We start from the raw sequence: 64,772 nt of genomic DNA, 5'->3' as shown, positions 1-64,772 counted from the left end.
TACTTTTTCTTTCACATCTTGCCTCCATCCTCTTCCCCATTCTGAGCCCTACGCAAGACACTCCTCCCTCTCCATCGACCACCACTCTACTCCCATCCTCACATGGTGAGTTACTTCGAGCCCATCTCGCACAGCGATAACCTAGCCATCTGCCCACCATCCATTCGTCCTCAACAATCTTGTTACATCGAGAAAGACTTGGAGAGTGTTCAGGTGACCATCTCTTCCTCCCTTTGGATTTTTGTCAAAGTTTTCCATCCGTTAAGTTTTTTTCCCCCTCCCCCTCCCTCCCCCCTTCCACCACCACCCCCTCCCACTCCACCATTCCCCCCTCCACCACCATTCCCTCCAACCCCCCACCCCTCTCCACCACCCCCCTCCACCACCCCCCTCTACCCTCCACCCCCCTCCCCCTCCACCACCCCCCTCCACCCTCCACCCCCCCTCCACCACCACCCCCTCCCCCTCCACCATTCCCCCCTCCACCACCATTCCCTCCACCCCCCACCCCCTCCACCCCCCTCCACCCTCCACCCCCCCTCCACCCTCCACCACCCCTCCACCATCCCCCTCCACCCTCCACCCCCCCCCCTCCCATCTCCACCCCCCCCCTCCATTCTCCCTCCTCCACCACCCCTCTCTCTCTTTCTCTCTTTCCCCCCTCCCTCTTCTCTCTCTCTCTCTCTCTCTCTCTCTCTCTCTCTCTCCTCTCCCTACCCCTCTCCTCGACCGACCAATTAATTCAAACCTAAGGACTAAGGGCTTAAGCCCTTAGTCTCAAGGCTGCAGGCAGCCAAGGCACCTGCCAGCAAGGCGATACCCGACACGCAGTGCCCACCAAGGGCGACGCAGCCAACTACCAACGATGGAGCCACCCGCGATAGCAGCGGTGCTCACCCCTCCCTTCCAACACCTCCTCCGCCAGCGCACCTCCTTTTGCCGCATCTCCTTCCTCTCTACCCATCCTCCTCCCTCCAGCATCCTCCTCATCCATCCCCCTCTGCAACCTTCCCCTCCTCTCCATTGTACCCTTCCCCCCATTCGCAAAAACCTCCCCCGCCCCCCCTTAGACACCGCTGCCGCCCGCTACGCCATGCCCCCCCCCCATTTTTTTTAATTTTTTATTTTTAAATAAAGTTTTTTTAAAACCCTAACTTAACTAACCATCTGACTGACTATAGCTAGGTTAGTATTAACCTAGGCTAGTTTAACTTAGGTTAGATAAGATTTAACCTAGGTTAGCTAGTCTAACTCTAGATTAGTTACTTGTAGTTAGGTTAGTTTAACTGTTAGTTAGTTACACTAACTGAATAGTTAGGTTAGTTTGATTGTACTAGGTTGGCTCAAATAACTGTGGTTAGTTTAGTTAGCTGCAGTCAGTTTAAACCATAACTAGGTTAGGTTAGACTAACTGTTAGGCATCTAACTAGATAGTTAGGTTAGTTAGACTAATTGGGCTAGTTAGATCTAAATCAGGCCTCCACATCTCAGCCTTAGCCTCAGCAACAGTGGCGTCGTAAACGCACGGCCTTCTATGATGCTCCTGGTTCTCATTTCATGTGTGGTAATTCCAGCAGTTCCCCATTCATTTTGCCAATGGAGATCTGGATGAACATGCTGACCTACAGCGACGTCTTCAACACAAATCCTTCCTTGGGTATATCCTAAATATTGATGCAGCTACACCCCAAACAATGAAAGATATTTTGAAGATCTTTTATGGACATATGATATCCCTGGTCACTATCTACAGGTGGAATCCTCGTGATGCAGCGGTTGAAACAACCAAAGGTTTCACAGGTGTAATTGCCAACTGGTGGGAGTTCCTTTTTGTAGAATCAAAGGAACAGATATTCTCAAGTGATGCCTCTAAGTTTAAAAAAATTACTTATGTTAAAGAAAATGAGTGACTATTCGAGATATTTTTTGATAAAGGGATCTAGATCTAGCAAAAATAAAAGTGCAAAAACCATGTTTCCTATTAAAGAGAAACTATTTTTATGATCTCTTTAAAACATGCTTAGATAAGTCCTGCTCATAGGTTTTTGCTCTTACAAATGATGCATTCAAGGCACATTAACCTTGTCTTCCTTTCTTACAAAGGTCTTCCCAATCTTATTAGGATGGAGAACTAGAATTTCGAATACATCCATAGGTGAATTGATACTGTCCCATACTTGCTTCTCTTTCACAAACTTGAGGAAGCATTTTGTGGTTCAATCACCTCTGGCGAACCACCTTTTCTTGGCTCTAACTTGGGTTGCTTTAACATTCCTAATCTCCTCACCTCTAATCGCATGTTCCACCATCACAAGGAGATGTTTGCTACAACCTAGCTCAAATCATAGCTAATCGTATTCTTATCTTTCTAGTGTGCTTGGCCATGTTTTGGCCATATCGCCCTAGGTGTATCATGTGGCAAAGAATAATTTGAGGTACATGACCCTAACGAATTCATTTTTAATTCTGTGTGAACCATCTGCATGTAAGGAAAGGGGTGTTTTATGCCTCAAAGTGTATTGTATACAAAGGGAGTCAAATACCTATATGTATAATATATTGAAGAGGTATTATTTTCAAAGTATCGCCCAATATATAGTTTGTGATACAAGAAAAGAACTGTAATTTGATTTTAAAACCCTTTCTTTCTCAACACTTGCTATCAACGAGCTTAATATTTTAAATGAGTAGAACCTTTGTCATGACATTTTTTTAAAGGTTTATACAACCCCATCTCCTACTGGAAAAAGGAGTAGGTTCCACCCCACCATGATTGCAAATGATTGGAACAATCATAAGTGTTATCTTCACCATAGTGGCAAGTTTTTAAGTTCTTTTTTACAATCATCTATTATTTGCAAAAATGTTCATTGCCTTGCTAACTAGCTAGCAAGTTTTCAATGTATGATGCTGCTCTTTATTTGCAAAGATTCATTGCCTTGCTAACTAGCTAGCAAAGCTTTAATCTTAATTTTATCAAGGATGACCTTTTGTTCTTCAACTGAAACCTAAATCTATAAAGACATCTACATTTGTCATTACAAGTTGCATTAGTACCAGTACTCTGAAGTAAGAGGTGTCCCTAACTGTCTTAAATCAAGCTTAAATTATAGGTATCAGAATTAGACAATGGACTCTAGGTAAAGGTCAATTCAAATTCAATTGGACCAAAAAGTACCCTACATTGTTCAAAATGTATTGTGCTAACAAGGTGACTCCTTCAATACGTTTCCCCATTTAAACAAGAAAAGTGATGCTCACATTGTCTTGCCCTTCAACTAGGAAAGTCTTCATGTAGCTAGATATAAAGCAATATCCAATATTAAAGACAGTCAAGGGACCCTTTTGATTTCTACTTCTTGAATATTTTGTTTAGGCCTTGGGAGGGCCTGTTCTTTTTGTTGGCCTTTCTCTAGGGGTCTTTGAGGGGGCATAAATCCTCTCCTAACCTCCTCTTGTCCACTTTTTTCCCATTGTATGAGAAGGGTCTTCCTCCTCCACTTGAGGCCCCCTGACACCACCCAGTCACTTGTGGAGCAGGGCCCCCTCTTAGTGGGACCGCATCTTGTCTACCTCATCCCTTGGTACCACAGGTTTCCAGTTGATGACATGGATTCGACTCACAATGTGCCTCGCATGACTCTATGATTTTCGGGGGTCGTGAAGGAGTACAAACCCATCCTTCACTCCATAGAAGGAGCCCTTGGCACTGTAGTGGAGTCACCACCTCAGACAATAATGACAATGGTTATAGACGATGGAGTCCCTTGACTCAAGCTGATAGTTGAGTTCCTAGAAACACTTCCAGAGAGATCTTTCTCCAGACCCTAGATGGTGGCGATTTCAGATAGCGCATTGAGATCTTGGGGCTGCCAAGCCAGTGCTTACGACTTGGCTCATGACTGTAGGAGGGGTCTCGGCAAGAATCCCCCATAGCCGAGCTAGGAGCAGAGGGCTGCTCGCCCATTGAGAGGGCAGCATGGGCTACGACAGCGAACGGAGCCCTAGACACCCTAGGTGGAGTCTTTTGGAGGGGCTTGGACCAAGGTGAAGCGTAGAAAGCCCAGCAAGAATGTTTTGAAGAACCGCAGACGATAAGCCAAACTCCAAGAACGCATGAGGGTAAACAGGAGGCACCTCCCCAATCTCAAGGGAAGCAGTTGGAGGATTCCTAAATGGACCGCTCTCGTACCCTAGAGGATGAGACCTTCTTTGACGTTCAAACAAATTAGTGGTAGGAGGATAAAGCACCCAAGAGCTAACCCAGCAGGCAAGATTGGGGGGTCCCTCAACATTGGTGGCCACTACTCTAGTTGCCTGCCTCCGTGTTGGTCTTGCCTCTCCCCCCTCCCCCCGGTTATCTATCCCCCCCCGCACCCTCCTCTCCCTTCTTTGTCTTCCCCTCCCCCCCTTCTCTGTCTTCCCTCCCTCCGACTGCCCTCCTAGCTGTTGTCACCCTCACTACTCGACCCCCCCGTTAGCCCTCCACCTCCTTGTCCTTCCACTGCTGCAACGTCAGTTGCCTCATCCTCCTCCTCTTGGCCCCCCCAACTCCTGACTTGAAGCCTCCGAGCAAGGGCGTTGCAGAGCCCCCTCCCTCCCTCTCAAGTTGCGGCCTCCTCGTCTCGGTCTCAGACTTTCCCTCATCTTCAGGACATTGCCTCCTCACATAAGGTATCCTTATGCGGCCTGTTTTTGAGCTTCTGGGCCCGAAGCCTCACCTTGGGCAACCCTTGCCATGGGATTTCTAGAGGATCGAACCATGAAACTACTTGGATAGCAAGTATCCACTCACCTTGGAGATGATAGTTATGATATTGCAGCCGTGCAAAGGGGGCTCGATTGGAGTGGTAGGCTCTTGCACTCACCCTTTCCAGGGATTCAACTTTGACTCCGCAGGAAAGGAGAAGTGGACCCCCACTTTGTTAGATTATAAGATGAAGGAGAAGATGTACCGCATGGTGGAGGAGGTGAAAGGCCCTAAGGCGATTGACATTCGGCTCTACGGACAAGGGCATTGCGGAGCCCCATCCCTCCCTCTCAAGCTGCGACCTCCTCGTCTCAGCCTCAGACTTTCCCTCATCTTCAAGACACTGCCTCCTCAGAGAAGGTATGCTTATGTGGCTTGTTTTCTGAGCTTCCAAGGCTGAAGCCTCACCCTTGGCAACCCTTACCAAGGGATTTCTAGAGGATTGGACCATGGAACTACCTGGAGATACTGACGAGTATCCCCTTTCCCTGGAGATGACATGATATTGCAACCCCACAAAGGAGGCTTGATTGGAGTGGTAGGCTCTTGCACTCACCCTTTCTAAAGGTTCAACTTTGATTCCGTAGGCAAGGGGAAGTGTACCCCCACTTTGTTAGATTATATTATGAAGGAGAAGATGTACCGCATGATGGAGGAATTGAAGGCCCACGTTAACTTCGACAATCTGGGGAGGACAAGCAGGGTGAAGCCTCCACAAGACCCATGTCAACAGGGACATAGTTGCAAAGACTGAGAGACACGGACAGTCACATGCATTCAAACCTCGAAATGACCAAGTTGTTCTACGATTTTTGGTCAGGGTGAGGAGTCGTCTCCCCTGGTCCTCGTAGCCAGGGAGACTGTTTGGGGCCACATCCCACAGTAATGTCGCATACACGAGCAGACAGGCTGAGAAGATGCTTAAACACAGGCTTGCAAATTAGAATTTCCAGTAACACCAACTATATCATTAACATGTTTAAGGAATTAAGCTCCTTGAAATGCATTTCTTCAGGAGGAAAACCCCACGCATTAAATGTTAGCTTGAGCAAATCAACCATTTAGGGTAGGTTGGGTTTTTTTTTTTTTGGGGGGGGGGGGGGGGGGCTACAGTTAATTTATTTCAAGATTCTGAGCATACATGCTCGTGTATGCATGCATCTACTTCGTCCTAACAGAGTCTCAAATCCATTATTGGAAATTAAAAAGATAATAGCCCTTTGAGCAATGAAACCTATCTCAATAGAAAAACCGACAAAGGGGATGTCTCTCACACAATGCACAGATCAACAACATTCATCTAATGCATCAGACATACACTGTCACTAGAAATGTATTCACAGAAAATTCAGTGTGAAGGATCATTTTTCATTAATGGCAGCCCTTTGTGATTTTCATGGTCGTAGCCTTGCTTATGTTATTTCTCTCTTCTAACTCTTTGCCTATCAAACCCATCTTGGCTTGTTTAAACTGTGACACTTCAACCCATAGAACCCATCCATATGAGGACACAGAATGGAAATGTCTCATATATCAACAATCATCAAACACAACACACATACATTGACTCAGCTGGAAACTGCTTTAGATATCCAAAGGTTCCAGAAGGGAGTTGTCCGAAAGATTAGACAATCACAGAGCTTTGTGCATTCAATAGTTGTACTCTTGCTGCATTATTTAGGTCTTCTCACCTCCTTGCTCATCAAGAATTCTATTTGTCATGAGGAACATCACAGCTTTATCCTTGTACGAAGACAAGGGAAACTACAGATCCACCACCTTACAAAACCTTCAACTGGAGAACCATTTTGCCTTTTTGAAAAAGAAGCTTTACAATATCCCCTGTTATATGCATAGAAACTTATGGCAGTGATGTTGCAGAGAAGTTCTATAATAAGCCTTCCCTCATCACCAGAGCAGTCATAACAACTTGATGCTTCCAACTGACCAAAGCCCACCATGCATGTCAAATTTTTATTTTTTCAATACCTTGGTCTTTACTCCTCCTGCATATCAAGAAGACATACCATCCTTAAGTTTAAGTCTAGTACACAAGAAAATACTGTATATCAAGAAGACAGCATCCACCTTTAAATCTGCAGTTACATCTTATTGTAAATCGCTAGCGTGCACAACACATAAAAGAGAAGAACCTAAAACTTGAACTTTATTATATGGATTACAAAACTATAGTTTGGCAGTTTATACAACCATTGAAGTCCTCATTCCGTGGAAACACTTAGTGTTTTTCCTAGAGCCTCGCTACCCTGCTCCCAGACATAGTTACAATCAAATGTTTGGAGGTTCCAAACGTTCGATAAGTTCGAAAAAATGAGGTGGAGTTTCCAAACGTGGGTTTTTGTAATATCATAATTTCAATAAATAAAGTGCTATGCTGCATATTTTGACATATTGTCATTACAAATAATAATACACAGCTTACAAGCTAGAAATTTAATTAAAATTTAGACTTTTAAAGCAAAAACCAGTTACAAACTTACCACTGCCAAACCAGTCACATTTAGAGTTTTAACTCTCACAGAGTTGAACTGCAAAGCTTGGAACTTGGGGCTTAGGCCTATAAATTGCAAAAAAACTACAAAGTCAAATACGAAACCTTTTTTCTCAAAAAACAGCTTACAAGTTAGAACTTGCTAGCTGCAAAATATGAAGCTTGAAAGCGATGGTGTCCCCAAACATCAATGTCAAGGCTACTAGCTACTAAATAGCTGGTAGCTAGTAGCTTGCATCTAAAAGCTAGAGCAGGCTGCAGCATGCAACCCTGGTCCCTAGGGCCTGGAGAGCAGCAAACATCAGGACATTGGAGGTTTTCACCGTAAAAGAAAAAAAAGACACGGCCAATGTGGACTGTACATTTGGTACCAATGCTGTTTTGATTCACAGATCAGCCTAGTGAAGGATTAGAGTGTTACTTTAACTAGATGTTATGAGAGGTTACCAATCGAGTTCTCTCTCTGCCTCTGTGGTTGGGTTTTTTGTGGAGGTTTGGGATGGAGATTTCTGTCCGACCTCTGCTGTAATGGCCTTGTTTTGACTGGAATAAATTAGTTCATACTGGGAAAAAAGTATCAAGGTGTTGAAGATTTGCCAATTGGTATCAAGGATATCCATTTTGTTGTCAGATACACAGTGTCTTCATGCTTTGGTCAAGTGATAAGAGTTCATAGAGTCCTGTCACAATCTAGTACAAATTTGTATCTCATAATCTACCAATATTTCGCTGGTACTCTAGTACTGTAAGGCAGATGGTCCTCATTGGTACTCCAACATCATGAGACATGGTCATCCTTGTTCGCACCAGTCTTTTATTGATTTTAAGTTTCTTTAAAATCCAATTTGTTTCATCAGCCATTGTTCCTGGAATTATGCTATTGTTGCGCGCTTGTTGCATTGATATCAGAACCTATGCGGATAGAATCTGAATTTCAGCCTTACAAATCTGGCTAGAAACTATTCTGTTTTGTTTGTGTGTGCATGAGAATCTGTGCTACCCTGATTAAGCCATACTCACCATGAAATGTTGTTCCAATGAGGTGGTTCAAGGTTTCAGAACCAATCCAATGTGAAGCGTTTCAAGAAAACCTTGAAACATTTGCGTATGAAACATCTGTTAGGCCATTTGCTGCACACACGCACGTGCATGCACAGACACGCACGTGCATGCACAGACACGCTCGTGCACGCGCACACACAAACACTTTCATATTAAGGCACTGAGAGAATAGGGAGAATGGGACAGAGTTGAAATAATCATTATTTGTTTTTCAAACTGCAGTACTTGATGAAACTTCAAACCCTCAGCTACCTGATAAAGTATTTTTAAAACCATTTTCACAAATACTAACGACTAACTAGTAGCATGTCACATCATAGTATCATGACTCTTCAATCTTGAATCAAATGATAAATCTTTCACAAAGAGCTACGATTTGAATTTTAAACTTTAGTCTTTAATTTTAAATTGAAACTTAAAAGCTGCAAGTAATTTTGAAATAAAAGCACGAATCAAGAGTCAAGAATAAGTCATTACTTATTGCTCATGCATAATCAATACAAAAGGATGACTCATGAGCCCATAGTAGGTAGTGCAAACTTCGAAAGGCCAAGAGAGAAGAAAGAAAGAAACAAAGAAAGTTATTAATGTCCACGGGAGACCAACAGGTCTATGGGACAGAAAAAACCCAGCTAATACATCTGTTCAGGGAGTGCATAAAGCAACTCCTAGTCATTATAAGGTACCTACTTTATAAATGGAAAATTAAGACAATAAACAAGAATACATCACTTTAATACTGAGGGATTTAATTTGGATTTGAACTAGTTAGGGTAGGTGCCATCCCATGTTAGGAGCCCCAAAGGGGCTCCCAAGGGCAAACAAATGTGTGCAATAGAGGCTAGTAGAGACGCCTTTTATAGGCAGTCTCAGCCACCTCTAGGTTGGCCACTAGGGCTGGCCTTTGCAGGCCTACCAGACAGCCAGCCAGGTCAGCTGATCGGCTGGCCAAAATCGGCTGGCTAGGGCCATATATAGGGGTCCCCTGCCCCTTTCATTACTCATTCTGTCCTGCCAGCCTCAGCTCAGCTCCAGCCCTCTGCCACACCTTCCAGGGACCAGGATCAGCCGTGACAATTTGCAATTTCTTCCAGCAGTTCCACGCAGCAAGCAAGCGGGTGTAGGACAGCATATGGTTGACGTTTGAGCAGTTTGTTTCAGCAGCTCTTTTCAGTTTATTTCTCAGCTCTTTCAGTTTACATTTCAGCCCTCATCTCTCTAACTATCCTCTCAGTTTCTCAGCTCCATCTCTCAGTCCTCACATCTCGCAGTTCATCTCTCTGACGCAATTCATCCTGCTCACTCACACAATAACCCTGCATGCCTGTGGACAGCCCTAGCCTCGCAGATTGGTCTACAACATCAGTGTGGGCAGCATTGAGGTCTTGGTTGTTGGCTGGAGCTGTTTCTCAGGTCTTGGGGTCAGCTCTAGCCTTCTCCTTTTGTGCTAGCCTTTGTAACGGCTGAGTCGGTCCTTCACCTTCCGGGTGCTAACAAAAACTGAGTATGAAGTCTTTGTATAAATGGATGCTCAAAGTGTGTGTGTGTGTATGGTTCTACGCCCATCGTTGGGTGCTGATGATGTCAGTGAGGGATGTCATAGTAGCTAGTCCCTGCTATGCATCATGGAGTCTACATCAGTAGGCCGTAACCATATACCTTTGAAGACTAGAATATGTCCAATCATACAAATTTAGATTTTTTGTTGTTCTACTGAAGACCAAAAATCTACATAGAAAATAAAAGAGAAAATGAAAGAGAAGAAAAAAGAGGTAAACAAAAACGTTTATGGAAAACAAAAGGAAGACATACTCAGCAAGCAAAGCAACACTTATGTCGTCATCAGTGCCCAAGCATAAGCAGCTATACTAGGTTTCTAAAGACCCGTGGAGTCTCTTGGGCCGTAACCAGATGAAAACTTCACAAACTGCAAGTAGTGTGTCTGCTAATATAGCAAGAACATATATCTACATGAATCCACGAACATGCCCAAACTCATCCTCTAAAAACACAACAAAGAGTGTAGTTTCAATCTCATGACAATCACTCACGAGGTCAAAAACCATAGACTCCATTACGCATAGCAAGGACTATCCACTATGAAAGCTCAATCATGCTAAATTTCTTTGAGCACTCCTCATGTTACATTTTTCCTTTCTCACACATTGAAAGCATCCATTCCTCTTTCTTCTCTCTTCAATGAGTGAAGTGGTGAGTTGTTTGTTCAAATTTTCCTTATATAGATCCTCAGGCTTAATTCCATTGCTAGATTTGATAGTAGAAAATCTAGGTATTTATGAAGATTTTGAGAAATAATCTGGCCTTCTATATACCTTCCTGTCTCCATAATGAGGAGCAGAGGCTTCTTCATATCACCCTTGTTGGACCCTTTGCTGAAGCCACCAAAGAACATGATTTTCTCCATGGATCGTATCTCGCAACTGACTGCATAGCTTCTACCAGGATCTTAGGTCTACAGGCTGAAACATCAGAGGCTATGCTCATGGATGAACTTGGTCACCCAGCTTCTCTCATCAATACCCTTGAGAAAAAGGGACAGCTTTGGACAGCCTTTGACATTATCCTGCTGACAAAAATAATACCAGACCGCAATGGTGATCACAAAGGTTGCAACACGTTCATTCTTGTCCTTCCAATTAGCGATTTCAGAGATGAAACCCAACAGAACAGCCTGACAGATATTCCTCCAGCATGTGTAGGCTGAATTATCCAAATGTGAACCCAATCCTAGAAGTATCATCCCTTGGCTAGAACCTAGTAAACCCTTCTTCTAGTTCAATAGGGATGCTTGCTCCTTTCAATTTCCGTAGGATTATTTTATCCTTAAAACCTTTCTGAAATCCTTTCTGTGACTCCATGAATTTACCCGAAGTGTGAGCCATTGTCTGAACATAATGTGCAAAAGATAATGCTCTCTTTACCCCTGGAGCAAGAGCATTATACTCCTGTAGCTACAATGGTAAGGTCTCTTCTGAGTCCTTTTTTCTTGCTACCTCTCTCCTTCGAAACAAAGGGATATCCTCTACTGGTTCCCTGCAGGCTCCAGAGGTAAAGAGTATCATGTGGTTGAAACCTCACTCTTCGGATCTAATTCTATCATAAGATCCTGCATAGCTATTGGAGGCTCATTTTCATAAACCCTCTGTTCCCAAACTAAACAGCTTCCAAGTGCTCTCACTGGCAGAATCAACACTCTAACTACCCATCTCCTTTTCTGAGTAGAATCACACCTTTTTTTGCTCCTTCATAACAAAGGGATATCCTCTACTAGTTCCCTGCAGGTTCTGAGCATCATATGGTTGAAACCTTGCTCCCAAAATTCGGTTTTAAAAAAAAACCTTGCTCCCAAAATAAGTGTTGGGAAGTATCTCCTATCCACCTCATGAGAACTGCTACTCCCTGCTACTGTGCTGCTCCCTTCTCTCCATAGCTTCTCCCTCACTTCATTTCCTGTCACTCTTTCCCCCACCGGCCCTTTCCTTCGCCCTCACCCCTGCGCTTCCCTTTCTTTCCTTTCAGTCGCCCTTTCCCACCTTGGAGCTGCCCAGCTGGTTGCTCTTCTTCTTCAGGAGGAGCGAAGTCATGTGAATCGCAATGCTTCTATGGCTAGTGATCAAGCATTTGCTGCCCATCACAAACAAAAAGATAAAGGCAAGGTTTCAGCTGGAAAACCCTCTCATTCCCATGCTGATCATTCACATGGTGCCTCTTCTTCAGGGGATAACAAAAAGAAGAAGAGATGTAATTATTAGGAAACCTGGGCATGATATTTCTGAATGCAGGAAGCGCATAGCCTCTGAAAAGAAGAAGAAAGAGTCTCGTCTTGTAGTATCTGGTTCTTCTAGTGCAGCAGATCGACATGAGTCCACTAATTTTGCACAAGACCAGCATTGGCCTTTCTTGGTTACATGTCAGTATAATCCTGATGTTCATGATGCTTGTATGGCAGTTTCAGATGTTCGTGATGCCTGGTTCTTTGATAATGGTGCTAGCAAGCACATCACTTCTTGCAGGAAGTTATTCAGCTCATTGGAGCTTACATCTCAGGGGGGCAGTGTCACATGTGCCAATAATGCATCATATACCGTGAAAGGTATTGGGCAAGTAACTCTTACTTCTGTCTCTCATGGTATTGTTACTCTAGAGCATGTGCTTTATGTTCCAGGCACTCATAAGAACCTCATTTCTATTTCAGCCATTGCTACATGTGGCTTTCAGGTTGTTTCTGATGGTGTGAGGTGTGCATTGTATGATGCTACACCTGCCTTTACCATGGTTTTGACTGGCACATTGTCTAGAGGTCTTTATAGACTTGATGCTTATGACAAATGTTTGGATGATGATGCTGCACTTGCCGATGCACATGTCTTTACTCTTGATTCTACCATGGTAGATACTCATTTGTGGCATGAGCGACACCTCAATTTTGGAGCCCTAGTGAAGTTATATAAGGAAGATATGGTTTTGGATCTTCCCACAATGCATATTCCTACCAAACATGTTTGTGAACCATGCTTGCTTGGTAAGATGCACCGTGCTGCGTTTCCCAAGGATGGGAGAGTTGGTGCTTCACGCAAGCTTTATCTGGTTCATAGTGATGTTTGTGGACCCATGAGGGTTGCAGCTCTTGGGGGGTTCTACTATTTTGTCACTTTTATTGATGATTTCACCAGATACACTTGGATTTTTGCATTGAAATCCAAATCTGAAGTTTCTTCATGCTTCAAGCACTTTATTGCCTTGGTTGAGAATGAGAGTGGGCTGCACATTGCTCACCTTAATACAGACAGGGGGGGTGAATACAAGTCGAAGGAGTTTGCTGTTTTTTTGGCTTTCCATGGCATCAATCGTCGATGCACGGTGCCTTATCCTCCTCAACAGAATCCTGTGGTTGAGCGGAAGAATAGATCAGTGATGGAAATGTGGTTGAGAGCCCAGAGTCCCTCCCAAAGTTGATCCTACTCGAGACCCTCGAGGGGGGTACACCCATCAGAGAGTGGAGATCTCCGGTTTACCAGGCCGGTGTCTTCGTATAAGCAAATAGGCCATTTAGCTCGAAACTGTCCTCGTGGTCAGGGACGGACTCCTCCCCCCCACCCCTGCAGAATCGGCAAAGTAAGAAAGCCAGGGCCCAACACCCCCTTAGACAGGAGCAGCAGGAGTCTTAGACCCTCTGAGTGACACCTTCAGAGGGAGAGTGGACCCAAGTAGGCAAAAAGAAAAAGAAAAAAGCAAGTTGGCTCAAAAGGGCCGCAAGCAACGGCTACATGCAGGAGAGAGAGAGAGAGAGAGAGAGAGAGAGAGAGAGAGAGAGACCTACGGAGGAGCAGATGCAGAAGCCCTAGGCCCCCCTGCAACAGAGGTCATGATTCAGCCAGGCGATCCTCAGTTAGTGGAGATGCAACAACGACAGTCACCCTTGTGTCAGCAATGTGCCATAGGAGCTCCTGACATTGCGATGGCGAAGGCTGCAGAGGGTAGCCCGACATCGGTTGAGGAGAAGGGGATCCAAAGCCCCGATGTGCCTGATCACCTGGCCAGGCCTGTGAGTACCCCTATTCCCTCCCGCCCCCCTCCACGTCCTCCTCCTCCTCCCGAGCCCCCCCACACCCCTTCCTCCCCCCCTTGCTACTCTTGCTATGGTCATCCTCACCACCCGCCTCCCCACCTCCTCCCTCCGCCCCACCACCCCCCTCCACAGCAACTTCTTCAGCCTCCCTCCTGCTTCAACACCCATATCGAACCTGTCTCGGCTCCCCTATCAGTAGGCAAGGGCACGACTGCGTCCCCCTTCGGTTCCTTGTCTCACTGTCTTGTCCCCCTCCCTTCTCAATCCTCCCATTTTGGGGGGGATTCAGAGAGAAGGGGCTCGTCCTCCCGTTCAACAGCTCCCCAACTTCAGCCTCGGCTCCCTCTCCCGAGGGACTTTTGGAGATTGGGGCCCTCGAATTACCTAGAGATCCCGGACTCTTACCCTTTGCCACCCAAGGTGACGGTCATGATCTTGCAGCCCCAGAAAGGGGGTTCGATCAGCGTAGTGGGCACCCAGACACATCCAATTTGGCGATTCTAGTTCGCCTCCACAAGGTTGGAGAAGTGGACACTAGGGGTATTTGATGCTATGATGGGGGATTAGATCTCACGCATGATGGAAGATTGGATGGGTCCACAGGGACTAGACCTTTGCCACACCCATGGTGCTGAAGTGAATTTCTAGTTGAGCTTCAGGCGGGAGAAGCCAATCTATGGATTCGTAGTTGGGTTATCAGATTGCCGCCTGAGGCAAGGATGGATCCGGCACACTATTGGCCCCTCCAGAAGTGTGCTGAGATGTTTGGAGTGGACATCCCCTTCATGTTGCAGTGGGCACGGAAGGTTGGCATAGAGCCGGTGTCCACCCTGGTATGCCGTTGCACGGACACTGACTACTCGCCCTCCAAACCTCCCTCAAAGTCACAAAAGGCAGTTTTTTTGGAACAGGCACCCACCCAAAGCAAAGCCTTGTTTCTTGCTCCTCTATCCTCATGAGTTGGACCATAGTGAGTTGGAACGGAGCACGGGCTCCACAACCATGCACGTAGTCAGCCGCAACACCTAATCCTTCGGCAGGAGTTGCAGAGGGTAGTGTAGGGCGAGCAGTGGACTTCCTTTTGATACAAGAGTGCATGTTCTCAGCATCAGACATCCGACGGCATCATCACCTTCTTCCCAGGAGAGGCCTGAAGGTGTGGTCTCCTGCCGTAGGACAAAGCGGAGGAGTCTGCATGTCGGTCTCCCAAGTGGCCCTAAGGGTCTATGATCAAGGTGAACTTATCCCAGGGCCAGCACTTTAGATGGGAGTCAGGATGGGAGAGTCTAGGATTGGGATCCTAAATGTGTATGCCCTGGCATGCACGCAGCACCGTCTGGCCTTTTGGAGGAGGCTGACAAAGTGTCTGCCAGATGTTGAATCCTGGCTCATTGGAGGAGACTTTAACAACCTGGAGTTTGGGGAGGACAAGCAGGGGGGTGCCTCCTTTTCCGAGATGCCAGCAGCAGAGTGGAGCACTGGGGAGCAGTTCATCTTCACGATCAATGGTAGAGACTCGTGGAGAGAGCCAGAGTTCAGCAAGATCCCTTGCAGCCTTCTCTTTTCATTTGGCCAAAGGCGACATGATGGATTGCTTGAGAGGTTGGATCACTTCTACGTCGGGGACTAGGCGCTCCACAGAGGTGGCTCTACGGGATTCTTGCAAGCACCACGATGTCAGACCACTCTCCAACAGTATTATATCTAGAGCAGCCCCGTCGTGGTCTTCCCAAAGGGGTACGCATTCCAAAGGACCTACTTCAGGATGAGGAGATTCAGCTGGTTATTGCATAGATTTGGTAGCAGCCCGAGTCAATACTCTGCAAGGGTTGGGCTTCGTGGGTGGCAGGTGCGATTCATAGGAGCAACGAGGAGTTGCAATCTCACGCCCTTAAACAGAGAAGGGCGCTTCGGCGCTTCAGGTGCGCGAGCGTGCACTGTGATGAGACCTCGCCTCCATAGAGAGGCTCAAGGAACAGGACCCAGGATCCCAATGGCTTAGTGATAGATATGAGAGTGTGTGCCTTGAGCTCCAGGACACAGAGGTTCGGTAGGCTGAATTTTTCTACCACTCCACCCAGGTCCACTGGGTTCAGCAGGGGGATAGGATGACGAAGCAATTTTTTCAGACCACTCGACCTCGATCGGCAGGCATGCAGCTACATCGATTATGGGATCCGCAGGGCATCTTGCACACTAATCTACAGGAGATTCTAGAGTTGACCACGATTTCTACAGCCAGCTCTTTCAAGCGAAGAGGGTAGGGTAACTCCAGCTTGCCTTGTGGCCTGTGAGATAGTTTGGGACCATGTTCTCACAGTAGTCTCGAGGGAGTTGTATAGGAGACTCGAGGAGCCTTTCACGAATGAGGAGCTTTGGGAAGCCCTCAAGGCCCTTCCGACCCAGAAGTGTCCTAGCAAAGATGGCTTGACTCCGGCCTTCTTTCGTAACTTATGGGAGATCATTGCCAGAAAAGGAAAGGGGGAGATAGGTCAGACATCCGGCAATGGAGACCGATCACCCTGCTGGACACCGCATACAAGATCCTTGCTAAGGTCTTGAGTTTGAAGTTGCGGCTTTATCTCGCCAACATCATCCATGATACATAGATTGCTTTGTACAGGAGCACAGCATTATGGACAACATTTTCATGTTCTGGGAGACTAGGCCAAGGAGGAGTCACAACCCTTGGCCGTCCTTCTCTTGGATTTTAAGAAGGCTTAGGACAAGGTGGAGTGGTCTTTCCTGAAGGGCACTATGCAGAGGTTGGGTTTCTCAAACATATGGATTAGAGGAGTCTTTGCGCTCTATGCGGGGAGCTCTAGTCATATGCTTATAGGGGGACACACAAGCGAGGCCTTTTCTGTCTCGCACTCGGTCCGCCAGGGCTGTCCCCTAGCTCCCTTTCTTTTTCCTTTTTGTGGCAGAGGCATTGGGCTACTACTTGAGATCGCAAGTGGCGGGCCTCACAAAATTTAAGGCTCCCAATCAGACAAGAGGACGAGCTGTTGGATTCCGAGTTTGCAGATGACATAGCCTTATATGTAGAGGGCACCACAAAGAGCTTGAAGAGAGTCCGAGGAGCCCTGGCTATTTATTGTGAGGCCTCGGGTGCACGGATAAACTGGACAAAATCCATCGGTTTCTTCACACGGTATAAGGAGACTCAGGAGATTCAAGAGTGGGGGAGTGTCTTTTATCTTCCGCTAGATACCGCAGGGCCAAACAGCAAGATACCTCGGGTGCCAGGTGGGTATCGATATTACAACAGAGCAACAAATCGCCCCAATTCTTGAGAGTGTTCGGCACAAGCTTCTCTACTAGAGCTCGGCCAAACTCTCCCTAGTGGGCCTTGCCGTAGTAGCAAATCAGGTCCTTCTTGCCACGGCCTGGTACATTGCCTCCTAATAGTGCTTTCACAAAGGGTGCATTGGATAGCTCTGACGTTTGGTTCGGAATTTCCTTTGGGCAGGATCGAACGGCACAAGGAACACCAGAGCCAAGGTCGCTTGGCAAACGGTGATCATGCCACATGCATTGGGAGGCTTGGGTATCTGTGATCCGGAGATGCAAAGCACAACCCTCTTGGGCAAGTTGATTGTGCGTGGCCTCACCCCTGGCGCAAGCCTAGAAGCTCCTCTTACAGTGAGGGCTTCTCAGAACACCCCACGCACTATGGGCAGTGGCAGCATTCACAAAGATGGATCTTCTCAGAGGCCCCCCTTACGGGAAAGGGTTCCCCCATGATGAGGAGCCTCCATAGGGTCTTGGCAGAGATTAGAAGGGGGCCTCATACATGCAGAGAGGAGTTCGAGCGTCAGCCCCTCATTTGGCACCCAGAGATCAGGGATCAGGATGGACGTATGCTCGGGCAGCAGACTCACATTGGATGGGCAGACTCACAGTGGGACAGTGGCCTGGCTTGCTCCTTTGGCATATGGAACAGATTACCCATGGAGGTAGAGACGAGGCTTGGAGCCATAACGCTTATGCGAGGGACAAGGCAGCGATGAGGGAGATTGACCTGGCCGGTCCTGAGTCATGGTGGGAGGGACTCCACCTGTGGATGGACAGCAGATGGTTTGGTCAGTTTTCTCGGACTGGGGTCCCCTTAAGAATGATGATTCAGCGAGGCAGCACACGGCCTAGTTTCTTCCGTTTGGGGCTTGGAGGCCTACTTCAAGCACTCACTGAGAGAGACCCAGAGATGGACGAGACTCTAGATGAGATTCATTGGCAAATGATCAAAGTTGTGGGCCATTAGGGGAAGGAGTTGCACATTGATCCTCCTAGCATCCCAAAGCAGGATGCCCCCAAATGGCTTAAGGAAGGTAGGCCCCTAAGGGAGGTCCAGTGGGTCCGAGAGAGTGGCTTTAGCCTTCCAGGATCAGGCTCACCGAGCAGGTGGAAGAGGTGCCCTTCTTTTCCTATACCACTCGGATTGGTAGGAGGCTTCAGATGGACTCTTCAACTTGGACCTTCTCGAAAGAGAGGCATTGGGTGGCCCAGAGGGAGAACTTGAGCCCACGTGCTCCACCTCAAGCGTGTGTAGACTCTCTGTCCAGATCTCAGCGCCCTGCTACCCTGGTAGGCAGCCTAGGGTTCAGCCTTGTGAGCTAAGTCTGCAGCAGCACCTCCAGCACTCCTTTACCTCCTGATTGTAGGCCAAAGGATGAGGGTAAGCTGCTCCTATCTGCTCCTCTGATGGCTGACCTGCTGGATGATATTATGCCCCCCAAGGGGGCCCTTTTATAGGCCTCAAGGGGCCCCAAAATTACCGGCCGGTCTGCCCCATTCTGGCAGACTCAGTCTGGCCCCTTTGGCACACAAACTTAGGCCCTTTATGGCCCACTCTCCCATGCCCTATTTGGGCCGACTTGGCTGCCCTACTGACCGACCCCCTTGCATCCCTACTTGCTGCTGCTCCTGGCCACCTGGGTGCCCACTCTCCAGCCCTAATCCAGGGCCTCAAAACAGGCCCAAAACCTGCTCCACATATGTGCCTATCCAGCCTGCACATCCCGCCATGTGTCCACCTCTGTCCTGGATCTGATCCAGCCCTGCAGGCCATGCTCCAGCCTCTGTACAGGTCCGTACACCTGGCTGATGTCATCGTCAGTTCAGCACCTCTGCTCTTGGGTCCCCGCTGCTGCGCTCTGCTTTGCCTTATACTCCTGCAGATCCTACCTAACAGCCAGGTACCCTTATTTTCTCCTCTCTCTTTTCTGGGCATATGCTATCCTAGGTCTCCCTTCCCCACGCTCTCCTCATTTGGGGGCTTACAAATGGGGAGGTGACCTTTTTTTTTTCTCAAAGAATGATGGGGAGGTGACCTTTCCAACAATCTTCCGCATTCTCTCAGCCCACGTTGGATTTGTTTAATCCTGAAGAGAAAGAGGGGGGGCGGATTCTGAGCTCCAAGCTGCAGGCCTCTTGGGGATGAGGCTCCCCATTCGAGCTCATGGACTGAGGACTGGAGGTCGGGGCAGTCAAGAGCTTGTGAAACTCACAGACCAGGTTGATTGACCAGTCAGCTATTCCAGACCTTACAAGTACCTCCCACAGTTCTCCATGTTGCGTGGAGTGTTTCTACTTGTGAGATCTCAGTGTAATCACCTGGATTACTGTTTTGTGCTTAGCCCGTTTGCCAGAAGCTTTGTGCTCTATTGTGAGCTGTTTTTCCCACATCAGTGGATGAATAAAGTCTGAATTCTCTCTCTATCTTCTTCTCTTCTATCTGCTGTCTATTCTCTCGAGTGAGGCTTCCTTTAGTGAGTGCATCTAAAGTGCTTGGAGAGAGTTCATCCATTCATTCCGCTGGATGTGAGGTTTGAGTGATTTAAACTTCTCTTCTCTGACACTGCCTGCTAGAGAGAGTGTAGCCAAGCTCTTTCTAAGTATCTTGCTGCATGCCCTCGCGGAATCCACTGAAATCCAAGTGCAGCCCCCTAATCAGTCGCAGTAAGAAAACTGACTGATTTAGTCAAGTTGATCTTGGCCCCTGGGGCCAAACAATAGGTCTCAAGGGCTCCCCGATTTCCTTTAGGCTATTTGCCGTGCCCTCCACATAGAGTGAGGTGTCGTTTGTGACCTAACCCAAAATCTGTTGCAGACTGGCCTGCCAACTGCCAGGGCTATAAATAGGCCCTGACAGTGGCCTATCCTTGCTGTCCTTCTGCCCTGACGCTACGCAGAACCTCCTTGCTCCATCGCGGATGCTTCAGGTGTTCTACCCATGCCGCCACTGACAAAAAACACTGCAGACAGCTGCGCAACCGGCTTCAGGTAACCCAAACCCGCCTCTCAGACTCCTGAACCCTTGTCCTCCTCATTTAGGGGCTCAACGGGTGGGTCAGTAACTTCTAACACCCCTCTAACTGACGCAACTGTGGGCCAGAGCCCTAGACTTCAGATTCCAGAGAGACTACCAAAAAGCGAGAGCGTTTCTGCAAGGCTTTGGCCTGCAAGTATCTTTTATATCATTACCGGAAGAGGTATTCACTGGATGTATAGACCTTCCCCCTGGTTGTTCCAGAGATTCCATAGGCCGTGAGCTGGGTTCTCTGGAATAACTGGTTTTTCTGACCAACAGCTGTTATTTCTCTTTTTCCCCCATGATCAAGCACCGTATCATTGTTTTTTTCAAGCATTAATAAAATTCCTCTCTTTGGGGGGAAAAAAGGAAACCTCCCCTATATAGCTATCGAAGGCTGATTTTGTAAACTACCTGTTCTCAAACTAAGCAGCTTCCACCGTGATATCACTGGCAAAATCATTATTCTAGCTACCCATCCCACTTTCTAACTTCTTGACTCAATAATTCAATAGCACCCTTAATGTTAGGGCTATATGTATGATACTTAGTCTGGAGCTGGTCTGGCCTGGTAAAGGATGAGCGTTGGAACCCTGAGATGAAACATACAAGGGAAATTAGATCCAAATTGCCAAGGGAAGGAGAAAACACCCTATGAATTTACAGAGAATGATTACCCCCCCACCTTTGCTCTCCAGCTGCCTACTCTCACGTGCCACCTTGCTTCATACTTTTATACTGCACCTGCTCACATTATCGGCTTGCAGATTTCGAGTCCTCCTATAGTGAAAATCTAAATGGGTTGAGTTCAGCTCAGCCCTTCCCAGCTCAGGAAGATTGCGCTGGGGTCAAAGAGAGCGCCAGTGCTAAGGTTGCTGATGTTGAATATTTAATAGGCATAGCCTGAACAGTTCAAACGGAAATAGAACTCATCTTCAGTTTGAAGCAAATAGAGGTAAAATCTTTCATCTAAATCCTTCTAGCTGAACTCACATTAATATCCTGAGTCCTCTTATAGTGAAAATTTAAATGGGTTAGGTGTTACGGCCTTGCGTATGAACACAAGAGCCTTTGGCATAGGCCTGCTCGTTCGAGGAAGAGTATGAGATGACCTTGCAGTATCTTTTTTCAATACTCCTCCATCCATGTATAATGTATTCCCTTTCGTGTTTGCGAATAGACCTCAAGGGGTTCTGGGCGTTGCAGCTACACAGATTACGTGATGGCCACTAAAACCTAGGAAAATACCATTTTAAGTGTTACCTTAGATAGTTTATTTAACATTTACTAATAATCAGTTATTCAGTGCACAAAGCTCAATTGCAAAGTACCTTCAACCTCCTCAAACTGCACTTCCCTGGAGTTTTCACAATCCACGTAATACTCAAACCTGCAAAACGACGAGAAAGTGTCCTTGAGTACCATTCTTAACAGTATTTTAATTAGAAATAGGCATAAGCACGGTTCAAAGCTACCTGTTGGAGAAGGAGACTTCCAACGGACTGTCAGATACGTTCTTAGTGGCCTCCACAAGGACAGTCACGATCTCTGTTTTACGTGTGCTTGCCAGGAGACAGTCATACTCACTTGGCACTATGATGGCAAAAAAGTTGTCATTCAGTTCACTTAAACAAACTCGATTAATGGCAGAGAGAGCGATTCGCCGCTTTAAGTTACACCATCTAGTATCGAGAGTGTACAGGGCAACGTCTGTAATAACAAGTATCCGCCGCTTTATCTGACCCTCTCTGTTCACTTTCACAATACTATCAGCAAAGAGAACTTGTCTGTCTCCTGCCAACAAAAAAATCAACAAAGATACGATAAAGCTCCCCTCAAGCACAATGTGTGTGTGTGTGTGTGTGTACTTTCTCACTCAAAAAAAAAAGTGTGTGCGTGTGTAACTTTCTTAACAAAAAGAAAAAAGTGTGAGTGTGTGTGTGTGTGTGTGTGTTTGTGTGTGTAACTCATCTGAAAACACAACAAATTGTGCAGTTTCTACCATGAATGATAAATAGATGAAATCGACTCCCAAATTTATTTCACTGTTTATGTGTACCAAGTCGTCTTTTCACAGAATTACAGTGCACGACAACAGGTTTCTCTCTCTCTCTCTCTCTCTCTCTCTCTCTCGATCCCGTTGGCCTTCCGTTCTCCCATACTATCCATCTGCTTGCACGACCAAACTAACCTTGCTTAGTGAGGAGTTTTACGATTTGCTGATTCGAAGGCACGTTGAGGTAATCGCCCCGATATTGACGGTACATGGAAGCACGGCGACGGACCTTCATGCCCATGAACGGCTCTTGAGTCTCCGTATCATTGCTAAGTTGCGGTCGAATCCGCTCTCCCTCCTGCTGCTTCCCGTGGGACTCCTGGATCAGGACGCGTCTGGGAGGTTTCCTGTCCTTGTTGGGATCCATGGAAGGGAAACAATGTACTAGGCAGTGCACTCTTTGTAATTCTTTAATATATAAGGTGAAAAGCTTCACATGGCCTGTGTTGATTGGATAACTGCAGTTTTTGGCTTATTGACGGTGGGGAATGTGTAAGGTCTTTTAATGAGTCTTAAAGATGGTTATTATAATCGTCGGTGATGTGTTAGGAAAGTTGGGCATTAATTACTAACTTATTTCCATTGGCTTTGTGGTTTAGTTATTGGCTTTGCCACTTTGTTCTTGTTAGCGGTGGTCGTGTATGCTCATTACTTTCTATTATTTCTAAAGATTATTGGTGTTGCGCATTTGTGCTAGACTTAGTCTTATTGCTCATGTTTACTGGCTCGTACATGCTATTACTGAGTCTTAAGCGAAGTCTTCCACACACTGAGTACAAAGGAGGAGGATGTTTTGATTTGATTTCCTAATTAGTATTCTATGAGTTCTGATGTTTTGGATGAGTGTTTCACAATTCATGTTCGACTAGTGAGTGTTTCATAGTTCATTTGTATAGTCTTTCTTTGCATGCACGCAAAGATTGAAGGATTGTTCCTTGCTATTCGATGAGATTCCAAAGTTAAAGAATGTTTTGAAGGCCTAATATTTCGTTGCAAAGAGCGATGACATTGTTCCATCAATGGTCAAGATATATTTGGAGCGTATGTTGTGAAGTCTTTTCTCTGTGTAGCTCAAAAATTGGGAGATAAGAGTTGAGTGAAGCTTGTCCAAATCTAGAGTTATTATTGCTTTTGTTTGTGTTTTGAAGAAGCTTTCTGGTAGATTCCGTCGTTGGAGCTATTAGAAAACTTTCTAAGTGGATTTCCCTCCTCGTGGTTGTGATTGCAACTGATTCAAATGCTAGATTTCTTTCTTTGTGATTAGAGCTTATTCCAATCCGAAAATGTTCTTATTTCTTTTGTCATTATAGGTGACTTTCGACTCATGGATTACAGTTCCTGCTCTTGGTAGGTTGTGGATTGTGTTTGGGTTAAAGCTCCAGCTGCTGCTGCTCGATGATGGTGGGTCATTTATCTGCCGTGGGGCTATTGTTCTACTCAATTAGACTTTATCTTATTATGAATTTTTGTGTTATGATGTGTGATAGGGTAAAGAGCATCCTAGATGCACCTTCTGTACTTTTGGTTGGTTCAAGTTAGTATTTCTAAGGTGATTGGTATTTCAAATGTGATGGATTCTGAGCTTTTGTTGTTGTTTGGTAAAGATTTTGGATACATGTATAAAGAAGAAAGAAGTGCATTTGGTATTGAGGAATTTGTCTCACACAGGAATTTGTTCGTTATCTTGTCACAACATATTGTTGCTATGCAATTATGTTGAAAGTTATTCTCATTCTTATGGTAGATGACAATCTGTGTTAGATAACTTCTCATTTGTTTGCCTTATTAGAATTTATTTGAGTTTAGATATGGAAGGAAGTATAACGTGAGAATCAAGGAATATCTAAAGTCTTTTTTAATTGAGGTGTATGTTAGACTTATTGACAGCTATGATTGCTTTAGTTGAGTAATATTCGACATGTTTCATTCTTCCAATATCTTTGTGATCCAATTTGAGTTATGTTTAGTGCTTATCAAATTTTATGCTATCAATGCAAAAATCTATGACTGATTGAGCCTTTGTTGTTAGAGCTAGAAGTAGAAGTATTTGATTGTTTGAAATATTCTGACATCTTTGTTAGAAAGCTTATGGTTTTTGAATGCTTTTTGTTTAATCTTTTTACTTTATATTTTGTATGTTCAAAGGGACTCTAGCTCTGACAAATACAACCCTTTGCTTTTCTTTAGAGTAGTTGTCCAAAAAATATTTGCACCCACTTCAAGCTCTATGGAGTAGCAAAAGCATTAGGACTTTCTCTTTGAGCAAAATTTCAATGTGTGTGAAGAAGGAGTGCAACCTATGGAAGTTATATAGGGTAACCTATAGAGCTAATTCAAAACTATCTCTATGAAATAGTTTGAATGACATTCAAATCGAACCATGTGCTACAAAACTTGGCTCAAATTTCTTATTTTGAATTACTTAGCTATCCAGAACTTGAGAAAATAGAAGCTGAGAGACTGGCTACAATTAACTTGGGTACATTTAAAGGATTTGACTTTGAGAAGATTGTGTTGGTTCCCAAGACACCAAGTACCTCACTAATCATGCCTAAGAAAACATTGAAGTGATAGGTTTCAAGAGAAGTATTGCATACTCTAGATTCAAAAGAGCATTGAGATGTTGGTTGGGAGACTCTACAAACTATATAGAGGTTGCTTTTCCCTTTTTTTAAACTCCACTATTATTGCTTACATCTTGATGACCACCCTTATTGGCTCTTTGCCCCCTATACATGAGGTCTTTATCATCATTTGCATCTATGTTCACAACTCATGCATCGATCAATTAGCCATTCTTACCATCCTCACCATTCGTACATATTCCAAAACAAGATTCATCAAAGTGAAATTATCCTCCATGTATCATGGAAGTCTTAAAGGAATGTGGAGCATGAAATTTATTAGTAACCCTACCATGTTAGATATGTGTGGCGATGTGCAAGCTCCATCTACCAAAGGACGAGTAGTAGCAAGTGGCAAATTTTATATATATATGTGTGTGTGTGTGTGTGTGTGTGTGTATATATATATATATAAACGAGTACACACACACACACTTATCCTATAGAATGTCTCTATAAATAACCACACCTTTGGATTAGGAGGCATTGCACTTAAATGAGCAATCCTCACCAAAATTTGTTTGCAAATAAAAGATATACCAAAGGTGTGAGCATTTAAAAAGATACACTGAAAGATTGTCGATCCTACTCTGGATGCTTGAGAATGTCATGGTCCAAGATGGATATAATAACCTATGATAGTATAGGGAGATTAACATCATGTAATAAATAGTGCCAAGTGTAAGGCATGTCGAAAAGCCTCAAACTTGGGTCATGGTAGAGCCTTCATGAAGAGATCTACCAAGCTATCCTCCGTATATACACACACACACACACACACTTATCCTATAAACATCTCTATAAATTACCACACCTTTGGATTAGGAGGTATTGCACTTAAATGAGCAATCCTCAACAAAATTTGTTTGCTAATAAAAGATATACCAAAGGTGTGAGCATTTACAAAGATACACTGAAAGATTGTCGATCCTACTATGGATCCTACAGGGAGATCAACATCATGTAATAAATGGTGCCAAGTGTAAGGCATGTCGAAAAGCCTCAAACTTGGGTCATGGTAGAGCCTTTGTAAAGAGATCTGCCAAGCTATCCTCCGTGGAAATGTAGGACAAGTGTATATCTCCGACTGATAAGCGCTCTCGAACATAATGATAATGCACCTCAATGTGCTTTGGTATGCACATGAAAGATAGGATTACGTGCAACGGCCAAAGCACTTTGGCTATTAGTATGGATCACGATAGAGGAGTTTTGGTGGATATCAAGATTTGCAAGTAACGTGTGAAGCCAAACACACTCTACAATTTGTGAAGGCTGCCCTATACTCAGCTTCACAACTCAAAGTAGCAACTATAGGTTGCTTTTTGCTAAATGAATAAATGCATGAAGAGCTAAGCACGAAATAGTTGCCATTGTGAGCACCCTCATGTCATATCAACCTATCCAATCACTCTCCATGAATGCAAGCAAATCTAGTGAAGGCTGATCACTTTAGAATAGCCCCAAATGCTACGTGGCCTTCGAGTAAGAGAAGACCCACTTTAGTGCTTGGTAATTTTGTGTGTTGGTCTTGTGCATGTACCTACTTAATTGGGAAACAACATAATGCAAATCAAGCCAAGTATGACATAAGTACATACGGCAACCCACAGCTTGTTCATAAAGAGTGGCATCAATTGGGGAACTCCTATCTTCGGAGGAGAAACGGAAGCCAGGTTCCAATGGTGTGTGAATTGGCTTAAAATCCTTGAATTGGAAGCACTCAAGAGCTATCCAATATATTGGGGTTGATGCATCGTTATGTCCCCATAAAAACTAGCAAACTAGATGTGCTAATAGTAGTGTAACTCCAAGACTGTAGATGATATCTACAAATCTTCTTTGAAATCTTCAAAATTTTGCAAGTCAAGCATGCCATCCACACATTCACTCTTTGTAACATAAATAGTGGCCTTTGTAGGGCTATTCTGAAACACAAGGCATAGCAAAAAAGAATGTATCTTGGCATACCATGCTACTTCAACTAATAGAGAGCCTTTTTCAGCCAGCATACCTAAGTTTCAAAACTTGTAACCTCAAATCCTAGAGTTTGAGTGACATAGACCTCTTCCAATAAATCCCCATGAACGAAAGCGACCTTAATGTCTAACCCGTGGACCTCCTAATGCCTATGAGATGCAAGAGCAATAACACGTCAAATGGTTGTAATGTGTGATGTGGGAGCGAATGTCTCTTCAAAGTCAATGCTGTGTTTTGGGCATTGCCTTTTGCAACAAGATGGCTTTATAGTGGTTAACACTGCAGTTAGCTTTCCGCTTCAATTTGTAGACCCACTTAGTGCCTTTGGCATGCTTGCCTGTTGGCAAGTCACACAACTCGCATGTGCCATTTGCATGAAGGGAATCACGTTCAGCTTTCATCCATTCTTTGCTATTAAATGAATCCTTATGACAGAGGGGTTCCTCATTACAGGTCATAGCAATCAAAGAAACATGAAGCAAATTGTACTAGATTTGTTTTTGTGCACCTTTGAAGTGAGCAGCCAAGGGCTCAGCTTGTTTGCCATCCGACAAAGTATCCAAGAGACACCTTTTTAGACTCTTTTGTGTTGTCTAATAATATCCTTCTATGCATCGAATGTTTGATCCACGTCCATGCTTCAAAAGAGTAATAGTCTTCAATGCTCAAGTGAGCACATAGTTGGCACACATAATGACATCAACTAGAATTTATGATGGAAAGACTTTCCCTTAAGAATGAGCCTACCCATTTCCACTTCTCCTGTTGTTTTTTTTGCTCTACAAGTCGATTTTATTGCACAGTTTATGGCACTTGCAATGATAACTCCCAATATAAGTATTTACCTGTCCTGTCAATGCGGAGGATCAAGAGTTTTTCCCCTCTCATTTTGTGCTAAGGCAAGAAAATGCTCAAAGCAAAAGAAGACATCTGACTTGGATTTCATGGGATAAATCTAAGTGAACATGGTGAAGTTATCCACAAAAATGAAAAATTACAAGCAACCCCCAAGTGATGTTGTCCACATCAGCTTGCATGCATCATTATACACTAGTTGCAATGTGTACTAATTGCAACACCCATCTTTTGGAAATGGAAACCAATGCATTTTCCCTAATAAGCAATGCTCACACACATGTTTTTTAACTGCATGCATGGGTGTGAGATCAATCAAGCAAAAGCCTCCAATTTCTGAAGAAAGCAAATGTGTCAAAAAGAGGGCAAATCCCAAATTGTGTGCAATCTTGCAAATGTGACTCAATGTGCTGAAATAAATTTTCCTTGGCCTAAAATATCCTTGAAATCTAGCAAACGTAGACTAATCTCACTCTAACTAAGTGAAAAAGTGTTTGCAAATCTACCAAAAGCCTTGTCCTTTGCAAAATTGAAGTCTAATGTGAATAGCCCAAATTTCTAAAGGGTAAATTGCACAAACGCTTGCAAATTGAGAAAAAGTCCCAAACATTGTCTGCAAATTGACAATCTTACTGTAATTTTTATCAATGTATAAGTACACCAAATTTTAAAAGCTACAATCAAATGTGCCTGCGTGGCAACTGTTTACACAACCTCGATACAAATTTTATGGTAGATGTGCGATTGACCTATAGATTGACATCGTATGATCGATGGATGATTGATGTATGGAACTTTGGAAGGTTTCATTAATTGCATGGAAGATGAATGATTGATCGTACAGACAAGTCAAAATAGTAAATGGTCAAATTGCAGTTGCAGTATGGCATCTGTATGGATAGTTTCATATGAAGGTATAGACATTATCTTTGTCCTATGATTTCAGTCACTTACAAACTCCCTTTCCTTTGTTCTTTCACTTGTTCTATTAAAGAATTTAATTTGTAAGATTGGATATATTCTAGTTTTATGAAGGAATATATATGGGTGTCACAACTATTTAGAGAGATTACATTAAGTGAACATAAGCATGGAAGCATTAGACACAATGAAAATGATGCTCAATGTCCTAAAAGTGTGTATTTTTTACTTTGTCTCAAATATTCTCCCTAAACTTGGAAAAATCTTGTGAACAAAAAAAGACGTGCAAAGGGTAGAACTTTAAGCATCATTTTATTATACATCTCTCGATTTGCTTGCATTGTAGGTAAAGTAGCAAGTTTTCCAATAGAGTAAATGTGAGTGAAGCTATTTTTGAAGCAGAGTATGGACACTTGTGCACATTGGCTAAAAATTTATTATTGAGCAAGCCATAAGTAAAATTGGGGAGTCACTTAGATTCTATCAGACTTTCTACATGAGATTTTAATGCTTTTTTTTGTCTTTATATTTCAGAATTTCTACATGAGATTTTAATGCTTTTTTTTGTCTTTATATTGTGGATGGAATATGATAGTGCTTGAATCGCAATCTGATAGTTAGCTCATCAAATCGTCGAGACCCGTTTGTTAAAAATGTTGGAAAGAACACTCATTTGGTTGCCACTTAATTTTAAATCAATTATGAAGAAAGATTTCTCTATAGATTTTATGTATATAACGGATTTCTATTTTCCTATGCACAAATTACAAATTTCTATTCCAAAAATAAAAGTTGGGATCAAGTAGAATTGATGTGCCAAATTGCTTTGGTGAGACATTGTCATATAACATGAAAACAAGTTGATTCTTTTTTTACTTCCTTATACCAAAGAAATGCCTTGCTTGTTGTGTTCCATAAAGTTTTCCACCACCCTTGGGTTTAGGCTGCATATCCTGATGAAGCGTTACCTTCTTATCTTTATGCTCAAGGAGCTTGCAATTACATTTGATGTGGCCATTCATTTGGTAATAAAGGCAAAAGAAACATCCCAAGCTATTGCCTTGATCTTCATGTGTGGTTAATTTTTCTTTTTTGACTTTCACCTTACTTTATATATGCTTCTTTCCTTATGCCCAAAATCTCTTCCTTCTCTCCCCTTTAACTCCATTGGTACTCTTCTCCTTGTCCTTTTCCCAATGCCCTCCACCCCTTTTCTCTTCCCAATACCCTCCAATGCTCTTCAGTTTCTCTCTCTCCCCATGAGGATGAATTGAATAAATTTTCAATAAACTAGAATGAACAACTCATGGCAGGGATGATTCGTACATTCTTAGAAGAATGAACATTGTGCTCTCAATTGTCCCTCTTTGCTTTATCCTATTTCTTAAATAAAAGCTCTCTTTTTTAAAAGAGAGATTGCCTTGATCAATAGGAAGTATCATGTTCTAGCCAAGGAGCACTATTGGCATGCATCTCTCATGATGTACATGATTGCATTCTTTATGTTGAGAACACTAAAAGGATTCCCCTTACTCTCTGTCATTTCAAATCTATGATATAATGATTGGATAAAAATCCTAGCATCATCTACCTCTCATGTCTAAATTTCAGATAAGAATGGGAGCGGAAAGGGAGCGTTCACTCCATAGAGAGAACAGCCTGGGATGCCTTCTTCTGAATATGAGATGCTCCTCTAACTCAACTCTTGTAGATCACACAAAGTGCATATGCACCTCTCCCTAGGTACTCCCTCAGCTCGCCCACTCTCAATGCGAAATAGATGTGAAACTGCCCAATAGAGATCCTCAGTGAATAGAGGAGGTGAATCGAAGTATATCATGGAGGATCAATAAATTGCTCGTCAAAAATGCGTAGGCTGTGATCTCTATCAAAGCTAAGCTTCACTAAGAGCTTACTCGGTTCCTACTAGGTCCGAAATGTGTGTAGCTGCAGGAGGCCCTTGTGTATCACCTAATTGACCTCGTGACACCTAAGTGGGAGAAATGGCATGTCGATGCTGTGCTCGAAGGGGAGAAGTCTATCCATGTGGAGCCCCAATCTCTCAAACCACCTACCTCTGTCTACATACAAGCATCTTTAGTCACCCTCAGCTGCTAGGGCCATAGAGGAGGACAATGCTAGCCATGGTAGTCTGCATATCCTAAAGTGCAGTCTCCATACCCTCTCACACGATATAGATATGACCTAGAAAGTTGCATTAAGCTGTAGTGGAGATGATCCAAACTCTGCCTGAATGATCTAGTGGAGAACTGATGGCTTGCTGCGAATGATCCATGATAACATGAGAACCTGAGACACTCCACTCGAGCCCACTCTACATCCGAAAGATCTAGCCCCCAACAAGGGCGGCCGTACATCCCAACTATCAGACCAAGGAATCCTCTACTCAGTCAGGCCTACATTGCCGGTCTCATCATAGAAGTAGGGCTAGAAAAGAGAACCCCTAAATATGTGTAAAACGAAACAATCTCAACTGGTGATCCATCAAAGGTAAATTACCCTCTATACATGGCTGCTCAATATGTATTAACGATCATAACCTTGGCCTTACCAAGGCTGACCTTCAAATCATGTGGCTTACAAAAGGACTATATGTCTTTGGTGGCCCTCTGCAAAGGAGCATAAAAGCAGCTATAGCCAACAAGAGAGCATCCAACTCCTCCCAACATCTGCATACATGTCTCGAGCTCATCTATGTAGAGGCCAAACAAGGTTGGTGAGAGAGCACACTCTTGTTTGACCCCAATAGTGCTCATGATCTCCTCTGTCCATCTAGCTCCTGTTCGGACTACTCATTAGGTGCCATGACAATCCAAGTCATCTTTTGGTCATAATCCAACTCCTACAATCGTCTAATGAGGTAGGCCCTCAATACCATATCAAAGACTTTGCAAAAATCCAAGAGTTAACAATAGACTCTCTACTTCTATGCCCTGGCCTCCACGATGACACACATGAGTGCGAGTATGTGATCCATGGTCCCATGGCCACATCAAAACCCAACTTGCCCCTGCATCTCTGCGAATTGACTGATCTCAGTATCAAGTATCAATGCATAGATTTTGGACATGACATGTCCGATCATGATGGTCATGTATTTCGCCCAGTTCATGGGATTCCTTGCCTTGTGAATAAGTGAAATGGCATTAACGGTCTAGGTGTTGTGGGAAGCTAAAGCAAACAACTTCATTAAAGAGCTTGGCTAAGATCAAGGCTAGGATAGTAATCCCATATGCAATGAATTCAGTGCATAAACCCTCATGATCTTTCGCACGGCCATTATGAAGCTTCATCACTGCGTCCTTAACACCACCCTTAGTGACGAGAGTGTAGGAGGTGGTACGAGGTGAGAGTGAGAGGTCAGGAACGGGCTAGTGCGAAATGTCGTAGAATGTGCATGCATATTCGTGCCAAACCTCAGTATCTGTCAAGGATGAAGGGGACCATCACTCAAGGAATTTTCGCCAAAAATCCATGGAGTTCTTACTAAATAGGACGTTTAGTAACTCTCACATGCACCAATCAGTTTTGTGGGGGTTAAAGGTCACTGTGCCTTAACCCCGGTTATGTACAATACTCAAACACATATATAAATGAATGAAAAAGAAGATTAGGGTGGTTCTGCACCCACCAAACTTGTGTGGCTCTCTGTCTCTCTCTCTCCTTCTTCCGTTCTTGCTTCCGTTGAGAGCACTCTCAACTGGTATCAGAGCCCGAGTGATCTAGCTGAGCGTGCGTGAATGCTAGAGGCTCAGCAGCTCTATGGGAGGAAGGAGAAGCTCTGTGGGAAGCTTTGTGGGTGACTTTACTTGCATCCAAGTGTGCAGAGACCTTAGAGGAACCTTTGGAAAAGTCACATTGGCTTTGCGAGGTGGTTTTGAGATCCTGTTAAGAGCTTTCAAAGAAAAAGTCGTTTTTTGAGCTTTTCCCTGTTCCGTTCGATGACAGAGACTCCATATTGACTTGTAGAGGCAACTATTGCTTGCTTTTGGTGTCCACATTACTTCAGGAGCTTGGAAACACCTTCATTCTTGAATCTGGGATCATTTCAGTGGATTTCTGACTCACTGTGTCAGTTCCTGCGTTTTTTGCCCGGGTGTTGGAACTCAAGTTTGGAGCAATCATTTGCAGATCTGTCAGTTCCAGTGGACTCAGGAGGTCCTAAAACTTCTATGTTGCTCATCATTCGCACTCCGGTGGAGTTTACAAACAGCTCTGTTTCAAAAAACGTTTTTCAGCCCGTGTGTTGGACCCAGTGATTGAGACCACGGTTTCCAAAACTGTCTGTCCCATTGCGTTCCGGACGCCCAAAAACCCCTACCTATCAGTTCTTGCGCGATTTGGTGGAGGATTTTCAGAGTTATAGATCTTTGTGTATTCGATTTCGTCTCTCTATTATGCATTTTTCATTCTAAGGTTTTGAAACCTTAGATTTATGCCACATGGCAGTGGATAAGTGTTGACTCCCATTTCTCACTCATCGGTTGGGATTTTGGAGTTGGCAGAAGAGAGATATTTGCAGATTTTCTTGCCGAGTCCGATTATGCAATGGCGCCCATGTTTTGAGGCATCTCAGGTTCTATTTTCAGTAGCGCTCATTACCGTGGGACTATGATTTCTTGAGCATACCTTATGCAGATCACTCTGGTTGCAGTTTGAGCATTGTGCGCTCATTCGTGGTATGCATTGGGTTGCAGTGGATGATTTATAGGCCATTTGGATGCATTGCGGTCCGTGTTGGATGCGCTGATAGGCCCAAATTGCCTTGTGGGATGCTATTTTTTATGGACGCTTTGCACATGGATGCTATTTTATGCTGAGGGACAGCTTTGACACATTGCTGGTGATGCACTGATAGTGCTATGCTCTCTTGGATGAGATATTATTGATGCATATGCCAGTGGACGGTGTTTATGCTTGAGTCATTTGGCACTTATTGGCATTTTCTTTTGGGCTAGATTTGCTCATATGGATGCATAGTATATGCACATGAGTCAGATGCATCTTTTGATGCTTTGAGCTTTGAGTTTTTTGTGATATTTCAGTCTATTGTGGCATACACATTTGGGTGCACCTAGTATTTGGTGTGATTCTCTCTTGCAGGCACTAGCATTTGGGATTTTGTTTCATTTGCATCATGGCATCCTCTTCCACGTCTGAAAAGGAGTTTTTCAGCATTAAAAAGTTTGATGGGACAAAGTGGAAAGAACAAATAAGGGATGTGCTTATTCAAAAGAAGCAGATTAAACCCTTGGCAGGGATTGAAGCTAAGCCTGCAAATATGTCTGAGGATGATTGGAATGAGTTGGATGCATTAGCAAAGTCTGCTATTAGACTTCATCTTGCAAAGTCAGTTTATTTCACAGTAGTAAATGAGCAGACTACGGAAGATTTGTGGAAGAAACTGTGTGCCACTTATGAGAAGGAAACTGCTTCTAATAAAGTTTACCTCATGAAGAGGTTGTTTGAGCTGCAGATGAAGGAAGGGGTCTCCATTGCTTCTCACTTGAATGAATTCAATATTATTTTCAGCCAGCAGCTTCAGGCTCAGAAGATGAATTTTGATGCGGAGACTAAGGCAATATTTCTCTTATGTTCATTGCCATCCTCATGGGATACCTTCCGTACAGCTGTTAGTAACTCTGCACCTGGTGGAGTACTGAAATTTGATGATGTTGTGGGTAGCTTGTTGGCCGAGGAGATTAGACGGAAGTCTATGGATGGCAACAAGCAGGATGCAGCCTTAAATGTGCAAAGGGGTAGATCACAGTTCAGGGGGAAGTCCCAAGAAAGAGGGAAGTCACGTAGCAAATCCAAGGCACGGAAAATTGAGTGTTACCATTGTGGCAAGAAGGGCCATATGAAAAAGGATTGCTACAAGCTGAAAAGAGAGCAAAAGGATAAGAAAAAGAATGCAAATCGGGGTGCAAATCAAAAGGAAGAGAGTCCAAGGGAGGACAAAGGAAAAGTGAAGATCGAGGAGATCAATGCAGTCACACATGATAGTGACAATGATGTTCTCTTCATGTCTACTTTATCTGCAGAGTTGCTTACCACTTCAGATGATGCATATTCCCAGGATTGGATTTTGGATTCTGGTGCTTCATTCCATGTTACTCCCCATAGGGAATGGTTCTCCACTTATGATAGTGGAAAGACAGGTTGTGTGCATCTTGGAAATGACTATGCATGTGACATAGTGGGAGCAGGTGACATAAAGTTTTCTTTTGCAAATGGGTCTGCATTTGTTAGGGCCTTCCAGTTAGTCATGCTGTCATGCGATGTGTGGTGACAGGGCAAGGTCGGTTGCATGAATATGAGTGGGTCAAGTCGGTTGTAGAACTTGGTAGAAGGTTGGACTGTTCAAGTAGATGTTATTTGTGGTTTTCGGTCGTGGTGGCTCCTCTATAAAAGGGTGCACGGCCGTAGTGCAATGGTATCTGTGTGATGATATCAAGTATCTGTAGTGTTGTGATTTTGTGCCTGAGGATTTGAAGTATCTAGAGTTCGAAAGGAAGCTGTTGGATTGTGATGGGAACTGCTTGCGAAATGGACATGGTTGAATGCGTGGAAGGTGATTGGAAAGGTTTGCAACTGACAAGAGTAGGTAACCAACAAGAGGATTAGGCATGGACAAGGAAGAGCAAGCTAGACATTCCACTCTCTTGCAAGAAGGACATACAACCAAGTGAAGGATATGTTAGTGAGACATAGTACCTCAAGAATGGAAGCAAGTGATGGATTACCTATTACAAGGAATAATGGTTAGCGACTTAGCTTTATTTCCTCATCCTCGAGAAAGATTTGATTCTAAAATAGAAGCTAGGATTCTTTGGTCACAAAATTCCATCACCTACTCCTTGATGGAGGATATTTAGTTAGCATGGAACTTTGAAGAGGCCTTAAAGTGGATGAAATTAAGAACCTTGCAAAGTACCATTCTTATTGGAGACTCACAATTTTGAATGAGGCTCCCCGATGTGTGTTTTTGACCCTCATGTGTGATGGATGGTGGAAAAGCATTGTGCTAATTGTCTCCATGATGCTTTCAACTGTATATCAGATTCAAATTTCTACGGATATTGTTGTTGTGTGTGCATTTTGATTTGTAGTTGGTGAATGCAATCGTCGGGCACTTATGTGTGCCTTGAAGGTAGCCTTTTTTTGTCTCTCTGTTTATCCTTGATGTATTTCTTGAGTTGTTGTCCTGACTCCTCGGGTTTGTGTACTTTGTTTGATTCGGACTTTGTTGTTGTATGTGCATTTTGGTTTGTAGTCGCTGGATGCAGTCGCTGGGTGATATCTGTTGCCCCCCTTCCTTCAATTTTATATAAGTGGTAGTCTAGGCCGATTTGCTGGACGCAGATTTTGCGACCCAGCACTTGGCAGAGGTGGACATAGGTTCTCAGATGAGGCAGCCAGTCTGGGAGATTATTAGCAGCATTGTCGGATGGCACATTTGGACTTCGTGCTGTGCACAGATCCTCGGTGGTACCTCTCTTTCGACTGCCTAGGTCATGGTCAACATCTGGTGCGAGATCATCCACATGCTCAGAGGCCAATGGGACTAGATCCAAGGGGATTCCCGGGCTAGCCGGGAGAAGCGGAGACACTTCCTCCGAGATTGGGACACGCAGGGCCTCTTCTTCGAGCATACTTCTCAGGGCCTTCAATGGCACTACTCACCGCCTCTCTGGCTGTTTATCCACACCCGTTTGATCCCTTCGTGAGAGAGAGTTTTTTGTTTCCACTTAGGGCTGCGTCCGATTTGTGAACGCAGCTCCGTCAGTTGCAAAACTGACTTTTATGTATCTTGTTTTTTGAAGTAATATAATCAGCACTGTTTTTTCGGAAAAAAAAAAAGAGTCACCTAGGCTTGGCGTACATATGAAACTCAATCAAATATGTATGATGTTTCTACACATGTGTTGCTATTATAGTAGAAGATATATCAAGTATGAATAGCAAGTGGGTAGAGCCCATCAGCTTGGAGTGGAAGGATGTGGCAAAGGAGATTAGTAAGTTAGACATGGAAACTCTATTTACTTCTTGTGATGAGAGTTATGGAAGGTGGAAGATTTGGTCCTTCATGAAATGGATATGCATGCCGAAGTCATGTTTGCACATTTGAATGGATAGCCACCATACCATAGCAACGTGCCTTTTTTTTTCCCCAAAAGTTTTTTATCTTGTTTGTGCAAGAATATATCATGGAATTCTCTAGGCATAGGTCCAATGTAATTGGGGGTAGATATGACAAAATCTAGGTTCCTAGAGTTTTCATATGCCAAGAGACATTATCAAAGGCACTACAAGATCCACACTTAGTAGCAAATTTAACCTTACATATTTATTTTTCTCTAACTCCATAAGAAAATAAAAATCCCTTGATCTCTTGAACCCATTTGCTATCTTACATATTGCTTAGTGAACTCGCTAGGCCAACTGCACACATAAGAAGAAGAGTTAAATAAGATCACGCAATATAGAGATGTTACCAATGCTTCCAATTAGGATAAAGGCAAAGTACTTCAAGTTAAGGTGGTGGCCTTAGGAGTAGCACTTCAAGTTAAGGTGAACTTCTAAATGATGTGGTGTGCATGGCATAATAGGAGAACATCACAATGTTTCACCATATCTCTCAATTGATTGCAATGTTTTATGTCATGAAAGGTCACAAAAAAGACTCAAAGGGTCACAAGAAATACACAACATTTGCAACATAATCTTAGGCATTTTGAAGTTCATTCTTTCTTCATGATTTTTTGGTCAAATCCAAATAAGGTTCTTAGATTAGAGAAAGCAAGAGAACATTAGTAAACAAAATTCATTAAATTATGTAATGAAAGAGAATTATTAATACTACTTTCCATGTCCCCAACACAATGATGTTGCTAAGCACATGAACAATATGTTAGGTGAAAGTCCTAGGATAAACCTAACGATCTTTGGTTGAAGAAAATATAGGTTTGTACTTCATGATCGAACTGCAAGAATAAGTATTTTGAATAAAATTCATGAAGAGTCTTTTATCGATTACAATCCTAGAATACATCAATAACCAATTTAGTTGGGTCGTTCAAATACTTGTACATTGAGGTGCAAGTGATTGCAGATGGGCCACGTGTGTAGATATACTACACAAGGTAGGTTAGAGCAGTTACTATGGTCTTGAGAATAGATGAAGATAGGCTAACAGCTATGTTGGAATATCATGAAACATATTTTTGATGCCTTAGCTACACTAGTGATACTATATAGAGTAGAAGTGTGAAGATGTAGTAGTTTTAACTCCATGTTTATGACATTGAGAAATTCCTAGAATGCTTCCTCATGAGACCATTAAACCTTTACTCTAGCTTGCCCCTATAAGAGATGGGTATCATGCCCTTGGAGATCTTTAGCATGAAGAGAGAAACACAACGCCTATCCAAAGTGACCCAAATTGCACACTAGTGGCTCCCATACATTGCATGGAAAAAGTTGACACCCAAACTGTACACCATTGGATCCCATACATTGCATGGAAAGCAAGCACTCATAAAACAAATACCTAATATCCAATTGCATGGAAAGCAATCACTATTAACTAGAAAAGAATTCGAGGCATGATGCTAGATGCAAGGCATGGCGACGCTCGAGGGCCATAGAGGAAAAGGGAACATGAGGGAAGAAGCATTAACATCGGTAGGGGAAAAAGGATTAAGAGGGGTGGGAATGAAGAGAGGGACTATGCCACAAGGGGGAAGGGAGAGGGGAAAGAGGAGCATGTACATAATGGGACGAGGAATGTAGAGATGGAGACATCAAGGGAGGAGGGTCATGCTTTATTTAAAAGGAAGGATGGGGGGAAGAAATCAAAGTACTAGCTCGGTGGCTTTACAAGAATGAGCATGTTCCATCAAGGAATAGCCCCCTCCTTTTATAGCCAAGAGAGGGGGTCTCTCCCAATAAATACATCCTCCCACATGCATGGTGTGTGTGGAAGAGTCTCCCATGTGGGCTAGGCGGTTACGCACTCTCAATTGTTTGTGACAACCCTTTGCCTCATTTTTTCACATACATCAACCCCCATATCCCAAGTCTAAGATACTCCCTTGGTCTCTTCCCAATTTTATAATATGTTCAAACATCTAGGAGGGCAAGTGGAGGATTGGTACAAGGAATCTTGCCACCTCATCCTACTTTCCCATTATTTAACTTGCATTCTTGGACTTTCTACACCCCCCCCCACATGGGCCTATGCTACATGGAGGGAATAATCCAATATAATATCCATCTCCACCTATTTTACATTACTTCTCCCATGGTCCTTGGGCCATATCTCACTAAATGCAGGCGTGGGACCGCCTAGGTGGAGGGGTGGTACATGGAGGACCCATCCCACCTTATCATTTTATATTATTACTACCATGGATTATGTACAACACACCTTATGGGTCCTCTTACGTGGAAGGGTGGCACATGGTCATGCCTTGCCACCTCAACCCTGGGCCTTATGCACACCATATTTTATTATACTATTTCCACACATACACGCACACACACATATTTATGCCTTTTACTTTCGTCAAATTTATCCATAACAGTTCCCCCCCCCAGGCAGGGAATGCACAGCATTTCCATGCCTGGGACCACATCATGCACAAAGAAGGGCTTGAGATAACGCTTGTTGATCACCATCTTGCCATGTGGCTCATGCAGCTCCTCTACTTGTATAGACCCATTGCTATGTTCCTTGATGACTATGTATGGACCGGTACAAAGTGGAAGGAACTTAGTATCCATCTGGTGGTCCAATCTATTATCAAAGCATAAAACAACATTCCCCTCAGCAAAGTGTCTTTCCCATCCCTTGCGAATCTTAGCATCCATGTGGGCCTTTTGTCGGTTCTTTTGGATCTCTGTTTGATGGAGTGCAAGGCATCGGGTTTCATCTAGCTTCTCAAGTTGTACCAACCTGGCCTCTACATGTTCATCTTCTGTGATCCTCTATTCTCGTACCAATCTCGAGGCCGGAATCTCTATCTCTAGGGGTAAAACTGCCTCAGTACTGTACACCAACTCAAAAGGAGTGTGACCTATAGATGTTTTATGAGTGATGTTGTAAGCCCACACAGCTTTAGTGACCTTCTAATCCCACTGGCTCCTATTCCCTGTGGCCATTTTTCCCATGGATTTACAAAGGAGGCCATTGGTCCGCTCCGTTTGTCCCATGGATGTTGGATAATAGATGCTAGAAGTGTGATGATCAATACCCATGCGATCCATGAGCAACTCCATTGCTTCATTTAAGAATGGACTCCCATGGTCAGATACTATTTCCATGGGTGTCCCAAACCTTGTGCAGATACGTTCAAATATGAAATTTGAAACTGCCTTACCATTTGCAGCGGGGAGGGCGATAGCTTCAGCCCACTTAGTGACATATTGAGTGGCTACCAAAAGATACTTCTTTTTGTGAGCAGCCATGGGTAGGGGCCCAACAAAATCTATTCCCCACTTCTGAAATGGATGGATGGACATCACTGGGTGATGTTGCCCAGGACACAAATCCTTCCTACCAAATAATTGGCATGGTTCACAAGTTTTGCAATACATAGTGACATCCTTATTAAACAAGGTCGGCCAATAGTACCCAGCATGTAAAATCTTCTTAGCTGTATAGTCATCGGCATAGTGGCCTCCACAAAATCCATCATGATAATGCTTCAATACCTTAGGTACTTCATTTGCATCAATGGCCCGTCTTAGTACCCCATCCAGGCCTTGACAATATAACACCCCATCAAAGAGAGTGTAGCGCCTACTATTGCTACCGATTTTCTTTCTCTCATAGCTAGTACTTTCTGGAGGAAAGGAGAAAGCGGTCAGAAACCTGTAGATTCTGCCATACCATGGATCCCCAACTTCTATGGCTGCTACAAGGGTTACATCAAGGCACTCCTCTAAATCAATCAAAGCATTCTTCAAGTTGGAACAACCCCCTTTACAATTTTGAAAGAAAAATCATATTCTTGTAAAACTGCCAACCATTGCCAACCATTTGGCCAACCGGCCCATGGGATTTGGTGATTGAAGAACCTGCTTTGCAAGACCATTGCTGCAGATTATGATGAAGGACTTTCCAGCCAAATAATGCTTAAATTTCTCAATGCAGAATACCAAAGACAAAGCATGCTTGTCAGCCTCAGAGTAGCGTCGTTCAGTTTCGAGCAATTGTCGAGAAGCAAATCGAACGGGATACATGAACCGATTCTCCCCTTGCTGGAGAAGAATACCTGCCAGAGTATGCTCACCAAACCCAGGATTGATATAGAGAGTCTTTGACCAATCAGGATTGTGTAGAATGGGTTCTGAAGCCAGAGCACTCTTGATTTGTACAAACCCATGATCCAATCCTTATCCCAAGAGAAATCAACTCCATCTTTTAATAGCATAGTCATGGGTCACGTCAAAGCAGCATATTGATTAATGAAGCAGTGATAGTATCCTGCTAGATTGACAAATGAGCATACCTGATGTTTGGTTGTTGGCGGGGAGAGCTTGAGGATAGCTTCTACCTTCTCATGGTCAAGCTTGACGCCCTCAGATGAGACAATATGTCCCAATAACCTCCCTTAAGTGGCTCCAATGGTGCATTTATTAGGGTTGAGGCTGCCATTTGCATCATTGATCCTATGGAAGGGCAACCTAACCTTCATGATGTGCTCCTTACGTGCCGAGAATATACAAAAATCATCGAAAAACACCTCCAAGAAAACCCCCAAATATGGAGCAAACACCATCTACATAAATCTTTGAAGGTAGCAGGAGCATTGGTGAGGCCAAATGGCATTACTTTGAATGCAAACGTCCCTGAAGGTGTGGCAAATGTGGTTTTAAGCACATCCTCCTCAGCAATTCTGATTTGATAAAACCCGGAGTAACCATCACAGAAAGTATACATCTCATGACCACTTACCTTCTCAAGAATGAGATCTTGAAAGGGAAGAGGATGATGGTCCCTCTTGGTGGCTGCATTGAGTTTCTTATAGTCGATGCAGACCTGCCACTTGTTTTTTTTTTGGGTGACTACCACTAGTGAAACCCATTCAGTATTGTGAAACGGAATAATAAACCCAGCTTCTACAAGTTTCTGCAACTCTGAGCACAAAGCATCGGTTTGTAGGGGCCCTAATCTCCGATACTTCTAAGCCACAGGCTTCGCATCAGGCTTTAGCTCTATCTTGTGCTCTATGGTAGTCACATGGTGAAGGTGGCAGTAGCTAGTTGCGAAGAGGTTAGGGAAATCTTTGAACATTTCTAGGAACTCATCTTTCTCATTTGGCTTGAGGTCCGGGGAAAGCATAGATTCAAGCTGTTGAGGACTAGCTATTACCTTTTCTGCATGTGGTGGGGTCGGAGACACCGCCATCATGTAAACTTCCTCCTCTGAGAACTCCTCTCCCCCGTCTGATTCTTCCATTGATTCATTGATTCAGACACTGAGGATGAGAGAGTATCACTATCCTTCTCCTCTTCTTCTTCTGGTTCAGTGGCACCTGGTTGCACCAGGATCTTCTCCTTAGAAGCACCAAAAGACATGTGTCCTATCTTCCAAAAGCTGACTGCATCACTCTTTCTCAACCATGGTCTCCCAAGTATGGCTGGGTAACTCTTGCCTCTATCTTCGATGTCCACCACATAAAAATTGACGGTGGTGGTCAACCCATTGATAGTGATGGGCAAATCCTCAATGACTCCCAGGGTGGCAAGTCGTCGACCATCTGCTACCTTGATTCGAGTGGAGGAACGCCTTGTGCATTTCAAATTCAATTTCTTCATGATACAGGGCACCATGATATTACATGCAGCTCCCCCATCGACACACACACTTTTGACACAACAATTATCTATGATGACATCTACTGTATGTGGGTGCCGATCAATTTCTTTAGAGATAGAAGAGACCTCTCGTACCTTTCCCTTTTTCTTGCTCCTCCTTGTTGAGAGCCCTTGCTGCAGCTCATGTCTCACCTTAGGGCTTAATGCTATTAGTTAAGGGAGTGTGATGCTCAAAGACCCGATGAGCAAGGTCCTGAATGATCGAAGAGTCCTCTTGCCCTGAGCAAATAGGAAAATCTAAGGGCGACCACTTACTTCTGCGAGATCTTTTAGTCTTCTCTGTTGGTGGGTCTGCCATCTCAGCATCTGAGGGCTCTGAGGACACCTTCTTCCTGGGGCGACCCGGTCCACGATTTGGAGAGGGGTCTGAGGAGGTACGACTTCTTTTCCCGAGGTCAAGGATCTCTACGTCACAATCCTCGGTGCCTGATTCACTTAGAAGATTCACCCTTCAAATATTGGGGCATTCCGTGTGATAATGACCCTTCTGGTGGCACTCGTAGCACACAACATTGGCACGTTCTCTTGGAGGGTGATTGGCTCGATTTCTAATGCCCACCATCTCAAGCTAAAGATCATTCAGGGCCTTGGCTAGGTCATTGACTCTGGGTTCTTTAGCAGGAGGGGCCGAGGGAGTAGGAAGAAGGGGGGTTCGTGGGCGAGGCTGGGGAAATCTTCTAGGCAGAGGTTGAGGATATACTCCTTGTTGAGGGTAAGCATCTAAGGGAGGACCATAAATTTGAGGTGGAGGCGGTGGATACATCCCTGATGAGGGGTGGGGGTATGCCCCTGAGTTAGACCCCCCAGTTTGTTGTTGCAAGAAGTGAGGGGGTTGCGGAGGGACAATCATCTTCTTTGAAGCGGGGTCAGACTGAACTTTAACAAACTTTTGAGCAATCTCATGTGCTAGCACCATAGTTTCTGGATTCTCCCATTTAAGCTTGAGGCGGAATTCCTTACTTGCTCCTACTACAAGGTAGCCCAGCACATGCTGAGTCATTCCAGCTCGAAATCTGGCATTGTCCTCCTGCATGGCAATTAAAAGGTCCAGGAGCATGACCGCTCGATCCACATATCGACACGCCATCTCACCTTCTGACTGCTTCAAGTTTGCCACCTACAGGTACACATTCTCCAACTCCTCTTCTTTGCCGAAATACTCAATCATCACTGCTGTCAACCTTGGCCAGCTTTGGCGACCGTCTTCGACTTGCTTCTCATACCACACTTGAGCCAAACCCTCTACAAATGTGGGAAGAACCAACAACCATCTATCTTCAATAAGAAAGTTGAGAGAAACACAACGGTGCTTGAAGGCCACAAGATACTCATTTGGATTTTCTTCAACCCATCCACATAACACAAGAATGTCAGCCATGCTTAGAAAATGGAAAAGAGAGAGACGAAATGAGGCTTATCTATGGGCAAACGATGGAAAGAGGTAGCTTGAACTGAAAATCAAGTGAAGATACATCCACAAAGCACACATAGGCAGGGTAGGGTCTGACTGGTGTATTGTGAAATACTACACGGGAAGAATCTTTAGCATAGAATAGCTCATAGACAATCTTAAAAGGACTTTGCATTCCTTACAAATGATCACTCTCATTCGTGGCTTGCGGCTTTGTTGGGGTAGTGCTTCTACTCCCTTCATGCGTGATTGAAGTACAAGCTTCACGTGCCAAGAAATCAGCAACTATATTTTGAGCTCGAGGGATATGCTGAATTTTTACCTCTTCAAATTGTTGGCAAACTTCCAATGCTTGTTGATGTCATGGAATCAAGCCTTCGCTCCACACCTTCCACCTTCCACTAACTTGTTCACACACGAGTTAAGAATCTCCTTACACCTCAAGTTGCTTGATGCAATGTTCTTGCGCCTTTTGTAGCCCAAAAATGAGTGTCGAGTACTCAGCTTTGTTGCAAGTACTTGCTGGTGTAGACTTGCTATAACAATACACCTCACCCCCTGGTGAAGTGAGCTTCACACCCACACCAGCAGCAGCCTTGGTCGAAGGTTTGTATGCACCGTCAAATTGGAGGAGCCAAGATGTCATCATACCAAGACTAAAATCCGAACATCCCAAGTTTCTCGGTAGTCCAAGATAGGTAGAAGGAGAGGGTGGAGAGAATTCAATACTTGAGAAGGACGTTTTGCACCAAATAAACTTGCAATCCTTTGTTGATAGTTTATCTTCAGACCAAAAAGAATTACAACTTGAAGCTCAAAATGAGGCACAAAAGGTTGATTAGGTACAAAGGGATTCCTTGGTCAAAACATTACCAACCATAGCCGAGTCCTAGAAACCATAGCCCTAGAAACCTTTGTAGTAAGATCGAGAAGAAATCATTTAAGACAAGCTTATCCACAAGAGTTAATAAGAAAATGCGCCAAATCTCCCCCCAAGCTTGGGGAGCATCCCACCCTTCGAAGAAGGACACCCTTTTAATTACCTCTGATGTAGCAAGTAGCTCGATCACTGCACAATGAGTAGAAGTCCTCCCAGTGTATCACTAGTTCTTCACCTTGAATCATCCACGGTGTATCATCCCACCCATCGTCTCCTTGAACAATGCATTGTACAATCAGTTGTTGAAGATCAACATGAACATCAAGAAAGAGATCTCGCCAATTGGGAGCTGTAATGAGCGGAGGACCGAGCACCAAATCCTTGAACTCGTCGAGAAGTGACATAAATATCCACCCTCCTCGTGTGGCGTGCATCCAAGGAGTGAACTTGAAAAAGTTCAGAATCTACGATCTAGTATCAGATATGAATAGAGCACATGAAATGAAGTACTTTTGCTTTTTACAACAAGAGGAAACTCCCTACGGTTAGAGAGTTACAGTTCATGAGATTTCACCATATAACCAATATCATTACATTTTCATCACTTCCTATTTGCTAGCCCATTAGTAAGTCTTCCTTTCGTGAATGGGGAGGTCTTGGGTTCAATTCCGACTCCTTAATAAAAAGAGAGGAGAGGACAGGAGAGGAGAGGAGAGGAGAGGAGAAGAGAAGAGAAGGAGAAGGAGAAGGAGAAGATAGGGGCGCGACATCTTTTGCAAGAGCCCGAAAAGTCTATCCGCAATGTGCAGGTGCGCCAAAATACGCAGGAACCTAGGAAAACAATCGCAATCTATCCACGACACGCAGATGCGCTAGCTGCAACCAAGGGGCGTGTGGGTGTTGCAGATGTGGAGGAGCGGTTCTGCAGGCACGGTCGACTAGAAGATGCATGGCGCTGCGTAGGAATCCAGAAGATGCGCAGGAACCGCAGGCTAAAGGTGCAGGAACCCAGAAGATGTGCAAGAACTACAGGCTAAAGGCACAGAAATTGAGAAGTTCTATAGCCATAGAGATGGAGAACTGCGAGCAAAAGATATGCAGATTGGACGCGCAGAAGCAAAGAACCGCACGCAAAAGGTGCTGTGGAACTACAGCCAGCTGTAGGAGTAACAAATTTTACACCACTAGCCGTGGAAATTTCAATCCTAGCAGCCACACCAGTTCTATTAACTAGAAAAGAACTCAAGGCATGATGCTAGACGCAAGGCATGGCGACGCTCGAGGGCCATAGAGAAAAAGGGAACATGAGGGAAGAAGCATTAACATAAGTGGGGAAAAAGGATTAAGAGTGGTGGGAATGAAGAGAGGGACTATGCCACAAGGGGGAAGGGAGAGGGGAAAGAGAAGCATATACATAATGGGACGAGGAATGTAGAGATGGAGACATCAAGGGAGGAGGGTCATACTTTATTTGAAAGGAAGGATGGGGGGAAGAAATCAAAGTACTAGCTAGGTGGCTTTACAAGAATAAGCGTGTTCCATCAAGGAATAGCCCCCTCCTTTTATAGCCAAGAGAGGGGGTCTCTCCCAATAAATGCATCCTCCCACATGCATGGTGTGTGTGGAAGAGTCTCCCATGTGGGCTAGGCAGTTACGCAATCTCAATTGTGTGCGACAACCCTTTGCCTCATTTTTTCACATACATCAACCCCCATATCCCAAGTCTAAGATACTCCCTTGGTCTCTTCCCACTTTTATAATATGTTCAAACATCTAGGAGGGCAAGTGGAGGGTTGGCACAAGGAATCTTGCCACCTCATCCTACTTTTCCCATTATTTAACTTGCATTCTTAGACTTTCTACACCCCCCCCACATGGGCCTATCCTACATGGAGGGAATAATCCAATATAATATCCATCTCCACCTATTTTATATTACTTCTCCCATGGTCCTTGGGCCATATCTCACTAAATGCAGGTGTGGGACCGCCTAGGTGGAAAGGTGGTACATGGAGGACCCATGCCACCTTATCATTTTATATTATTACTACCATGGATTATGTACAACACACCTTATGGGTCCTCTTACGTGGTAGCGTGGCACATGGTCATGCCCTGCCACCTCAACCCTGGGCCTTATGCACACCATATTTTATTATACTATTGCCACACATACAAGCACACACACATATTTATGCCTTTTTACTTTGGTCAAATTTATCAAAGTGCCACGGTCCCTGGCTTGAACCTATATCTCCTCACTGGAGGAGGGCCTCTTTATCTTGGATGTGGAGTTCTAGAAGAAATAGCTGAACTAGCACCTAAAAGTGAAATTCATGTGATAAACTTAGTTCTTGGAGCTGAACCAATATGATAGACTTAATTCTTGGAGCTAAACCAATTGATCATGTGATAGACTTAATTCCTAGAGCTGAACCAATATCCTGAAGTTGAAGCGATAGAGATCAAGACTCAACTCCAATCTACTTTTGAAACAAGTCTTCATTAGACCAAGTGTTTCCCTTGGGGGCCCACTTGTATTGTTTCAAAAGAAAAAGGATAGTACTCATAGGTTTTTATTGATTACAAACAACTAAATCAAAGAACTACAAAAATAAGTACACCATATCCCAAATATATGAGTTCCTTGATAGACTTCATCGAGCCTAGATAATTTCCAAGATGTAAAGTTGAGGTATCATCAAATTAGCATTAGAGAGTGAAACATACCAAAGATTGCATTTAACACGCTGTAATAAAAGTGTTATGAGTGTTGGGACTCATAATAACACTCACCACATTGAATTGCTTAATCCAAATTTACTCAAGCAATTATCCCAACTCATGAACTTGAATTACTTGTTTTTATGCCCATTTTAAAAGCCTGGAGGCATGATTTAATATGGAGAAGATCCAATTTTCTTGCAGACCATCAAAGCCTAATTTGATTGCTAGACAAAGGAGATGCAATGCCATAGTTCAAGAACATGATTTTAACATCACATACAAGTCTAGACGAGATAGTGTGGTTACAGTAGATGCTCTCAGTCAAAGCCCCATTTCTAAGAAAATCCATAAATACAAGAGATCAAAGATAAATTAAAGGATGACCACTTGGTGGACGCTACAACTCAAGGCTCGCAGGCGGAGTCGTAGCACAGGTAAAACGGAAACGTGGGATACATAAATAGAGCCAAAACATGGGTAAAACCCTAACTAAGTAAAACCCTAACAATACAACTGAACCCTAACCATGCTATTAACCATAACCTAACCTAGTGGTTCCACTAACTTGGTCAAATTACCTTTTCCTAAGACCCTTGCAGGGCCAAAAATTTGCCACCGCGAAGTGCTCCCAATGGGGCTTGAAGAGTGTAGTACAAGCTTGACAATAGAGAGAACTGGTCAAATCCGGTAGCCATTCATAATTTTCATTTTCATTTTCATGGGGAGATGGTGTGAAGAGGGTCTAAGAAATGTGTGTCTACGGTGGTGGCAGATGTCGGTCTGAGGTGATGCCAAGTGTCATAGAATGAGAAGCTGAGATGATGCCAAATGGAGCGAGATGATTGGTGGAATTGTTGCGAGAGGAGAAGCAATGGTGGTGCACAAGCAAGCATTGTCATTCAGTTGAAGCGACAGAAGCCAAAAATGGTGCCTTGTGTTGTGGTGGGAAGGATCGTCTTCGGTTTGCTCGGCCTCATCACCTTCTTCACAGTTCTCTACACTTGTATCACAGATGGAAGCCCTTTCCGCATTCAGCTCTTGACTCCGTCAGTGCCTCCTCCCATGCTTTTTTGTCTTCAATTCCCTCAACACGCTTCCCCCCTCTGTTGTTTTGACCTCCTTTCGAATTGTCGCTCACAGGTGGATGACAGCAACTCTCGTAGACTTTTATGTCAACGTTGCTGCCATTGCGGTGCGCCTCCCTACCTTTTTTGTCAATCAAATTAGCCATTCCCCTGTTGAACGGTCTTCTGTAAATCGACGTTTGTGTTGTCCTCACGTAGCGGAACGGATTTTTGTTTTACGGCAAAAAGTGCGTTTTCGGCAAGTCCAGAAACTTATCAGAACGAGAAAGTAAATGCGACAATTCAGGCACGGGAGTTTGGCTTTTTTGTCAAAGCAGGTGGCTGTTGCACATTTAATATCTACCAAAAGATTAGAGGGTTTTGCCCTACAAGACCTGTACAAGAGCTTCAGCTCTTCCTGCACGCTGTCATTACAGCTTGATTTGCCAGCTATGTTGCCTGTCTGGCAATATGGAAAAGGTTCAGTATTTTTAGGAAGGCAAATTTGTGACTTTCCTGATCTCTTAAACTTTTGGTATTGCTTATACTGCATGGGGTCGCGAATAACTCTGAAGCTTTAACACGTACTCAGACAGATGACATTGGCCATGTTTTACCCAAGCACGCCAAGAGTCCGATCTTTACATCAAGCGAGTTGCAAATAGCCTGTAACTGTACAGAGTTCCCACATCTTGACGAAATGCCTTGAAATGTTGCCTCTAGTAACATGCCGGCAAATCTAGCAAGATCAATAAGATTGGACTCGTGGCCAACAGATGAGTTTACAGAAGGTAAGGATGTATTGATGCTCATACAACAGCACAGAGCAATTGCAGATTGTAGGAAGCCTTATGAGTTTACTAATGTTTCAAAAGTGTCATGTTGCTGTTCTTCTTATTGAATTCTTTGCTTTATTTGAAGTTGTTCTGCCATGTGTTGGCTTCGTGCATAGAACTGGTGCAGGGTTACTATTACCCACTGCCAAGCCTCACTCTGTTACTGGGGATGAGAAAACTCATTTGGATGGATATCGATGGCCACGTCTCATTAGAAGCTTCTATGTCAGTCAGCGCCCAACATGAGTGTGAGTAAGACCTTACAGTGCAGCTATGCAAGTGCAGCTATGCAATAGAAGGGAAGGAGTCTAGATTTGATATACCTACCCAATAGGGACATTGCACACGGAGCACATTCTGCTGGTAAGTTTGCATGACATTCTCGCTTCTGTTTTGTGCTCGGACATGGAGGGTATACCTGCTTTAGCATTAAAGGTACTTGTGACACATTTTTTGAGCTCGCTCAGAATTTTGAGCTGATGAGCAAGGGCCATGGATCCAAAGACCCCTTTATCAAGAAACATCTGGACATCTTAGGTGCAGAGGGTCCCAAGACCAGCAATATTTCTGATAGCAAAGTAGCTGCAAAGTAGAGGCATGGCAAGGAATGTCTCTGTTATTACAGCCATGACAAGAGCCAGTCATCCTCAACATCTGCCTGATAGCACAGAGAACGCAGCCTCGGTATCGACAGGACATTTTGCTGCTCCTAGTGTAGTCTCTCGGCAGTCACATCTAGACTAATGCATCAGGTTCCTTGTGATTCTTCTTACTCCTCAAACTAGGAGGGAGAAACTCTAAGAGAAGGTTACAACTTTTAGATTGACTTATGTTTTGTGTCAATTTTTTATAGAGGTCTTTGAAATATATAATCTTAAGGTTCTTTTAATTTTTAATCTCAACTTCTTGGCCTAAGAAAAGCTTTGTGATTGCGAAGGCCACAATTAATTTAGTAATGGTTAACGTAACCTGGGTGTCTTCCCCCGTGCATCGGTTATGTGTATATGATCATGGATCTTATGCATGCCATAAGGTTCCCTCTCTCTTTCAGTATAGCATCACATTTCTGCACTTAGCAGATAGCATGGGCAAAGCTAGTGACAGAAACATGTACTTCCCATGGTTGACAAGCATAAATGTGTTGCAGTGATGAATGTGAACTATTTCAAAACAGACACACAACTCTGAACAGAGGTATGCGTGAGGTGGATTTATACACTTGGGAACCCATTGTTTGTCCTCCTAAGGTGTCATTTGGTTGGAGGAATATCCCTAAAGCCTCGGTCAAGGAATCAGGTGGGTTTTCTTGTTTTATACACATCTCCAAGTGGTATCTCGATGCTAAAAAGGAAGGAGGCTGTATAATGCAGTTTAAACTGTGAGAGCAACAACGTCTTGATATCTCTTTAATGCAAAGAGAGATATGGCATGGGTATACTTGGGAATCTTTAATTCATCCTCCCAAAGTGTCTCATGATTGGAAAAATCTGCCTTGGGTCTTTTTCTTGGAACCAAGCGGAGTGCTTTCCTGTTCCATACACATCTCCAATGTATCTTAACGCCAAAAGTGAAAGGCTGTCAATCACATTTCCATTAAAGTTGAGAGGCATCTAATTGCAGTAGCTCATTGCCTGTCATTGCAGTAGCTCAGTACTTCTTTACTGGAATGTGCTACTTTCCTCCCATCATGATGATCACATTATTTTCATCCTGCCCATATATTTCTAGATTAGCCAACTCAGTAGCATATTCTCATATGGGGGGACTCAAGGTTGAAGGAATTCATGTTAAGGCTGCACACATGTAGCCTGCATCACATGATGTCATGGAATAGCTAATCATATTTCTTGACATAGAGCGTTTGAAAGGACTCCTTGATTTCCATAGACATCTGCACAAAGCAACTATAACTCCTTGTTTCCATTATCATGTGAGGTATCGTTGCTTTGAGCAAGGACAAAAGGCATTGCTAGTAGTGTCATTGAATTTCTACCCCCTTGGCTTATCCTATCCATCTCCATTTTTTGTCTACCAACTACCCCTAGTCAACAATGCAGCTTATCAATTCATATTGCATGTATCATGTGTTTTAATCTACTAAAACAGGTCCCAGCCTGCATTTTGTTGGTGGGAACATTGGAACCTTGATTTGGACCATAAGTATAATGCCTGTCTTCTAATAGAGGTAGAGTATACTTAATTCACAGGGACTTAATCGTTAGTTGTATTCATATTTTTAGGGTTTTGGTGACGAGGGTATATAAACCCAGTTTCTTTGTATTTTCACTTTTGAAATAGAGCATTATTTTCTTTCTTGCTCTTGTGCTGTCCAAACACTTTCATAAGCTATTCACATTGAATATTGAAGATTAACAAAGATTCATGAATGGCGATCAAAATACTATTTTCAAAATTCTTAGTTATGGGCTGGTATTTATATCTCTATTTCATTTCTCTGGAATATTTTGTTAATGTGAAAAAAATAACCCCGTTTCCTAAGGCCTCATCCCAAAATATAATTTTATGATCCATGGATCTTAAGGTATGCATTATTAATCACAATTAAGTGGTGTTTCTTATGAGTTTTATATTTGTTTCAAAGAATCATGGTCGATCCACAACCTGAAGGAGGGTGTGAGGATGCAAAAGCTTGATTCAATTGTCACTTGGAAACCATAGATATTATTGCTCTTTGTATCAACAACCATGGAAGATTTTGGGGATTTACTCTTTTATGATACCAATAAGGATGATGATTATGGGCTTATTTCTTGTTGAACCAGATTTGGGTTTGGTACAAGGAATCATCATGGTTTAGCGCATTGATTTGGACAGTGATTCTCATATGCTTTGGAAGGTATGTGTCAAATTGGGGTTTTGGCACTCCATGGTGCCTTTGGTTGTGGTTTTTATTCTTGGCCTTTTCTTTTCTACCTTCTTTATACATTTCAACTGCATGCATACATTCCGATCTTTATGTTACAAAAATCTTGTTCGTTGCTCATCTTAATTTTGAAGTGTATTTTTAAAATTAGGCATTTCTCATGTGTATAATTCCTATTTCTATTTGTGGTGTAGCATGGCAACAAGTTGGTATATCACATTCAAACTCTTCAAGCTTTCACCACAGGATCCTGCATATTTTGTTTTACTAAGAGACAATCATTCTAGGTATGCAATCTCCAAGGATTGTTGGTAAGTTACATTAAACTGATGTTTCTCTTGCTTGTCTTCACATCGTTTTCTTTCAAAGCCCAACCATAACGCTAAATTATTCATGAAAACAATTTATTTGAAGTTGGAACTTACGTTGTACACTTTCTTTGTTTTTGCTCTAGTATATTCTTTACATCCTAGATTAAGTTCCAAGGGTAATATCTCAATCCCTTTTATGAATTTCCAAAACATTTATAGACATGACGTGAATGCACTAGATTAAACACACACAATATGACTTGCAGATCCCCGACCTGCTGCTTTAGCCCTCCCTTCCTTCACCCTCTTAGTTTTGCCTTTAACTGCCTCCTCTCCCCCCTCCTCAGGCTGGTCAGCCTGTTCCCGCCCTCTCAGCCGTCCCACTCAGGACACTCTCCCGCCCCTTCTTGCCCCCCCCCTTCCCCCCCACCCCCCACTTCCATTCTCCCCTCCCCCCCCCCCCCTTCTCCCCAGCCCCCCCTTCATTATCATTTGTTTAACTGTCCTCTTCAGCCGAGGGTCTCCAGCTCCAGTTGGATGCGCTTTAGACTTCCTTGGGACACATGATCTGAAGGTCAACCTTGGAAAAACAAGGTCATCTTCAGCATGTCCCGTCGAGAGCATACTTTCGATGGGTACCAACGGAGATTGTTGCGTCTTATACATACTTTGGAGTTCTCTTTCAGGCCTGATCTTCATGATGAGCCAGCTATGTTGGCTCAACGGAATCAACGCTATGCAATGATCGGTAGGTGTCATTGCTTCCAGTCCCATTTTCAAGATCCGAGGACCAAGTCTCTCCTCTTGGACTCTCTTGTTCGCCTAGCTGGGATGTGTGGGGGACCCTTTGGTCCCAGATCTGTGTGAGACATCTTCCTAGGTGATCCCTTCAGAGAGTCAGGGACCTTGGCATCATGGCATCAAGAGGGTGCGAGCTACCTTGCCCGGCCCTGACCTCATCTATGGTACTAGCAATGGTGGAGGGGGATCAGAGGAGTTGGTATGCTTGGACATGTACGAAGTTCACAAGCGTGGGACTCGATATGGATAGACAGCCACCATTTCAGTATAGTCTTGAGGCCCATCCATCCCACTCACCTGTGGCGAGGTGAACTTGGTCATCAGAAAGGATCTCTTGCAACTCGACAAGCTCCCCATGAGCTTTTGATAAAACTCATCTTCTACAAACATAACGGCGAAAAGACGCTCGGAATTGGTAAATAAAGATCCTCAAAGCATGTATGAGATTGATTCGAGTATAGCCAGGAGAATCGATAAAACCTTCCTCCAACTACATATTGAGAAAGGACGAGTAGACGGAATCCCCTGTGAGACACGGATGTGCACTTTATGTGTCGTGCAGGAGCTTGAGTTAGAGGAGCACTTTGGTGCCCTGGGGACTATGAGATAGTGGGTGTAACTACTATCTATTTACGAGCAGATTTGGATCACATTCAGATCAGCGACGCGTGGTGACCTTCCTACTCGAGTCCCAATGGCATAGAGACGGACTCTTCAACTACAGAGGCGAGACCAAGAGGACTTGTCAAACTCTAGCAAGACAATGATCATAGACTTCTTTTGCTCAAGGGATCCGGACCTGAAGCTGCAGGGGATACGATGCAGTCGGGATCTAGAGACCACGACACGACAGACGACTCCTTGTGTTGACTCACACGCCAGGACCGCAAATGTCTCCTCCTTACCTTCTACTTGGAGAGATAAATGACTAGAGTGATGATGGCGCTCGCCAAACAATGAGCTACTTCTCGAAGATCGCAGAGGAGGAGAGAGGGGCACAGATAGACTGATCAGAGTGGGCACCATCAACATCCTATTACTGACTTCCGTTCTCGATGACACTAGCGCTCACTAGAGCCATTGTTGAGGGAGATCATCTCCTCTATCATTTCGTCCCCTAGACATCATACAAAGGTTCCGACACTTTGACGGAGAGTTTACCGACTGGCCCACTGACGGGAATCCCCTCCCTTTGACGAACAGTATTCAAAGGTTTCGATGCTTTCTCAGACAATTTACCGACACTCTGATGGACGACTTACTGATGACTGGCCCTTTGATGGGAATCCCTTCCCCTTTTTTGCTCTCTTGCAGACAGTTATGCTAGGCTATGTATACCCTTCCACAAAGACACTATGGTGTATCGTGATATTCTTGTCTCAGACATTAGTCTTGGGTTTGGATGACTGCTTTAGTTGCTTCACCCCTTAGCTTTTATTGGATTAGTTTTCTTCAGTCTTATAGATCCTTTACTCTTTCGAAGACATTAATAAACTTTCTTTCTTTACTTTTACCCTACCCACCCTAGTACTTTCCATTCCCCCTTCCTGTTCGATCCTGCACCCAACCGACCGTTTCCTATCTGCCCTTGCACCTTTCGCCTCGCTCTAAATCCCTCCCACCCCCAGCCTGCCCAAGCATCTTTCTCTCCTTCCCTTCTCTTACTCACATTCTCCATACTCTCCCCCTCACACATACGTGTGCACTCATATCTCCTTTTAAACACACACACACACACACACACACACATACGTGCTCTCTTCTTTCTCGCTCACTCATGTGCCTCACACTAACACATGTATTTCGTCAAGCAAGATTTGAAAAGTTATACTTGAGATTTGAGTCTGCCTCTTCATCCTTGCTCACATTGGTTGGTCTGCTTCCTCCTCCACCAGTTAGGAAATCATTTCTTTTGTGGAAAATGAGATGAGTGTCCTTTAGAATGACAACACATCAGAGCATGGACACATGCTCATCAACATAGTTTTTGTTTCTCATTTTTCCAGAAATTAGTGCCTGGTAGCACTTGCTCTAAATCAGGGGTCTGGTAGGATTTTTGTCTAGTTAGGTTTTGATACCTTTTACAGGTTGCCACTTGTCTCTTTAGCGGGATCCCCTCCCCAACCTCACTCACGTTTTGGAAGCTGGTGCTTAGCCTTGGATACATGAGGGACTTGAGCTTGGACGCCAGGAGCAGCAACATCTTTTTGACCAGAGATTATAGTACTAGTATTAGTTTGGAAGAAGAAGATGCAACAAATAATTCTTCTCTATGATGGGATAGAGATATGGCAGGGAGGGTGTGAGGGAGGTTCAAGATTCAGACAGCCTCATTGGTAGTCACACAGATTGCTATGGACTTCTACACTCTCTTTTCGACTAAGGCAAACCATAGCCAGATGCAGCCCAGCAAAGAGTTTGGGAGCACATGTCTAGCCTTGTCACCTAGCAAGGCCCTGCACCAAAGATATTTCCGTACCAATCTTCTGAGCCGGCCAATACAAGAATGTGAAAAGCACCAGAGGGAAATGATGTACGAAGCAGAAGCTAAAAAACTTGATTCACCACAAGGTCTTTGGAGGTTAGGGTCCAAGATAGCTTCCTACCTGGCGTTCTCCAAGACTGGAGCTAACCGCTGGGTCTTACATATTTGGTAGTAGTGCCCCTGTCTATCCATCTAAACAAGCTCAGTTCCCATCCTGGTGTGTCTGCATCACTGACCAAAAATCTGACAGATTTGTGCCAGTTGATGAATGCATCTGCTGTGAAACATCGTAAATTCTTGAGAGAGGCCTCTAGGATTGTCTGCAAGCTAACTATGAGGAATTCCATGTTAGAAGACTGCTAAGAAAGTACACATAAGTTTACACCATTTTCCTCTTATACTGGGGGGACATTTCTTTTGTGCCTCTAGGATCGTCTGCAAGCTAACTATGAGGAATTCCATGTTATAAGACTGCTAAGAAAGTACACATAAATTTACACCATTTTCCTCTTATACTGGGGGGACATTTCTTGTGCTTTCCTATTATAACTGGCTACACGTTTTAAATATTTCACATTTCACCTTTTTTGTGTCAATTGTTGATGATGCCTTCCATCAAGTCTTTGGTGGAGCCATTTGGGTAGTTGCTTTTGTAAGAAAGTAAGAACATTGTATTTGATCCCATTTACTGGCTGCTACTAGCTTCCAAGATATGATTGGTGCTAAAGAACTGGTCCTGCATAGATACAAAACTAGAAATAGGCATCGAAATCAAAACTGGCTGCATTGGGGCTTGAAATAAGTGTCATCTTGAGATTTTTGGTTTGTTGGGGTTTGCTGCAGAATGATTGTGGATAAAAAATTGAACGATGGGACTCCAGAGTTTGATAGATCCAGTTTGCTGAAGCCCATATAAACATGATGATGTTTCAAAGTATTCTACAAGCCTCAAGGATGCATCATATGTGCACCAAAACATGTTGCATCTTTGGTTACTACACACTGTAAAATAGAAGGTGATTTTCTGTCAAATTATTCTGGTACTTACAGTGTAAGCAGATTATAAGGACTAATTCAAGGACTGGATTTATCATTATCAATAATGTTCCTAGTATCATAGGTTTATTTGTCCCTAGCAGGTTGACACAAGCAAGTAAGCATATTTTCATTTCGTGATTGTCAGAAGACTTGATTTCAATCATGTAAATAATTTGTTTGCTAGGTAGAAAGCGTTACAATGATAAGAAGTCCGTTTCAGGTAAGTAACAGTATAGTTCTTTCCATATGTTACAGCTATTTTCCACGAGGAGATGTAGTACATGGAGAAAAAAGTATGTGTTGACTTGTTCCATGGATGTGTCCACTCACATGGTTAATGGCCTTTCTATTCGTTAAACATAAGAAAGGAGTAAAACATATGATAAATGGACAATTCTGTGAGAAGGTGCTGGCCACTATGATTCCACCATATTTCTTTTTTTTAATAAAGACATTCCAGAATGGATCTTGTTGAATAATCCAAGAACCCATAGATCCAATGTGTTGCTTGCATCATCTGTTTTTTGGCTGAGGGAGGGTTTCCATTGTTATTAGTGTCCATGGACAATGACATCAGATGGCACAAAAACAGGGAATGTTAAAATTTGTTCTTGGTTCTCTGTTAATTTGTTCCAGCCTAGTTCCATGCGGAATCAGGTCCCAGTATTTGTTGGTCCACCTGATTCAAGCACAGGGCCCTCGAGTCAGCAATCTTATGTCTGACTATAGTTTAGACAGCAGTTGGATCTGGGGTTGGGGGGGACTATCGAGGCTGAGCCCAATATTGTATGCAAATGAAGGTCTAGACAGGTATAAAGGAGGAGAGGCAAGGAGCTTGATATTGACATTGTAACATGCTTAAAACCTCATTTGCGACATTACATGCCCTTGTTACTCATTGATCGAACATAACTTTATGGGAAGGTTAATTGTTTTGTTTGAAGCATCTTTTTCATGAACCCCCTATGCATGCAACTACTTTACTTCTAAGATACACTGCCTTACGGGGTAAGCTAAAAACAAACTTGATAATACTCTTTCTCTTCTTTGTTTATGGCAATAGATTTTCACGTGCCTTATAATCCATTCTCTTTTATATTTTTTTAAAGGAACCCACACAAACACAATCATCCAATACGTTTCTTTGCGTGAGTTCCTTAGGAGGTCATCAGCCCTTGTCATAACATTGAGCCTTGTAATCTTAGTTGAACCTAAGTCATGCCGTCATCTTGATTTTTTCCTTATATTCTTCCATACAAAGAGAACCTTCCCGCAAAGTATAAATCATAGAGTTCCCTCTGAATTATATATTGGGTGTTTCCGAATCAATACTCACCCTCAAATCGTGCTGCTGTTCACCAATTCACAGGGTTGAGGGATTATCACGTTTCTATTTTCAAAACAAACATGTCGGGTTAACCTTTCTTCACTCTACTCACGTAAATTGTCATCTACATGTTCTATTAGATCTTCACAAATGAATCATATACTTTCTATACATTCATTTTGATCTACCCTGCTCGTAAAAATAACGTCATTTCGTTTTCTCAAAGAAGTTTCTTTCGCTTCCAATATTTCTTCAGGTGCAAGATTAAAAATGCATTCGGCATTAATGGCTAGCGTATCCTTGCAATTAGCTCACATGAAACACATTGTGAATTTATAATTATCCTTGGCTTCACTATAAAGATGAACGGCGAACAACAGAACAATCACACACACCGAAAGATGCTCTAAGCTTAGTGTCAATACACGAGCCATCTTCATGTATATATTATTGTGGGATGTTACATATCAAGAAGCAACGGGTGAGTACTTTTGCTACTAGTACAGCTGTAACAAACGACGTGCAGGCCACATGAATGAAATTCATCTTGTTTCACTGTGAGGCGCTATAGGTTCACCTTCTTTTAAATCAAGATTGCTGAGACGACGTTGGAGAGTAAGAATTCTTGCTAAAATTCTTACCTCATAAAGTGTATGTAGCGTTTCCCATACCTCGTGTGCAATGGCACGCTCTTGCCATTGACTTGTCAGAAATTTGCCGAGGGTCAAGCAACGAATCCGTTTTGCTTGGCGTTCTCGTGCTTGAAAGGACGTGGCTTGAGTGGGTTCTGTCCTCGGAGTGACAATCAGATTTGGTGTTGGTGTTGTTGATGTAGCTGCGTTGCCTGTTGTTGTTGTGACATCCGGTGGCATAGTTGTTGGCGTGGGAGATCAGATTGTGGAATCTACAACCGGTGCCGCTCTAAACATTGACATTTTAATTGCGACTTGGTGGGTACTATTATAGTCATGTTCTACTAAGTGTAAGGATTCTCTCCATAAATTCGCCTTTTCCATGCAGTTTATCCAAGCACATCTATAAGAACTTGATTTATTCTCTGAGTTTGTGCACTTGTTTGAGAGTGATAAGCGGAACTTAGGTCCATTTGGGTACCAATAGCATGAAGCAGGGCTTGTCAAATCATGGTTGATTTGATGCACCAACCTTTACATAAGGTGGCATTTTGGAATGCTTTGAATCATCTTTCAAGGCTTAGACCCCTTTCATTATTAGCCCTCCCTTTCAACTCTCAACCCCCTCATGACCTTTCTCATCCACCCATCCTTTTTTACATGGCATGTGATTATTTTTTCTCCCCTTTTCCCTTTTTTTCAACTTTAAAAATATATCTTTTTAGATGCTCACACCTTAGAACTTCAAGAATACATTTCTATTGAGGCTCGGGCCTGATGTGCCTTGAACACAATGCATGAAAGACATATATAACCATGGTCAGAATTTTGAAGTAAACTTGTTCTCCATATTGGCACAATCTTCTTTGGTAGATCATGTAGTCTAAATATTTCCTTGTTAAAAACATGAGCAATGTCCAAGTAATTGTCAATAGTTGTTATATAGGAATAAAACAACCTACCTTAACTTGTCCACTATCACAAAAAAGAAATCATGTCTCATTATTACCTTAGCCAAACCTGTAATAAAAACTCCATGGTTTTACATTCCCATTTCAGATTAGGTATCTCCAGTGTACTAAGTTTACCTAGAATATGCACATGTTTAGCCTTAACCTTTTGACATAGTAAGTACTTCAACACGTAGTCTCTTACATGGTCTTCAATCTAGGCTAAAAACATATTTCTTTGACCATCTTGTATGTGTTATGAAATCTCACATGGGTGTGATTTTTTGGTGAGCTTTTTGTCATGAGCTTTTTTTCAATTTTCATGAATATTGCGAGCTTTTCATTCACTTGAGAGAGAGAGAGGGGGGGGGGTCATGGAGTGGGGTGGGTTGAAAGTTTGGGTTGTGGTTGCAGTTAAGAGGAGAGAGGGGGGGGAGGGGAGATAAAGGAAAGGGGGAGGGACGGGCGCATGGGTAAGGTGGCATGGAGAAGGGAGGGGAGGGGAGTTGGAACATATATTCATTATCATAGTGGAGAACGTAGAGGGGGAACTTATAAGGTATGCAAAGAGGAGTGCAAGAAGGAGAGAGAGGATGAGGAATGTGAAAGTTATGTTCATCTACTAAATGTAAAGGGGAAGGGAGAGCATGTGGGAAATTTGTTTATTTTCAAAGTGTATAATTTGATAGATTTGACCTCATATTTGGATTCCTCGTCGAATTCCGGTCATTTTGAGTACCAACATGACCATATTCTGATAAAAATTGGAAAAATGGTGTTTTTGTCATTTTGGCCTGTTTGGGGCCTGTTTTGAGTCTGCGCAGACTCAAAACAGGCCCCAAACAGGCCAAAATGACAAAAACACCATTTTTCCAATTTTTATCAGAATATGGTCATGTTGGTACTCAAAATGACCGGAATTCGACGAGGAATCCAAATATGAGGTCAAAAGTTTCAAATTATACACTTTTAAAATGTACATATCTCCCATAGTTCCTCCCTTCTACTTTGAATATGGACATATCTTCCATAATTTTTTGCCTCCTACTGCGACTCATATCCTCCCCCCCCTTGTGCATAGTATACACTCTTCCACCCCTCCCACATGCTATGAAAATGAACATATCTTATATTCTCTCCCCCTCTTTCTAACCTCCCCATCTTTCTTATAACAAAAACATGTATGGATTTCTAAAAAAAGCTCGCAAAAACAAAGGAAATGGTAAAAAAGCTCACATTAAAAAGCTCGCCAAAAGATTTTCCCCATCTCACATATGGGGCAATAGGTGAATCATGTAGTTCATGAACGATTGTCTCCTTAAATTGGGATATATCAGGCTCTTTGAAAAACATGAAACGATCTACTATTGTAATGTTCAAGCCTAGGATCCATTGGTTTTTCCTTTGTGAAGATTGTCCCAAAATCGAGGCTTCTGTTGTTGTGCGATTCTGCAACTTTTGTAGTTGTGCGAGTCGTTCGGCCGAACCTACTGGTTGAAAGCGTTGAATGTATCATCGTTTGTTGTCGACATCTATTCAAACAGGCCCCAAGGGAATCGAACATGCAACTTACTATTGTTGCATATCAGTTCCCAGCTGAGTCCTTTCGATATTATGGTCCTTTTCAGGTGTTGCAGGTAATAAATGATGTCTCAGAGCTGACCAAGAGTCTTATTTCAGTGGGTCAGCTAGATGATGCTGGTTTTCACACCACTTTTGGCTTTCAAAGTTGGAAAATTCAAAAGGGCTCTATGCTTTTGGCTAGGGGTGCCAAGTGTGGGACTTTGTATCCCTTACATGTATCAGGGGTATTTGATCATGTTGTTGCAATAACCGAGCAGCCAAGCACTTCTTTGTGGCATTGCAGGTTGGGGCACATGAGCCAGAATGGAATGAAACTCTTATGCTGTTTGGGTTATGTACTGCATTTGAGTTTCTTTGATTTTGAATTTTGTGAGCACTGTCTCTATGGGAAGCAGACTAAATCAGCCCATAAAAGAAGGGGAAAGAAAGAGTTTGAAATGCTTGATTTGGTGCATTCAGACGTATGTGGTCCCATGCCTACACGGTCATTAGGCGGGGCTGAATACTATGTGACATTCATTGATGATGCAACTAGGAAAGTGTGGGCTTATGCTATAGCTCGGAAGAGTGATGTGTTCCAGGTATTTCAGAAATGGCTGGCCTTGGTTGAGAATCAGTTAGGCAGAACGCTTAAATGCCTACGGACTGACAATGGTGGAGAGTATCTCTCTCATGACTTCCAGCATTTCTGTGATACTCATGGGATTAAGAGGGAGCTTACATCCCCTCGTACTCCAGAGCAAAATCCAGTTGCAGGAAAAGATGAACCGTACCATTCAAGAAAGGTTGCAATGCATGCTTTCCAATGCAAGTCTTTCTGGTGGTTTTTGGGATGAGGCAATGAAGACTGCAGTGCATGTGATCAATAGATCACCTAGTAAGAGTTTGGATGGTGGTATTCCTGAAGAGGCATGGAGTGGAAAGAAGCCCTCTTACTCTCATTTGCGTATATTTGGGTGTGAGGCATATGCACATGTGCCAAAAGAGCTTCGAAAGAAGCTAGATCCTAAGTCTAGGAAATGCATCTTTCTAGGTTATGGTGAAAGTGGAGAGATGGGCTATTGTCTCTGGGATCCAGAAGCAAAGAAGATCATACGCAGCCATGATGTGGTCTTCAATGAGAAGAAGATGCATAAGGCACCCATGAGGGATGTGGAAATGAGGAGAATCACTTTCCAGGATGTGAATCCACCTGCATATGTTGATAGACAACAAGCTGTCCATGCACCAAATGTGCAAGAAATGGTACAACCAAGTACTCCCACAGGTATACAATCAAGGGTAGATGATGGATCATCTATTGGTGGAAATGATGAGCCAAATGTGGCTAATATGCAAGTGGGACAGCAAGCTGAAATGCCCTTGAGAAGGTCATCTAGAGTGTCTAGACCGCCTGATAGATTTGTTCCAGGGGTAGACTATGTGATGCTTACTGATTGCGGGGAGCCTTCTTGCTACAAAGAGGCTATGATGCGTGAGGATCAATGCAAGTGGGAGTATGCTATGCAATCAAAGATGAGTTCACTTATGAAGAATAAGACTTGAGACTTGGTTTCTTTGCCACATGGAAAGAAAGCATTGCCATGTAAATGGGTCTACAAAATGAAGGTCACAGGTGATGATGTGCCTAGGTACAAGGCCCGTTCGGTTGCTAAAGGGTTCAAGCAAGAGAAGGGTGTGGACTTTGATGAGATATTCTCTCCGGTTGTGAAGATGACCACACTTAGATGCATGCTTGGACTAGTGGCATTAGAGGATATGGAGCTTATGCAGATAGATGTCAAGACAGCTTTCTTGCATGGGGATTTGCATGAGGAAATTTACATGGTGCAGCCGGAAGGCTTTGAAGAAAAGGGCAAAGAGCATTTAGTTTGCAAGCTAAAAAAGAGTCTCTATGGTCTGAAGCAAGCACCTAGAGAATGGTATCAGAAGTTTGATGCTTTCATTCGGTCCCAGAGTTTTAGAAGGAGTGAAATTGATCACTTCCTCTACACTAAAAGGGCTAAGGATAATAGCCTGATAATCTTGGCACTATATGTGGATGATATGCTATTGGCTAGCAAGAATACTTATGAGCTAGATGCATTAAAGGCCGAGTTGCATGAGGCCTTTGATATGAAGGATTTGGGACTTGTAGGTCATATTCTTGGTATGCACATCACGCGTGATTGGAGTAGGAAACTCCTTTGGCTTTCACAAAAAGAGTATGTTACAAAAGTATTGTAGCGTTTCAATATGGAGGGGGGGAAGGCAGTGAGTACTCCATTGCCTCCATATGTGAAACTGAGTCATACAGATAGTCCCAAATCAGATGAGGAAAGGGCCATGATGGCCAAGGTTCCTTATGCATCAGCAGTTGGGAGTCTTATGTATGCTATGATAGCTACTAGACCAGACATTGCATTTGCAGTGGGAGTTGTTAGCCGTTATATGGGCTAATCCAGGAAAGAGGCATTGGGAAGCAGTTAAGTGTATCATGAGGTACATGAAGGGTACCAAGGAGATGTGCATTTGCTTTGGTAAAGGAGACATGCGTGTACTTGGGTACACAGATTCAGACTATGCAGGGCATGTGGATAGTCGGAGATCCACTTCTGGTTATGTGTTCACCTTTGCAGGTGGTGCAGTGTCGTGGATGTCTCGCGCACAGAAGTGCGTTGCTTTGTCTACCCCAGAGGCTGAGTATGTTGTTGCAGCCACAGAGGGTTGCAAGGAGGCTATATGGCTTAATCGGCTAGTGGGAGATTTGGGGATTCATACAGGTGTACCGACATTGCATAGTGATTCCATGAGTGCTATTCAGCTAGCACGGAATCCGATCTTTCATGCAAAGACCAAACACATTGAGGTCAGGTACCATTTCATCAGGGAGGTACCTGAGGACAAGCGCATAGAGCTTGTCAAGGTTCATACAGATGATAACCCTGCAGATATGCTGACGAAGAGTCTACCTAGTCAGCGGTTTGAGTATTGTCGTGTATTGATGGGCATTGGATAGTATGCTCACTAGTTGTTCTCTCTTAAAGACACATTGTCCTTTAAGTGGGAGGTTGTGGGGGTTAAAGGTCACTGTGCCTTAACCCCGGTTATGTACAATACTCAAACACATATATAAATGAATGAAAAAGAAGATTAGGGTGGTTCTGCACCCACCAAACTTGTGTGGCTCTTTGTCTCTCTCTCTCCTTCTTCCGTTCTTTCTTCCGTTGAGAGCACTCTCAGGTTTCACTCATGCATTGTCTCTAATTCTTTCGAAAGGTTATGTTTGGTC

At 43.5% G+C, this 64,772-nt stretch overlaps 2 protein-coding genes across 4 annotated transcripts; one reads left to right on the top strand and one right to left on the bottom strand.

Moving 5' to 3' along the window:
- Positions 1-6,295: 6,295 nt before the first annotated feature.
- Positions 6,296-22,753, bottom strand: LOC147899786 (myosin heavy chain-like protein). 2 transcript variants are annotated; one of them, XM_087377196.1, is made up of 4 exons: positions 22,419-22,749; positions 21,703-22,021; positions 21,559-21,617; positions 6,296-6,756 (listed from the first exon to the last, which is right to left on the bottom strand). In XM_087377196.1, the coding sequence occupies exons 1-4, from the start codon at positions 22,648-22,650 to the stop codon at positions 6,725-6,727; spliced, it is 642 nt and encodes a 213-aa protein (XP_087233322.1). In that variant the 5' UTR covers positions 22,651-22,749; the 3' UTR covers positions 6,296-6,724. The 2 variants fall into 2 exon arrangements, with proteins under 2 accessions (XP_087233322.1, XP_087233323.1); XM_087377197.1 differs by lacking the exon at positions 6,296-6,756 and adding an exon at positions 6,942-7,017 and having other exon boundaries at positions 22,419-22,753.
- A 25,608-nt stretch (positions 22,754-48,361) lies between these two features.
- Positions 48,362-57,101, top strand: LOC147899785 (uncharacterized). Of its 2 annotated transcripts, none has more exons than XM_087377514.1 (5): positions 48,362-48,635; positions 48,730-48,781; positions 52,273-52,346; positions 52,568-52,684; positions 56,814-57,101. In XM_087377514.1, coding segments are annotated over exons 1-5 (462 nt in total). In that variant the 5' UTR covers positions 48,362-48,417; the 3' UTR covers positions 56,815-57,101. The 2 variants fall into 2 exon arrangements, with proteins under 2 accessions (XP_087233640.1, XP_087233639.1); XM_087377513.1 differs by having other exon boundaries at positions 48,372-48,635; positions 52,568-52,660.
- The last annotated feature ends 7,671 nt before the right edge of the window (positions 57,102-64,772 follow it).

The sequence above is a fragment of the Dipteris shenzhenensis genome, chromosome 7, assembly GCF_047967505.1.
Source record: "Dipteris shenzhenensis isolate YYH24624 ecotype China chromosome 7, Dip_SZ_1.0, whole genome shotgun sequence".
Taxonomy (NCBI): domain Eukaryota; kingdom Viridiplantae; phylum Streptophyta; class Polypodiopsida; order Gleicheniales; family Dipteridaceae; genus Dipteris; species Dipteris shenzhenensis.
The sequence above is the reverse complement of the archived record's forward strand: the minus strand, read 5'-3'. Positions and strand labels throughout refer to the sequence as shown.

What these genes read in the sequence shown, in the direction of transcription:
- LOC147899786 (XM_087377196.1), bottom strand. Translation starts at nt 22,650, where the DNA reads ATGGATCCCAACAAGGACAGGAAACCTCCCAGACGCGTCCTGATCCAG. An exon ending in GAAGTCTCCTTCTCCAACAG is followed by an intron (nt 21,618 to 21,702) that starts GTAGCTTTGAAC and finishes GTCGTTTTGCAG; the next exon opens with GTTTGAGTATTACGTGGATT. An exon ending in GCAGTTTGAGGAGGTTGAAG is followed by an intron (nt 6,757 to 21,558) that starts GTACTTTGCAAT and finishes CTTGATATGCAG; the next exon opens with GAGGAGTAAAGACCAAGGTA.
- LOC147899785 (XM_087377513.1), top strand. Translation starts at nt 48,418, where the DNA reads ATGGAGCGAGATGATTGGTGGAATTGTTGCGAGAGGAGAAGCAATGGT. An exon ending in CGCATTCAGCTCTTGACTCC is followed by an intron (nt 48,636 to 48,729) that starts GTCAGTGCCTCC and finishes TGTCGCTCACAG; the next exon opens with GTGGATGACAGCAACTCTCG. An exon ending in CTAAGAGACAATCATTCTAG is followed by an intron (nt 52,661 to 56,813) that starts GTATGCAATCTC and finishes GGTTTGCTGCAG; the next exon opens with AATGATTGTGGATAAAAAAT.